At 38.8% G+C, this 72,089-nt stretch overlaps 1 pseudogene; it reads right to left on the bottom strand.

Moving 5' to 3' along the window:
* Positions 1-49,071: 49,071 nt before the first annotated feature.
* LOC123454063 lies at positions 49,072-56,519 on the bottom strand (annotated as a pseudogene).
* Between the last annotated feature and the right edge of the window lie 15,570 nt (positions 56,520-72,089).

Genomic DNA, 72,089 nt, shown 5'->3' with positions numbered 1-72,089 from the left:
AGCCCTGACATGGTTCTTGATCCCATAGCTAGGGCCAGTGGATAAAACCTATTACTAGCAGAGGAGAAGAAATAAGACCAGGCAGCTGAAGCATTCAGAGGAAAAATTGGTTACTCCTCTGGGCAACACTAAAAGGGATACTCTAAAATAAAGAAAAATTTAGTTTTGTCCTAGAGGGGAAGGGTCCATGGAAACTTCTGGAAATTTCCAGGAACCTCTGTTCATTTAAAGTTCATAGTTCCATTGCTTATGAAGATATTGCTTCTTGCATTTCTCATTGTTCTTTGGACAAAGTTTACCTAATCACAGCTGCAGTGAAGTTTCATCATGTTATAGTTTATCAATTTGCAGAACTTTGAGGAATCCCTTTTTGTTATTTATAAGCTACCCAGTTTATAGTGTTTTGTTATAGCACCCTGAATAAAATAAGACAAATATTTTAGGTTTTTTGCTTATAAGGAAGAAATCTCTTCAGCTAATTTTTCTGTTGATACTATTGCAGAGCAGTTAAAACAAGAAACAGTCTCATATTATTGTCTTCTGGGAAAAAAAAATCCTAAAATACTAGTTCATTAAAAATGAAGTTACAAGTGTTGTTTTCATTTCTAGCCTGACAATCTATCTCATCTAAGGAGATGACAGTAGATTCTGAGGAGACTCAAAATTCATCAAAGTAAAAGTTCAGAGAATATAGAGATCTTAAAAGTAAAGGAGACTTACAGCATGGCTGCCAAGTCTCAGAAAACGTTGTTGAAAGGGGAATGGAAAGACTGTAAGAGCTCCAGGTGGACAGGAGTATCCTGAGGCACTAAGTCCCTCTCCCATAGTTGTGACTGGTGCATTCATGAACACAATGAACACCAATAACTCCACTGAGGAGGGTCCTCAGCTGAACAGGGTCAGGGGAGAGGGGATATAAATACAACTCAATGGGCATATGACCAATATGTGATGTATTCATACAGTAAAGCTCATAAGTAAGAAAAGAATTAAGTTATAAATTTCAATATTTTCTAATTTCAAGAACAATTCAGCTTCATAATTGACATTAATTGCCAAGTGCTCAGTACTTAAGAAAATATTAGAATGAAAAAAGTGTAGTATGCTTGGGAAAATCTGGAGCATATTACACATTATTTCCAAATACTTATCACTGTACGTAAACTTGAGTAATCTATCGTACTAGAAGAAAATTAACTATCATTTCCTTGTAAGGGGTCTGAATTTTGTACCCACACTCCAATTTATATGTTGAAACCCAATCCTCAATTTGACTATATTAGAAAAACAAACTTTTCAGATGTGATTAGGCCTTAAGAGCAAAGTTCCTACAAAATGAGTCCAAAGTAGATTATTTACTGTTTACATCATCTGAAGATATAATGAAAATGTGATTCTCTAAACCCTGAGTTAGGCAGACCCTCACCAGACACCAGGTTTGCTAGTACTTTCATCTCAGACTTTCCAGGATCCAGAACATCAAGAACTAAATTTCTGCTGTTTATAAATCACATAGATTATTTTATTTTGCTATGGCACCCCAAATGAAGTAAGTGAGCTTTGAGCTTTGTTTTTCAGGGAGAAACCTGTTCAGAAAAAAGAAGAAGAAGGAGAAGAAGAAGAAGATTGGAACTCCTTCCACTGGCTACGTGACAGACTTAACAAGTAGCTACATAGTAATTCAGGCTGTCACCTATAGTTATGACTTGGGGAGGCTGAATTCTGCTATCTCAAATCTTTGAAAGTGAGCACTCGAGACCTAAGCGCTACCTTCTTTAAATAATTTAAATGGATATCCATTTTAATTAAAGTAGATATTCAGTATTGGATATGAAAATGGCTCTTTTAATCTTTACATTTGGCGGCTGGTACTTAAATGAATGGGTCTCTGTACAGGAAGAAACAACATCTGGCACAGGCCCTCTTCAGGGATGCAGATCAAGCATCCACTCAGCTGGGAGCCTTCTGTGATCCCGACACATCCCTGGGATGCGGCAGGTGGGAGGGAGACCCCTCCAGAGTTGCATGGTGGGTCACTGTACAGGTCTTAACAGCTGTCAGAGGACAAACCAATCTGCTTCAGCTCTTCTGAAAAGGGCAAATGTGCCCCCTAAACAAGAATGGTCTGAAATATAGCAAAGCATTTAATGAATCCTTAGCCACATCCTCACATTTTCTAAACAGGTCCATGCTGAAAAGATGAATTTTTCAACCTGCCCGGAGAAATGTATTTGATCCATATGCACTACCATAAGCTGTAATCCTTCCCTACCTACCTTGACCTAGGGGTGAATAAAAACAATCCTACTAGAAGCCCAACAAAGAAGTATGTGGAGGTAATATTTTAGTTATCCACTTAAATTCTAGTTGTTTTCTGTCACTTTTGCTCCACTATAGCATTTTCTCTCTCTTTCCAGTTGTCTAGAACTTTCTCTTTTAAATCTCCAGAGGAAAGACTACAGTGGTGGTCACCAACAAACCAATTCACACTCACATTCAAAGATAGGTTAAAGAATAGAGAGCTGTACAAGACTAGAGACAGGACATCACATATGAAAGTTCACTTCGTGGTGTTTTCTGATTCCCATAAACCTATAGACTTCTTCTTAGGCCTCCAGAAAAAATAAGAAATGACTTTCTTCACTTATTTATTTTCCCCTAAAAGAATATTTACAGATTCCGCTTAAACCCGCCAGTCCATATTTAGTTCTTTCCTTTAGAATGAAAAGATAGAATAAATAGTACTGCCAATCAGTTTAATGATAGATTCTATTAATTGATACAAATATCTATGGATAAGCATAAAATGGTCCACCAAAATACCATTTTTGATATCTATAAAACCTAACTGCCTACTGTGCACTCCCCCTCCTCTGCAGATGCTCAGTGAGTATCCATCACTGGATTGGATTTGATATTTCTTTCATGATCTCTGACTCCTCACCACGTTGGCTTTATAGATCAAACTCCACTGCTCTGACTAACTTTGGGCTATCCACCACCAGCTTGACTGTTATTTATTATTGTTTTTTTTCTGAGGAAGGTTTCAGCAATTGTCTTCTGGCTTCATACACTGTATGGGTGGATGAGTCACAACATCTTTCAGTCACTGTTTCCAAATCCAGACAGCACTCATCGTTTCCTAAATGACTTTTATGTCACAGAAGGAGGAACTCATACCAAGATGGTGGAAGCCACATAAGTGACAGTTGGTTAAAGGAGAATACAGATGACTCAGAGTCCAGACCCAACACCTGAGGCCGTGTGTGGAAGATATGGATGGAGTCTGGCAGAGGAAACCCTATTCAGTGCAGATCAGCACACTATTTTAAAGATGGCAATGATTCAAGGTGGTTAGTAGCAAATTAAAAAAAAAGGGGGGGGGCTGGAGAGATGGATTAGTAGTTAAGGTGTTTGCTGGCAAAGCCAAAGAACCCAGGTTCAATTCCCCAGCACCCATGTAAAGCCAGATATAGAAGGTGGTTGCATGCATCTGGAGTTGCAGTGGCTACAGACCCTTGCTTGCCCCTTCTCTCTCTTTCTCTCTCTCTTCCCCTCAACTAACTAAATAAAAATATTTTAACAAGTCAGGGTATTGTGAAGCTGCTAATCATGATGAATGAGAGAAAAGGAAAGGTAAACATGACAGATATGTCAAAACAAAATATTGTTTCTTGGGCTGGAGAGATGGCTTAGTGGTTAAGCGCTTGCCTGTGAAGCCTAAGGACCCAGGTCCAATCGGAGGCTTTATTCTCCAGGACCCATGTTAGCCAGATGCACAAGGGGGCACATGCGTCTGGAGTTCGCTTGCAGTGGCTAGAGGCCCTAGTGCGCCCATTCTCTTCCCCTCCCTCTCTCTGCCTTTCTCTCTGTGTCTGTCGTTCTGAAATAAGTAAATAAAAAATGAACAAAAAAATATTGTTTCTTGTTATAAACCCTAAGGTGTACCCAAGCTTCAAGGTTATGAGAAGAGGCAGTGTGAGGCCCTGGGTATGACATCTCTACCACACCCATCTGGGCTCAAGGAACATTGCAGAGGAGGTGGCAGAAAGGATATTAGAGATTCTCTTACACCGGGTTAGAGTTTTGGGAGGTGACTGTGGATACTTGAGAGACTCAAACTCATCAAAATGATGAAAGGAAAAGTTTGATGAAACTTTGCGCTAAATGAGACATCTCTACCATGCCCTTATAGGTTCAAGGAATGTCATGGAAGTGGGGGTTGGAAAAAAATTTAAGAGCCACAGGGTGGAGAAGAGTACTTTAGGGCAATGTCCTCTGAGCATGACCTCATGGTGAATGTCGTTACCTCCATAAGACCTGCACAATATTGACTTTGATGATGCAGCTGGGTAAAAATAATGGCTATCCCATTTATCTTGTGCTAACTTTACTCTCCGTCGGTTTGCTTCTACTTCTTTTTGTCTGATACATGCAGATCCTAAGGAAAGAACCACCCCACCATACCTCAAAAGGGCCCCAGCAGAAACTAAGAATAATTGGGGAAACAAGCAAGAGTTCTTCATGAACCCGGTACCAGCACAAGGGATAAGGAGATAGACACAGAGAACAATCAACTCATACTGAACCTGATATCCAGAGACATAGAGGTTCTCAAAACCTCATCAATGAAGCAGACCTAAAAGGAACACAACATGGCTCAGGGAAATTTGCAGAAGAGGGGCCAGAAAGAATGTTAGAGCCACACATTGACTCATGAGACACAGAGACATTTCCTCCTACCCATAACCGATGGCTAACCCCACAATGCATGACCCATATACCCCGACAAGAAGGGTTCCCATGGAGGGGGGAAGGACAGGGAGGAGGCTATCAATGGTACCAATTTGACTGTATTCACTGAGTACAAAACTAATAAAATAAATAAATGAGACATCACACTAGGAGGGCTGGGGAAGTAGCTTAGTGGTTATGGCATTTGCCTGTGAAGCCTGAAGACCCGGGTTCAAGTCCCCAGGACGTATGTAAGCCAGATGCACAAGGTAACACGTGTGTCTGGCATTCATATTCAGTGGCTAGAGGCCCTGGCATATCTATTCTCTCTTTTTCTCTATCTGTCTCTTTTTCTTTGATAAATTAATTAAATAAAATAAACAGGAGGACTACTTGGAAAGAGGAGAGGGGTCAGTGGAATGGAAGAGGGCAATGGGGAAAAGATTGTAATTAGAGGGGAATCCAACCAAATTATGGTGTGTCCGTGTATTAAAATTCTCAGTAAAAAAGAAATTCAAAAGGTTGAAACTTGGCTTATGTGTTTTTTCTAATACTTGGAAACTCAAATCTATTTGTAGCTGAACATGGAAGTTATACATTCATAGGCAAAGAATTATGATTTTTAGGGCTGGAGAGATGTTTTAGTGGTTAAGGCACTTGCCTGCAAAGCGTAAGGACCCTGGTTCGATTCTCTGGTACCCATGTAAGCACAAGGTGGATCATGCATCTGGAGTTTATTTGCAGTGGCTAGAGTCCCTGGCATGAACACTCTAAAACAACCAAACATCCAGATCATGGGCATACTATAAGGAGGGAAAATCCAGACCAGAGGCATAGAAAACATACTCAACAAAATTATTGAAGAAAATTTTCCAAATTTTGCAAAAAAGTGGCCAATCCAGATACAAGAAGCTCACAGAACACCAAACAAGCAGGACCAAAGAAGAAACTTTCCAACTCATATCATAGTTAAAACCTTTAACAATGAACACAAAGAGAGAGTATTAAGCAGCAACAGAGAAGCAATTCACAACATACAAAGACAATTCCTTTAGAATAACATCAGATTTCTCAATGGAAACCCTGAAAGCAAGAAGGGCCTGGAATGGAACACTTCAAAGTCTGAAAAACTGCAGCTTCCAACACAAGCTACTTTATCCAGAAAAACTATCCCTCATAATAGATCGTGAAAGAAAAGCTTTCCATGAAAAAAGTCAACTCTATAATTATATGAACACAAGGCCAAAACTACAAAAAATACTTGAGAGAATATGCCACACAGAACAGTCAAACAACCAATCTCAGGAGCCAACAAGAAGAAGATCACAATAACCAAAACAAACCAGGACTAAAACAGTACATAACACAAGTCAGCATCCAACCACATTAAACCCCTCATCATGGCAACACAAGCATAGGTGTTAACTCACCCGTCAAATGACACAGGCTATCAAGATGGATCAAAAGACTGAACCCTCCTATCTTCTGTCTTCAAGAAACCCACCTTACCCCTAAAGATAGATACCTCCTCAGGGAGAAAGGTTGAAAAAGGATATTCCAAGCAAATGGAAATAAAAAAAATGGGTCATGGAAAAAATCAAAAGAGAAATTGTAAAATTCCTACATCTGAATGATAATGAAAACACTTAAACTTATAGTATTTAATAAAAGAAGTCATAAGGGGAAAATTCTAGCCCCAAATGCCTTCATTAAAAAGACAGAGAGATCACAAATCAATAACCTGACTGTTCACCTAAAGGCACTGGAATAACAAGAAATATACAATACAATGAGCTCCAGATGGAAAGAAATAATCAAGACTAGAGCAGAAATTAGTGAATTGGAAACTATGAAAACAATTTTAAAAATCAAATGAATGAAGAGCTGGTTCTTTGAAAAAATAAACAAAATTGACAAACCCCTGGCCGAAGTGATCAAGCACAAAAAAGAGAAGTCTCAAATTAACAAAATCAGAACTGAAAAAGGAGAAATCAATGAAATTGACATCAATGACACCAATGAAATTGGAAAAATCATCAGGGCATACTTTCAAAGCTTCTACTCCACAAAATTAAATAATCTAGAAGAAATGGATGAATTTTTGGACACATACAACCTACCCAAAGTAAACTCAGAGCATATTAATCTCCTAAACAAACCTATCACATACATGGAGATTGAAAAGGTAATAAAAAACCTCCCCAAAAAGGAAAGTCCAGGACCAAATGGCTTCTCAGCTGAGTTCTATCAAACCTTGATAGAAGAACTGAGAGCATCTTTTCTCAAACTATTCTGCATAATTGGAGACCAGGTAATCCTCCCTGATTCCTTTTATGAAGGTAGCATCACTCTAATGCCAAAATCAGACAGATGCAACAAGGAAAGAAAATTATAGGCCTATATCCCTAATGAACTTAGATGCAAAGATCCTGAACAAAATCCTTGCAAACCAAATTCAACAACACATCAAAAGTGTTATCCACCTTGATCAAGCAGTCTTCATCCAAGAGATGCAGGGGTAGTTTAACATATATCTTCACAATGTAATTATACTCAGCATTAAGATAAAAATGACACATTGAAATTTGTAGAAAAAAAATGGTTGAACATGGAACAGATGATTTTAAGTGAACTTACACAATCATAGAAACACAATCACCACATGATCTCACTCATCTGCAGTTCCTAACCTGGATTAGCCCAAGTTGTTGACATAACTGGATAGCATCTTGAGGCTTGGGCAAAAGGGAGGGCAGGGCTTGGGGGAAGAGAAAGGGTGGGGGGAGGGGGACAAAAATCTGAACCCAAATTGAACTGGTACCATAGAATTCTATATCCTGGAAATCAGACTAAAAGGTGGAACCCTCAAGCAATCCTTACATTGAGCGTGTGAATCAAAGGGGCCCAGAGAGATGAAACCTACCCTCAAATTTCTCCTGTTTCTCTTTCTTCTCTGGATTTTGCTTCTTTCTTTCCCCTTGACACTGGCCTGTAATTCCCTGTGCCTGGATGTGGTCTGCATCCACAATGAGCTCCTAGATTTCCCAAAACAAACATTACAGACTTCTTTCAGGGCACTTGATTACCCACGAGAGGTTAATGGTAAGACCCTACTGCTGAAGACACCAATCACTGTCTGCACAGACCATGAAGGGACCTGATTGGAATCCAGAGAAGAGCCAGTCCTCAGATAATTTGCCCATCTAGTGCTGGAAGTTGCTACATGAGATACCAGGGAAAAATGGCCAACATCTGTCCAAGCAACTCAAAGTCTAAGCAACTCAGAAGCAAACAACCTGACATGATGCTCACACAAATGCAATAGTGGGACACAGCCAGGGTGGGTATCCCACTGCTCTTGAATTGGCTAACAGTTCCACTCAGTGGAAAGGTAACCATTTCTGGAAATGGGAAACCAGTCAAAATCATATCCATATAATGATTCTGCTTTCCATTGTCAAGTTCCCACTAACCTTACACTATAAAAGTATTTATAACCTTTTAATTCTCTCTAAATTAATAATGGTTAATCCATTTAACTGATGCTGACTTCACTCTCCACTGGAGAATATGCTTCTCTTTTTCAGATGGGAACTGGAGTTGAGGAGATAAATGACCCAGCACACTCAATCCCAGCCCCAGCTGAAACCACAGAGGGATTGGGGAAATGAGCAAGAATGCTGTGCTCTCAGTTAAGCTGATATCAGCACAAGAGTGATGGAGAAAGATACTGAGGACACTCAACACCTACCAAACATCTAGATGCTCCTAAGTTCCCATCACTGAAGTAGACTGAAAATGTTCCCAGCATGGCTCAGGGAATCTTGCGGAAGAGGTGGCAGAAAGATTGTTAGAGCCACAAGTTGGGACATTTTGTGGAGACAATGCCTCTTCCCCATAACTGATGGCTGCTCCATAATACATGCATGCTCAGTGAAAAAGACCTCTTCAGAAAAGGGCCAGGGAGTAGGGAAAGGATGATACCAACATGTGATGTTTACATACAAAATATGTCTGTATCTAATAATAAAAAAGAAAATATTTTTTTTTAAATAAAAAAAAATCAGCTCCAAAAGGCCAAAACCACACAGTTAGATGTTCATCAGCAATGCCACTCACAGTACCAACTTTACTGTTGCAGTCAGATTCACATTGCTGGCAGAAATCACCTGACTAAGAGCAACTTTTGAGAAAAAAAAACAGGGGTTATTTTGGCTTATAGGCTCAAGAGGAAGCTCCATGATGGCAGGGAAAATGATGGCATTAGTAGAGAATGGACATCACCTCTTAACAACATAAGGTGGACAACAGAAACAGGAGAATGTGCCAAACACTGGCAAGGGGAAACTGGCTCTAATACCCACAAGCTCACACCCAACAACACACTGCCTCCAAGAGCCATTAATTCCCAAATCTCCATCAGCTGGGAACCTAGTATTTAGAACACCTAAGTTAATGGGGGACACTTGAATCAAACCACCACAGCATATTCCCACTAAAGTTCATTAAAACACAAATGCTAGAAAGAAGTGGACTTTGACTGTCACTACTCAGAACTTAAGTCCATCATTTCCATTGCTACAGAGAAGTTCGTAATAAAATACAAAGAAAGTAAAGAGCTACTTATATTTGTCCATATAGTGTGCAGAAGAAACATCTGTGATGACAATATTGGTGATCCTGGTACATATATGCCTCTCATCAATGAGATCATTGTTTGTGAGAGCAGAACTGACTGCTGCAATTGTAAGACCTCGAGTATTCCAAGTGAGATAGGACACCCTCTATTCCTCGCTTTCCTACCTACCTCTTTCTCCCATATTCCATGACTGTTATTTTTCTGTCAAGCATTGGGAGAATGGAAATCATAGAATTTTACTATTGTCAAACACCTTTTAGGAGCCTGACTTCACAGAATGAAATGGTCAGATATTTAGGCAAAAACATTTCCGTATCCCCTGTACTTGAGACAGTTTGGTGAATGAGTCTCAGTCTTCTGTGTTTTGTCCTTTACAGACTAAGCCTTCTGACTCTGCTTTTGACCTGCACGTTATTCTATTCTAGCCAGAAATCAAAACTTTTTCATGGGATGTAGGAGCTGGAATCAATTTTTCAGATGCTACTGACCTCCTTTACGTTTCCTTCATGCTCTCCATAAGTATTTTGGGAATATTACTGGGAATGTAAGTAAAATGAAGATAGGAACAAATCATGGGGGAGGAGGCATGGCCTAAGTACACTGAGGTATGTCTCCTTGAGTACCTTATCCCTAAGACACAGGAAAACAAAAGTTAAGATCCTTTGTTATTATCTGAACCTGGTATATATAACATGAACAAAATCCTATCAATTCTTCTGACCAAAGAACTTTAAATTTGCATATAAATTAATGTTTTTTACAATGAGATATTTTAGTAGTAACTGTTCTTGGTAATAATAATAATAGTATTGGTAATAAGGATAATAATATAATAATGATAATGATCATGCAAAAAGCCACATTTTTGGCTAAAACCAAGAGTTTATGTTGTCAATGTCACTGTTTTGGGAAGATTCATTTGCCATTTTCATTATGAAAGTTTCAATGATGCAGCCATCATTTCTTTTCAGCTATGGCTTGCACATGCACACACACACTTGTACGCACACCCCCCCACACACACACACTAGGCACCCATTGCCTCTAACAGGAGTCAGAACTGGTGCAGGTTCTTGACAACACTGTTGTCCCACCTGTGCTCTGTGTCTTGGTCTTCATTCATATGCATGGCAAAAGATGCTGGTTTTATGTTATTCCTTCTGCCCTGCAATGAACTGCTGTGGTAGGGATGGTCTTCCTGCTGCAGCGCTTGTAAGTTGGCCCTGTGGCTGATAAGCATAGTATATCTGATGAATGTGACAAGATAACTGTGACAAACACTGCTAGAGAAATATTGGGACAGCTCTATTTGCAATAAAGTCTAAGGTCCTTTTATGAATAAGAGTGTGCATATGCTTATGAGACAGACACATAATGACACAGGAGAGCTTTGTAGAAAAATTCCACTAATTCATCTATTCACTCACACAACAAATATTTATTAGGCTAATGTTCTCTTGGTTCTAGGGATAAAAACAAACAAAAAAGTAACTATTCAGAACATTCTGCCTATTAGGAAATAATTAAAAAACTCAGTAATGAGCAATAATTGTACAGAAAAATGTGTTGGAATATGCTCAGATTTTAGGTTAATTAATAAGAATGAAATAAAATTGGTTGAATGTTTTGAAAAGAAAAAAATATAATTATATGCTCAATCACATTTAGGGATATTTTACATATCATATTTTCTTGTTATAACAGTGTCTACCAATTCATTATAATTAAATGAAATTGCTTTTGTCAGAGGAATGTCTTGATCACCCAGATATTTAGAGATTAAATCCAGATAAAAGTGTATAAATGGTGCTACACTTTTATCGAGAAAAGAACGGAAATCACTAAGTTGAACCAGGCAAGAGTATAGGTAGGAAAAGAGTAATAAATCTAATGCTGAAGGGCTCAGTGTATGGATGAAAGAAACATGTAGGGCGTGCTTTCTTAATGATATATGAGCTTGGTGCAGCCACTTTCTGCTACCTATGCATCATATGGCACATGCATCATTAGCCTAACTGGGAAAATGGAAACAAGCTCATCGTTTCCTGTCTGTTCTACCAGTTACTTCTATTATTCTAGACTCTTTCTGATGCTGGCAGCTAAAGAGGCCATTCTCCAGGTGGTACTTACTGAATTATGTGGGGCTTCTCACTATTATGTCAACTGTCATTTTAATCACTCTCCTAATCCCTTGTTTCTCCCACATCTCAGTATTGGGAAATCAAGAAAAGTGAATATCTAAATTCAGGAGCCAAAGTCTTGGGGCAAGGACATGTAAGCAGGAAGAGGGAGCAGTGGTGCCTGGTGTCTATGTAAATGAATACACATACATGATTTTGTGTACTAAAAAAAAAAAAAAAAAGAGGACATAGCTACTTCTGATTTAGTAATACACACTGCTTTCTTGGCACCAGACCTCCAAGTACCACCACATTAGAAATCAGGGTTTCAACATGTGTATTTGGGGAAACAGAAATATTCAACTGATACAAGTTCAATTGAGCACTTAGTGCCATGATCTAACTTGGAGTTACTCTGTTAGCTATATCTTTTTTTTGTTTGTTTGTTTGTTTTTTTTTGTTTTTCGAGGTAGGGTCTTACTCTAGCTCAGGCTGACCTGGAATTCACTATGGAGTCTCAGGGTGGCCTCGAACTCATGGCAATCCTCCTACCTCTGCTTCCCGAGTGCTGGGATTAAAGGCATGAACCACCAAGCCCAGCTGTTAACTATACCTTTGTCACTGGCTTTTGAAATGACTGCTTTTCTTTCACCAATATTTCATTTTATCTCTTTTCATGACAATATACTGCCTAGTATTTAGAAGCAAGTTACTTACCTGTCACATTTAGTGATTTTCTAGGCAGTTTTCTCTTAATAAATTTTTGTCTCTACTTCTCTGAAAACACACTTTAAAATTTTCCATTACTTGTAATCTATTGATATTTGTGGTATATAGTTTAGCTGGGGGAAATGTTCCATGTGCACTTGAAATGAATACATGTTTTGCTATAATTCAGTGCAGTGTTCAAGTAATATCAGTTAGGTGCTGGAGAGATGGCTCAGTAGTTAAGGTGCTTGCCTGCAGAGGCTGAAGACCTTGTATCAATTCCCCAGTACCCACGTAAAGCCAAATGCGCCAAGTGGCCCATGCATCTGGAGTTCATTTGCAACAGCTGAAGGTCCTAGCATTTCCATTCTCTCCTTCCCTCCCTCTCTCTCTCTCTCTCTCTCTCTCTCTCTCTCTCTCTGTTTCTTTTTCTTTCTCTTATCTCTCTCTGCATGCAAATAAATAAAATATTAAAAGAGAAATATCAATTAGTTGAAGTTGGTTGATAGTATTATTCATGTGTATTCATTTTCTATTCCTTCTATAAATTACTGAAAAAGTTAATGCATGTATACATATATAATTCTAGAACTTTATTTTTCTCTTTTTATTTTTGTCAGATTTTCTTCCACATATTTTATAGCTTTGCTAATAGGTAGATTAATATTTAGTTATTGAAAAACCATCCCTTTGCATCCTATAATAGACCTATTCTTGGAGGCAATCTTTCTTTCTTTCTTTGTATTAATAAAGCTACTTTAACTTTCTTTCAAATAATATTAACATAGCATATATTTTTCATTCTTTTACTTTTAGCCTATCTTTTTAAAACACAGTATATAATTAAATCTTGCTTTGTAAATCAAATCTAATACTTTGTCTTTTAATTAGTATTTTGTACTACTTACACTTTGCATAGTTAATTATGAATGGCATCAAAATCTCCATCTATGGAGCTATTTTCCATTTGATGTCGTCTATTTCTACTTCTGTGCTATTTTTCCCCAGTTTGGCTACTGTTTATACTGCCTGTTTAGTAGTTTGGTGGTTGTTTCAGAATTTATAATGTAAATCAAATAATAAATCACATCACAGTGTTGTAAGGACTACATTAATGCATTCCTAACTTTTCTCTTCCATTTTACTCTCTTTTTTTAATATGTAGTATGTTTTACTTTGACAATTCTATAAACAGAAAGTCTATTGTTAGAGTCACTTTTCTTTTATAACCAATTTAAAATTTAAATGTTATACTTAACTGTATTTAATATACTCCCAGAGCAGTTATTATTTATTTATACATATCTAAGTTCTGTTGGGCACAGTATTTTTTTCCGTGCAAAGAGCTTCTTTTAACATTTCTTTCACTTGTGATCTTGTTCTGAATTCTTTCATTGTTTGTATATGAGAAAGCCTTTATTCTCTATTTCTTTTGTATTACATTTTAGCTAGCTATGGCATATTGGGTTGAAAGATTTTTTTTTCTCCTTTTTTACGTAAAAGATACAACTTCAAGTTTTTATGGTTTGGATGGTTTTCTCAAAGGCCTGTAACATTTATGTAGCTTTTCCATCTATATGCAATGTCATTTATCCCTGGTCACCTTCAAGGTATTTCTTCTGTGTCCTGGCTACCAAACATTTCAGTCTAGCATCCTTATGTGTGTTGACTTACTGTTTTTCTTGCCTCACTCGTGGATCTTTCTATCGCAATCAGTCACCTGCAAATTTTTTCTCTGCATCTCTGCCCGGTTTTCCTTCTCTTCAAACAGTAAGATCACTATTAACTTACTCAGTGATCTATTAAAAAAAACAAACAGAATCTCATGTTTCCAGGCTGACTTTGAAGCTATTTGCTATGAAATTGAGGATAATCGTGAACTTCTGATCTCCTGCCTCCATCTCCTGAATTTTGTGATTATTAGTTGTGAGCCACCACACCCAAATCCATGGCGCTGAGAACAGAAGCGATGACTGTGCGCCAGGCAGGCACTCCACCAGGGAAGGACATCCTAGCAACTGCTCTCAAAGCTTAGCCTGGCAGGAGAAGGAAAGGAAGTCAGGCACTGCCCGTTTCACGAATTAATCTTTAGCAAGCATTGACTTCTTGAGTGATAGCAGTAGACTTTACACAGACCTTTATCATTGATCTTGTGCACTCCCAGCTGTAGCTCTGGGCCCACTGAAACTTTTGTTTTTACAACCTTCTCAGGATTTGGTGTTTTTTGTTGTCATTTTTCTTGTTAATATGTCCACCACACCATCAATGAGCTTCTTTCATCAATACCCTAAGAACATCATATTTTGTTGTCCTCTGTCTATTATAGTCCAGGGCTTTTGTTTTACGGAAAAGATAGGGGAAGTTGATCTGAGTTTTCCCCCACATCTCACTGCTCCGGACCTGAAGCATAAGGACCACATTCCCAGGACTCTTACTGGATTACCTGTGAGCATCTGACTCTGCAGAAAAGCAAGAGATGAGTGAAATTCTTCCTCCAGGGTATGCTCATCTTTGAGCTTTTCCTAGGCTGTTATCAACTGGTTTGAGAGTTATTATTTTTTTTTTCTACCTGGGACAGACAGGGTCTATTGTGAGCAGTTGCTCGTGCTCCAGGGCTGCCTTCTTGCATGCACTTGGCCTTCCTTAGAGTCCAGATTCATTGGTAGGTACGAATTTTCGGCTGGGTTTAAGAGAAGCTCTGGACTTTTATTCGGCTTAGCATTGTGGAGCAACGCTGCCCTTTATAACACTCACATTCTGGGCAGAAACGGAAAGACACCCAGCAGAGACACGCTTTCACCGTGCCTAGAGCCAGGGCTCCGGTTTCTAGCCCTGTCATGGCTAGGTCGCCCCAATTATATGTACATGGAAGTCGTCTGTGCGCCTTCCAGCAAATATCCTTTAAGAGAGGATGAGGGTCTTTTGCTTTCCTGCTGACTCATCCGCAGACTCGAGATTTTGAAGCTGATGTCAGCCCCTCACACCTCAAGGTGAATTTAGGAACGGAGGGCATGCTGGGAAGTGGAACAAGACCGAAGCTCACCAGAGGATGCAAACAGCAAACTTTTTTTTTTTTTTTTCCCTCTGTGTCACTGCTGAGCTGAATCTCCACATGCGAACTGTGTCGTCACTCCCATCTCAACCAACAATGGGAATCTTAGGGTCATCAGGCTGCTGGTTCTACATCTGTGAACTCTTTCCTTCAGCACCTGGCTCCGGGCTCACCCATCATGACATTTAATAAATAAGAGTAATGAAAAGTGCAGGCATAACAGGAGACTGATTTCTTCAGCTCACTAATCAACATGGCTATTTTTTATGTATTTATAGAATGGTAATTTATAGTGTCTTCTGCACCTGTGTGCCTTTTAATCTGATCTTTTGTCAGAGATACGTCATTAACAATCTAAGTTACCAGTTTTTAATTGATACTTTCCTCTCTGAGATGTGAAGAGTTTTAAAAAAGAAAAAAAAAAATGTTTACGGAGATGAAGATGAGAAAACAGGTTCTGAGAAATTCAAAACTGGAAACTACCTCCCAATAACTAAAGATGGTTCCCGGTTATCTACTGGGACAACACTTCACCGCTGTGAGTCTAGTTGAAAGTCAGGCCATGGGAGTGGTCCTGGAGGAAGTGTTTCCTTTTCCTCCCCAGAAAGATAGCCTCTTCCAGGTATTTACGTCACATGCTGAAAAGAAAAGCATTAAAACCGTTCTACAATCTGTCACTGGACCACAGAGAAAGTGCAGGCGCTCCAGCTACGTACAAATGTATCCGAAGATCACCTGGGCTATCTAGGTTAATATATAAGCTCCTGGATATTAGGACCTGTGCCATCCCTGTAAATTTCAGATGTCATGCCATGAGAAACATAATATGTGAGAGATTTCTGACATGTACCCAGCTGCTGCTGCAAGGATATCAGGAAGTAGCTACTGGAAGGATTTAACTCCAGATAAAAGAAACTTCATGAGAAATATCGTTTCTCCATGGCAGAAGCAAAGGAAAGGCATATTTCTACTCTCTATCATTAGGGCTTGTCTGCTCTCCTTAGCACATCAGCACTAATGGTGTTAGAGTCTATGAAAGATAATTGCATTGAGTCATTCTCTAAGCCATACAGAAGGTAAAATTAATAAAGAACATTTGTTATCATTTTGTAACCAATTTACGTAATGGAACTCATAATAAATAACCACATTTAACACAAACATTCATCAAAACCAATTTACACATCAATTTGTTCACTATGTGTTAAGCCAACCATTTATAAGAATGAGTTGGTTCCTCTCTATGTCCCCTGTTTTCTCTGTTAAAGTAAAAATTATTGTTAGGTATGGTAATTTTTGGCTTTTGCAGAAGCAGCATTGATAGTGATGTATGTTGCCTTCATAGCTATTGCTACATGATATACAATTTTGCACAGCATGTTGCTTCTGTCTGGAGGAGGAGGAAATTATTGTTTTAAAAATATAAAACAATTATTGAAAGTTCTTCTCTAAGAAACGTATCATTCCATGTGTACTCAGTTCTCCACAGAAGAGGTTGTGGGTTTCTGTGTACTGTCTACTCCAATTATACACAAAAGGAAAAGGACATGTAGAGTCTAGTAAATTAAAGTCACCAATTGTCACCAAGTGTTTCACTAGAGCCATTTCTCAGTTGTGTGCAGTGTTACACACCTGTAGTCCCAAGGAGAGGAAGACTGAGAGTTCAAGACTAGGCTACATAATAATATGCTCTTGCAAAACCAAACAAACTGAAAAAAAAAAACCTAACGCACACATACAATTTTTTCCCTACCCTATCCCCAATCTTTATATAACATAATTATCCCTCCACTGGTGGAGAAGTAAGATACTTCTTATTTTTTGTGTATTCTAAAAAATACCATTTGTGTTTATTTATAAACATACATAGAAGGACAAGTGGGTCCACAATATTATACACACATTAAAATTTAAAGTCAGAATTATTGCCTATGTTATATTTATTTTTTTAAAAAATCTTTGGGGCTAGAGAGATAGTTAATTGGTTAAGGCACTTGTCTTCAAAGCCAAGCGACCTAAATTTGAAAGTTTGGTTCCCCAGTATTGATGTAAAGCCAGACAAAGTGGTTCATGGATTTTGGGTTTTTGTTTGAAGTTACTGGAGGCCCTGGTGTGCCCATTCTCTCTGTCTCTCTTCTGTCTTTCTCCATGCTTGCAAATTAATTAATTATTTTTTTTTAAAGTAAAGGTGAGGGCTGAAGAGATGGCTTAGTGGTTAAGGTGCTTGCCTGTGAAACCTAAGGACTCAAGTTCAACTCTCCAGAATCCATGTAAACCAGACATACAAGGTTATGCACGTGCACAAGGTGGTACAGATGATTACAGTGGCTAGAGGCTCTGGTGCTCCAGTTCTCTCTCTCTCATTAAGAAAAAGGAAAAGGCAAAAAAGTTGCCCCCCCCAAAAAAAAACCTTTTGCCAAATAAAAACCAACAAGATAACTTGTTTGTGGGATCCATGTGATAGCTAAACTATGCATGTAGCTTAGGAAGCCCATATTCCAATTCCAGAAACCTGTAAGTATACTAGCTTACATGGTAAAAGAGTTTTGAATGATATCTTTAAATGACTTGTTCTAACAAAGGGAACTTATCTTCCTTTATCAAAGGAAGTCTAATGTAATCATATGATTCTTGTAGGACGGAGGCAGGAGAATCAGTTAGAAGGTGCAGATTTACTCAGAGAGGTGAGAGTGTTGCAGGGCAAGGACACAGAGGACTGTGAGCAGCCTCGAGGATCTGGATAAAGGGCTGCATTGCATTGTACTTGCACTGCTTTAACAGAGTGCCATAGATGCAGTTCGTAATGATAGACATCTGCGTCCTATCATTCTGGAGGCTGGGGAGTCCAAGATCAATGCATCAGAATTGGAATCTCTGAGCGCCGCCTCCCTGCCTCAGAGACGGTGTGGTGTCTTGTAGTTGTATTGCCACATGGAAGAAAAGGAAAAAGCAGGGGAATACTCCCTTCAAATTTAGCCCTTGTCTGTAGATGTAAATCCAATTCGTGAGGACTCTACCTTACTCTTCCTTCTCTGAATCAACTAATAAAGGACATGTCTCAATATTTTTAGTTGAGTATCAACATGAAGGTTTGAGGGAAAACATTGTGTGAACTGTAGCAGCAAGTAAATGTGTTTTGCACACTTCAACTGGAATAAGGATTCTTCATTCTGTCTTCTAAGACTCAAGATGATCTGTGATTGCACTCCTTGCCTCCAATGCCTTACTTCCCAACTTTAGAAAGGTGTTTCTGCCACAGTGCTAATGCCTAAATGTTCAATAATTCATCTCTGAATGAGTGTTTTTGGAATACATTTTTAAGCTACACATGTCATTTTATATGGAGTATTTGTATGTTAATAGACTTCAGGTTTTTTGATGCACAATTATACTGATTTTCAAGGTAACAAATACACATTATTAAAAGAACATTCAAAATATTAAGTTTTCCTAAATGTTATCTTCCACTATATAACTACTTTGGGGTCTTTATTGGCGTTCAGAGCGTTTCACAATTTTGTGTACATATGCATAAAACCAATAATACTGTCTTCAATTGTCCAATAATTTTGAATAGTGTCTTTTAAAATTAGACAACAAATGCAATTCTAGTTATTCTTGAACATGCATTTTAAAAATTTTGAATGAATTTGCAGTTAATAATTAGTTAAATTAAACTACATTGAAATTTGTAATTAGTCTCACCTTTTTTCAACCTTTTCAGAATGTCTCTTTCCTTTTTTTTTTTTTTTTTTTTTTTGGTTTTCTGAGGTAGGGTCTCACTCTAGCTCAGGCTGACATGGAATTCACTATGTAGTCTCAGGGTGGCCTTGAACTCATGCTGATCCTCCTACCTCTGCCTCCCTAGTGTTGGGATTAAAGATATGCACCACCATGCCTGGCCATAATGTATCATTTAATGTCAAATTTTGTCTGTTTGGTGTCATTCTTGCTCTCATTGAAGAAGCTGCAGTTTTGTTGTTTTATTTGCTATGTTGTCTCATGTGTATTAGCCTTGTTTACCCCAAGCAGTGAAGTTTATTAGCTATATGGGCCATACTTTTCTGAGGCATTCCAAAAATATGATGAGTTAATAGTAAAGGCTTTAAATCAATGTTACCAAGTGCTTTTGTCTGGTAGGGAGACTGTTTAAATGAAAGTTGCACAGTATAGTTGTCTGAAATGGATCATGAACTTCTTCAAGCATGACTTCTTGAAGTCATATTTTGGAGATTACATTTCATATAAGTTCATTATCCTTTTATTACACAACTAAAAAATGAAAACAAAGCAAACACACAAAACCTAAAGGCTGCAATTTGATTGTAAAATGTCTCCCATAGATTCATGTGTTTGAACACTTGGTCCCCAGCTGGTCACACTGTTTGGGAAAGTTGTGGAACCTTTAGAAGTTGGAAGAAGTGGATCAGTGGGGGCAGGCCTTGAGGATTTATCGTTCAGCCCCATTTCTTATTTATCCTCTGCTTTCATCATAGTTGTGACGTGACTGGCCAGCCTCCAGTTCCTGATGCCATGCCTTTTATGTTAGTGCAGAATGTATTCCCTTGAAACTGTAAGCCATAATAAACCCTGTCTTTCCTTAAATTACTAGTTCCTGTTGATCACAGCAACAAGTAAACTAATACACTAAGCTAAAAGTTAAATCTCACTCTCTTTTGTTGTCCTCAATCCTTACCTCAGTGTTTCTACGCACAGACTCACACATTGACTTCCAACCCGTTCCTAGGCAGAGGCTTCTGATCTTGAGCCACAGAATCCAGTGCTGTGCATGTGTTGCCTCTGGTTCTGCAGATGTGCAAAGAAGCTGAACAGTTGATGTTGAGACAAAGAGAGAGGCCATGGCTGTGACAGAAAACCAAGGTATCCCATATAAGTACATACATGCCACACACTGATTTGTTGTGGTCCACAGGTTGTGCGGCGATTTAGAAACTAAGGAACTCTGGGAGCCCTGAAACATACAGATACTGAGAAGGTCAGACCTGTCCAGTACATAGCTATATTCAACAACAATAATAACAAAAGAAAGAAAGAAAGAAAGAAAGAAAGAAAGAAAGAAAGAAAGAAAGAAAGAAAGAAAGAAAGAAAGAACGGAAGGAAGGAAGGAAGGAAGGAAGGAAGGAAGGAAGGAAGGAAGGAAGGAAGGAAAGAAAGGAAAGAAAGAAAGAAAGAAAGAAAGAAAGAAAGAAAGAAAGAAAGAAAGAAAGAAAGAAGGAAAGAAGGGGGAGATTCCTCAATTTTCTTCAGATTTATAAATAGGAAATTTCTTTAATTTTACCAACTTTTTTTTTCCTGCTAAGAAACAGTTTATAATGACTGGGGTTGTGCCTGGGGAAGACAGCAAGTAGATCCTGTGAGACTCCAGTACATTTCCTCAGTCTGCAAAGATTCTGTGAATGGCAGTTAATCCCTTGTTGCTTCACTAGCAGTTCATGGGCTGCATGAAGAACCCCAGACAGCGTCCCATCTAACCCAAAAATAAAAAAAAAACAGAAAAGAAAGAAAGAAAAAAAACTTACATGGTACAAAGACAGCAAGGATAGCTATGAGAAGTAAACTTTATTTATTTATTTATTTTGATATTTGAGTTTCTTCTCAGCACAACCATTAATCCTGCTGTCAAGAGGAATAAAGACATTTCCTGAAGAAGGTGTGAACAGCTGAGCTGGGCTCTGGTAATGCTGAGCTACAGAGACATATAACTGTGGGTAAGCCTGCAGAGCCTCCCTCCTCCAGTATGCTAACTCTGCCCAAGACCTGCTTCAAAGCCTTGGTGAAACAAGCTCTTTTGCTTTATACCCAGAAATAAGATATGTAATCTCTTTGGGAGACTATGAGTCTGTAGAAAATCTGAGATGTTTTTATTTATTGATTTCTTTCTTCATGTTTAAAGTGAAAGAGGATAGATTCTATAAGGAAAATGAGAAATGAAGAAGAAAAGAAAATTATTCCTTAAATCCTCACACTCTATTAAGAGAAAGAGAAGCATCATGTGTTCCCTAGGTATGGCTTTTTCCCTTCTTAACTGGCTCACCCATTGGCAAAATGCCCTTGGTTGATCCTGTCCTCCATTACTTAGTTCCTGCTACACTCCCCAGGGTAGCTGGCCATCAGTGATCCTCCTGGGGAAGTTGGGGCCACCTACATGTGGTTTGTTTCCTAATGCCAAGTAATGGCCTGTTGCTGCTGCTTCCTTTACCATGTCGCAGAAAGTCTGCCCTTTCTCCTAAAGATATGGTTTTGTCTTCCACCATCATTTTTGCATTCCTTACTGTTCCTTTGAAGCACTCTCTAAGTTACCATGTAGCATCAATCCCTTCCCACTGGTCCTGGGACCCTCCTTCCGATATTCCAGGGCCACTGACATAGGCTGGTGGGCTTTAAGGCATGTTTGCTACTAACACCAAAATTCACATTAACCTTTGGTGACACAAACATTCTTCAATGCAAGTTCAGATTCAAGAGCAATGTCCTATCTTTTCTCATCCTTTTTGGTCCCACAAACCTTCTTTTTTTTATTTCTATTTAATTATTTATTTGAGAGAGAGGAGGAGAGGGAGGGAGAGAGGAAGAGAGAGAGAAAGAGAGAGAGGGAGTGAGAGAATGGGCATGCCAGGGCCTCTAGCCGCTGCAAACTAACTCCAAACACATGTGCTACTATGTACATCTGCTTACATGGGTACTGGGGAAATCAAACCTGGGTCCTTAGGCTTCACAGGCAAGTGCCTTAACTGCTGAGCCATCTCTCCAGCACCCAGTACCTTTTAAAAGCCACTACTGAAGTGTTAGGGTGACCCCCCTCCAAATACCCCCTCCTTGAATGACACTGCTATTTGATCAGAGCATTTCTCCACACCTTCTGGCAAGAGACAGCATTCCATGTGCTGGGTGGGATGGAAGGGGACCCACACACAACAAGCACCACCCCTTGTGGTCAAGGCCCTGGTCCTGCTCTCCCACAAAGGGAAACCTTTTTACCTGACCTGTGGCTTGGCTTCGCCTGGTGCCATGGAAAGCATTTTGATGACCACCATTTGGAGCCAGAGTTCCCGCTCACCTGTCAAGTCTCATTCTGAGTTGGATCTATCTCAATGACTGGAAAATGCACAACTTGGAATAGGAAACATTTAAAATCCTGGCTGTTCTGCCCCATAAAACATATGACATTAATCCAAATATTTAAAATGTTTGCATCTTGGTTTCCTCAAGTGTAAAAGGAATAAGTGCTAAGCCATGTTTTAGCTGGTGTTTTGATGTAAGAATTAAAATTTAGGTGACATAATGGACTTAATACCTGCCTCATCACCACTCTGTGCTCAAGTAAATAACTCGTATCAGCTTCTACATTAATAAGAAATGAGATTTGTTTGCATTGAAGTAGTGTATTTCAATGCAGCCATGGAGGCCTGGAAAAATATGATCTATTTGTATTAAAATATGTCAAACACATCAGATTCAATATGCACATTACAGTTTAGATTCATCAGTGAAAGAAAAGTCAAGTAACCACATTCTTCTGCTTTCAGCTTGCATATTTCCGGAAATGACATTAATGTGTGCATTTTATCTGATAAATAAACATCATGTATTTATAGGGTACAATGTACTATTCCAATACATATATGCATTGTATACTATTTGAATCAGGTTAAACATGTCTCATGTCTGTCTCTTCAAATAATTTTAAGACATTTTTATTTATTTATTTGCAAGCAGAGAGAGATAGAGAGGAGAGAGACAGAGAAAATGGGCATGCCAAGTCCTCCAGTCACTGCAAAGGAACTCCAGACACATGCACCACTTTGTGCAACTGGCTGGTATGTAGGTTCTGGGAAATTGAATCTGGATCATTAGGCTTGGCAGGCAACCATCTTAACAACTGAGAAGTCGCTCCAGCCCCAAACAATTTATATTTATGGTGAAAGCAAAGTCTTTTCTTCTAGCTTGGTGAAATGTACAGGAGATATTACTTATAGTCACAGTCTACATTGCAATGGGGATAATTTCTTGTTCCCCTCCAATTGTAACTTAGTTTCATTGGTCAATCAACTTAATTATATTGACTTGAAAATTAGCGAACAGTATACTAGCATTTGTTGAAACAGTAGTTTCCACAGACGAGCAGATGTTCCTGCTTTTACACTCAGATTGCTGTGGCTTGTCCTTTGAGATCACTGTCACACTGGTTATCGTCTCTTGTTTTCTCAATTATTTTAATCCACCTTCTAAGCCAATAGTTGTTTCTCCTATAGAATCATTAGGATATAAACATTTGCTCCAGCCTTTCACCTCTTGTTTCCAGCCATTTTCTTAAAAATATTGTGTGCCAAAAGCATTTTCTGCCTTAGTAGTTGGAAGCCTTATGTCACAAAAAGAGAACATGCCACTGTATCTTGGTGTTGTTGGGTATAAATGAGGCTGCTGTATTTTGGAAACTACCTGTCCAAAGACACCTTAGTTTGACTAATAGCTCTGAACAGCAATGTCAATCTAATTCTCTTCTAAGTCTGACAATGCCCAGTGACACAATAGTGAATCATTTTTCTCCCTGGTAATCCTGGTAGTAAAATGCAATAGTCTAAAAATAAACTGACATGGAAACAGCATTCTCTTTTCAGCTCTAGAAATTCTAAGATCTGTAATGAATAAGCTTTGTAAGTTTGTAGAATCAATAATGCATGAACTTTAATCTGTTTCTACACACCAGAGTGGCTGAATACTTAACCAAACCATGTATGATTCACCTTTCACCTATCAATTATATGATGCCTTCTCCTAAGATACCAGCCCCAGGAGAGGTTTTTTTCTTTTTCTTTTTCTTTTTTCTTTTTCCCTCTCTGTATATCCTCCATCAGTCTTGGGACTTCATGATCCTGTAGAGTCACATCTGGAGTTTGTTTCAAGACTGCTGAGGTGTTTTGTTCTGGTTTATAAATTTTGTTTGTAAGAAAAGAAAGAACAAAAAGTCCCAAAACAGAGCGTTCCTGAGTGTTTTACATCCTTCAAGTTTGCATCTAGAATTACCAATCTGATTCTAGGCTGAGTATTCATTTTTTTGAGATGACTAAGCATACTTTAAGAACATTAATTTGCAATATGTAATGAAGATGTCACTGGAACTTGGGAGCTAGCTGAGTTGGCAAAGTGCTTGTGTTGCAACTGTGAGCACTCGAGTTCAATCCTCAGTACCCCTTAAAAATGTTGGGCATCTGGTTTGGTAGGAGTTGAGTGTTGATCTCCTTCACCCTTGTGCTGGTACCAGGTTCAGCAAGAAAGTAGCACCAACATGGTTTGGGGAAATTTGTGGAAGAGGGGGTGGAAAGATTGTTATAGCCACACGTGGGGTCATTATGCACAGAGACATTGACTCTTACCCATAACTGATGGCTAATCCCACAATCACAACTCATGTTCCTGACAAGGAGGGTCCCTGCAGAGGGGGAGAGGACAGGGAGGAGGCTAACAATGGTACCAGCATGACAGTATACACTGTGTACATGACTAATAATAATAATAAAAAAAATGCTGGGCATGGCGGTGTGCGCCTGTAATCCCAATACTAGAGGGGCAAAGACAAGAGGATCCCTGGAGCTCATGGACCAGCCAGTCTAGCATTAATTTGTAAGCTGCAAGCCAAGGAGAGTCCCTGTCAAAAAGGTGGTGGCATTTCTGAGGATGACGCCCGAGGTTGTCCTCTGGTTTCCACGTGGACACACATGTCTACCCACATGTGCTACGTTATATTGATTTTCAATGTGACAAACCCTACAGTCACCTGAGGGTGATTATCCTGATTAGTTTACTTGAGATGGAAAGACTGACTTAACTGTTGAAGGGGTCCTCGGTGTATAAAAGGGGAGAGCTGGCTGAGTGCAAGCATTTGTCACCCTGCGCAGCTTCCTCCCAATGTGACCAGCTCCTGTTGTCATGCCTTCTACATGCCGACTGCCATGCCTTCCCCAACACGACGGACAGGATAGACCTGGAAGTGTAAGCTGAAATAAATCCTTCTTAAACTGACTTTTGTCAGCTATTCTTTTTACTCAGCAATGAGAAGGTGACTGACAAACCACACAAGCACATACGCACATGCATAAAAAGATATCACCTCACATAGGATGAAAGCATCACTATTGAATATGAATTTTCATAATGCCAGAGGATCACAATATTGAACTAGCTTATGATAAAATCAGACATGACTGAAGCGTGCTGTCCCATTTAAAGGGCAGCTGTTCTCCAGTTCCTGAGTCCTTGTGATTAATACTGCTTCCTTGATAACAGAGGTGAGTTTCTGTTCAGAAGCCTTTGTCATTGCACTGACATTGGTGTGTTCCTTGGTGTGAGTAATATTTTTCTGGACACATGTCACCATGAGAAGTAGAAACTGAAAGGAAAGACCCAAGAGGCTAAAGAAGAGAAACAGCCCAAATTATCCTTGTGGATATCCTGAGTGGAAAAAACATTGCATTTACGCCACTCATTCCTTGTAAGATATTCCCATGTACAATTCCACTTGTAAACCTTTCTGCTTCTCAGGACCCCTGCATGACACTGCCTTGCTGATCTACATAGAGGAGAGCTGGTATTGCTTGAGATTGTTTTTTATATGTTCTTACAAAGCACTTACATATTTAAATATCTCTTTCAGAATTTTACTCTAAATAGTAAAATAGATATTTGTACTATTAAGAAATCAGAGGGGCTGGAGAGATGGCTTAGTGGTTAAGACACTTGCCGTGAAGCCTAAGGATGCAGGTTCGATTCCGCAGTACTCATGTAAGCCAGATGCACAAGGTGGCACATGTATCTGGAGTTTGTCTACAGTGGCTAGAGGCCCCAGTGTGCCATATTCTCTCTCAAATAAATAAATAAGATTTTTTAAGAAAGAAAGCAGAGCTATGCTATCAAGTAACTACTTACTATTCAAATATCTACAATCTAACTGGGAACATTTTTATGAAGTCAGATATCCTTGATTACAAACAACACAAACTACCCTGTGTTACTCAAAGGGAGTAATGAGGATGATATGGGATGGCCCTGAAATCTTATGTGTCCAATAGAACCAGGCTCATCAGGGCAGAATAGGCCATCTTAGGGAAGAAGGATGGCAGAGGCTGAGTGACAGTTTTCTTAACATGCTTCTGATGACCTGAAATATGCCCAGAGAGGTTTGGTTTCTATTCATTCATCCATTGACTTAAGACTTAAAGTCCACATGTCTAGCTGCCCTAGAGTGAATGACATTTTCCCTAAGGAGAGGTTGGTGTAGCTTGATTGACAGTCTCAATAAGGGATAAGAGGTAATTCTCTACAATAAATCCAGATGCTTATGACCAGAATACAAAGGGAAGAGCTGTTAAAAGCAGAGAAAATGCTTACTCCAAGATCTGTTCACTATATTCTAGTAGGTGATTTCTAATGTTTTTAAATTCTGCAAAGTTGTAGTAAAATAAAAAAATATATGGTTTTCGCACATCCTCCATCGATTGCTTTCCATATAGAGATAGAAAGCCGGGTACTGCCAGTCCAGCACCTTATGCAGAGGACGGTCCAAGGCCCTGGTATAAATAGAATTGTATTGATCTTTGTGTTTCAATTCTAGATAAAATGTTAAGTAAAACTCTTAGTGAGCAAAATTAGAATTTTGTACTTAAACTATTTTAGGGCAGAGAAAAATATCTAAGAAATAAACTGTATTTGAGTTTTCTATAGCACAAAATAGTCCTTTTTGCCACTCTTAGGTAGATAAGAATCCATTAATCCACAATGTGATAGAACACTCATTTTTCTTTAAGATTCACTGGAATATCTAAGGATGCCAATATTCTTTCGTTTTATTTTTTGGTCTACTCAGCTTCACCTATATAGATTGTCAGACAGTAACCCTAGCTTGGCTGAAAGTTGTGAGTGAGGGAGCGTTCAGTACTCAGGAGATTTAAAGAGACTATGCAAAGCAAGAGATGCTGCAAACCTGGCACCAGATTTGTTAAAACCATTTGTGGAAGAGGGGGTGGATTTGGATTGGGAGTAGGACTTTCCAATGAAGTTTTCTTCTCATCTGATCCTTTTAGCACAACCTTACATTACTTAGAATACTCTCTCTCTCTCTCTCTCACCAATACCATTCTCTATCTGCATATTATTAAGAAAGCAGCCATGAAGGAGGGGTTGGTGAGCAGGAAGAAAATGCATGTTCTTTGCATTTAGACTTCATAGTCCTCATACTTAAATCCAATGGTGTTTGTGTGGGGAGAGTGGAGAGATCTCAGTGGGTAAGAGTACTTCCTGAACATGCATGAGGGTTTGGTGGGGGGGGGGGCTGAGACTCCTTCAGTTCTATTCTTTAGCACCTATCAAAACAGCTGGGCGATCCCAGCCCTGTGGGAATCAGAGACAAAATTGCTGTCGTTCATGAAAACAGCAAGCTCTAGAATCAGTAAGAGATTAGAAATCAAGGAAATACAGGGATGAATGATGGAAAAGGACATCTGACATTCTCTTCTGGTCTGCACACATGTACACATTGGGCATGCATACCTACAGATACAGAGAGAGAGGGAGAGAGATGTGGATTAGGAGTAAGGTAGCTCCACCTTATAGGAAGATAGAGTTACAGGTCCAAAATTAATAGGTGGATAGCTGTATGGCCCCAGAGAGCCAGTGACCACAGAAATTCTATAGTGGGTCCAGCAAGCAGAGTCTGGGAATTAAAATTTAAAATGATCCCTGACTTCCAAAAGGTCAAAAGCCCTGACTTAGGCTGGTTCCCTAAGATGTCAGCTGGCCTACACAAAGTAACCTACCAGTGGTGTAATTCAGCAGCCTCATGTTCAAAGTAACCAGTCTATTCACCCCAGCTGGATGCATAATTCGCATACCCAAGGGTATCAGATCATCAGACCCTTGGAAGCCCCCACACATTCCAAGTCAGCAATCCGGTCCACCTGCACCTGATACTCAATATCCTCAAGGGTATGAAAATTCCCAATCAAGACTCTGGCTGTGTACTGTGGCTCAGGACTCTTTCCATCTCAAGAGCTCTTCTGTCTTATTGTCCCTTTCCCTTCCTGCCTTACTTTTACTTTCTGCTTTACCTTAAAGCATTGTTTAACTGATCCTTCTACTGTGTCTATGTGGTGGTTTGATTCATGTGTCCCCCATAAACTTAGGTGGTCTGAATGCTAGGCTCCCAGCTCATAGTAATTTGGGAATTAACACCACCTGGAGGTAGAGTATTGTTGGGGGCAGGCTTATGGGCGTTATAGCCAGTTTCCACTTGCCAGTGTTTGGAACACTCTCCTGTTGCTATTGTCCACCTTATGTTGGCCAGGGGGTGATGTCCACTCTCTGCTTATGCCATCATTTTTCCCTGCCATGATGGATGGAGCATTCCCTGGAGGCTATAAGCCAAAACAAACCCATTTTCCCCACAAGCTGCTCCTGGTCAGGTGATTTCTGCTGACTGCAACAGACTCCATTCGCCATTCTTCACAGGTCCCAAGACAAGTATTCAAGAATCTCTGGCTTGGGGAGTTTTAGTGACCATTGAGTGTGAAGCACTTTATTCTCTAAGGTAAATAAGCCCTTCCAGTGCTGAGAAAGGCTCCATCATGTGCAAACCTGTAACAACACCACACACACACACACACACACACACACACACACACACAAATCCAAACAGATGAATCCAAAAGTCAAAACACATCCCAACTCTCTCTTTCTTGTCAAATACCAGCAAGATAGGAAGGCCAATGGCAGTTTAAGGAGCTAGAATAGGACTAGTTACAGGGAACCCAGTCTGTGATGCTGCCAAAATTCAACATTTCTATACAGACTCTGAACCACAGTACTCTCACCTTACTAGCAAATAGGAACCATGACTTCTGTTCTCTGGCAAAGTAGCAAAGCACTTGAAAAAATTCCATGCTTGGGCTGGCGAGATGGCTTAGTGGTTAAGCGCTTGCCTGTGAAGCCTAAGGACCCCAGTTTGAGGCTCAGTTCCCCAGGTCCCACGTTAGCCAGATGCACAAGGGGGTGCACGCGTCTGGAGTTCGTTTGCAGAGGCTGGAAGCCCTGGCGCGCCCATTCTCTCTCTCCCTCTGTCTTTCTCTCTGTGTCTGTCACTCTCAAATAAATAAATAAAATTATTTTAAAAAATTGTACTGTTCCTAGGAACACTTTAAAAAAAAATTTCATGCTGTAATTTTACACTCACTATCTATAATACAATAGGACATTAGAAGATATTTAATGAGGCAGAAAAATACATAATTCTACCAGGAAAAAAATGGGTTGATATACATAGAATTATAAATGAGCAGACATTATGTTTAGCAGATCCACAATGAAACATAACTATAAAAAATTGTGTCAAGTTGTTCAGAATAAAGAACAGATAAGTAAATAAAGAGGTGAAGTGTTCAGGGAGAAAAGTAGAACCTCTAAATTAAAGTTAATAAAATTAAAAATATAAAAAACAGTGAGAATTGACCAATAGGATTGTGCAAAATTTAAAAGCTTCACAGGGAAGAACATAAGAAAGAGAAGACATAGAATGCAGAATAGGGAACACTTTGCCTACTAGATTGATATTAGAATATATAAAGAACTCAAAATTAAACACCAACCCCCACAACTAATCATTCACAATAAATGGGGAAATTAATTGAACAGATGGCTATCAAAAGGTTAAATACAAATGCCAACAAATATTTGAAAAAAAATTTAATATCCTTAGCCATTATGGAAATGCAACTCAAAACTGCATTGAGGAACACTGAAGTAGAGGAGGTAGAAATATTACAAGAGACAAGAGATGGGCATGAGCGCATTGGAATGCTGGGTTCCGGACATGAAGTGGCCATGGCATTCATGACCTCACAGCAGCTGTTGTTGCCTGCACAATATTCAAGTCATCAATGTGCTGCCCTGAATGATGTGGAAAAAATATCAGAATAGAAGAGCAACTAGCTGGAAAGAAGGGGTCCTACGGAATGGGGATGGGAGGAGGAAAACAAAAGAAAGCAGTGGGAGGACACTCTCATCAAAATACGTTATACGTATGCATGAAAGTTGTCAATAAAACGCTTTTAAAACTACTCTTGAGATTCCATTTCACTCTAGTAAAAGCAGTTGCTGTTAAGAAAACAAATCACAAATACTATTGATGATATGGGGAAAAATAAACCTTTATATACTGTTGATGAGAATGTAAACTAGTGCCTACATTAGGGAAATCATTATGGAGATTTCTCACAAAACTAAAAATAAAACTACCATATGCTTGAACTATACCCACCTGGGTATACACACTTGAAGGAATCTGTATCAGCATATCACAGTCATATCTTAGCATATATGTTTATTATTACACTATGCACAAATCAAAATATGGAATCAACCTAGATATCCATTAACAGATAACAAGATAAAGAAAATGTGACATATTATACACAATAGAGTTTTATTAATCCATGAAAAGGATTAAAATTCTATTGTTAGGAAAATGGAGAGATGTGGCAGTCATAATGATAACAAAATAAGACAGACTGAGAAAGATAAATATTTTGTATTTTCTTTCATATGTGGACTGAAAATTTAAATACATATTTATGTGATCATATAAATTCATGATGATATATAAAATATAGGAGTGAACATAGACTATTTGGCAAAAGAAAGAACAGTGGAATGGGTGAAAGGATAAGGTAATAGGAGCCTTGGTATGACCAAAATAATATATGATAAATAAATATGTTGTTATAATAAGCTCATTATTTTATACACTGACTAAAAACTTTGTAAAATCAGACTTTTTCTTTGCTTTTTAGTCCTATCTACTTGGGATATTGAGGCAGGAGAATCACTTAAGCCTAAGATTTTGAGCCCAGCCTGGACAATACAGTGAGCCTACCTCAAAAAATAGTCGATACATGAAAATTTTAATATTTAAAAATAAAACATCATTGAGTAAGTCTTAAAGCAAACCATAAAAGGAAGATTCATTGAACTTGAAAGTGGAAAATATCCAACTAAAGGTTACAGTAACTGAAACATAGAAAAAATATAAGCAAATCATATTTACCTGCTGGAGCTCATCAAGCAGTCTAGCTGAAATAGCAGAAAATATGTTTTCTAAAATAATGGTCAGTTTTAAAATTTGACAAAAAATAACAATTCATGGATTCAAAAGCTAAACAAATTCCAACTACAGTAAATGTGAGCTTCATAGAATATCATAGTCAACTTGGTAAAGACCAAAGAGAGGGAAAATATTAAAAGTAGCTAGGAGGAAAAAAGAAAATTGTGTACAGAGAAACAAATGCAAGAAATAAAGCTGACATCTCATCCCAGACTGCAAGGTATAAATCAGAGCAAGTTGTGTTCAGTGTTGCTGAGCATATGAAGTGACTTGGTGATAACAGAGTGAGTAAACCCTCATATACTTCTGGGGTAGCTGTCACATAATACACAAACTTTGAACTCTTTTTTGTTTTTGTTTTTTCTTAAGCCTTATTTTTATTTATTTATTTGACAGAGAAAGACAGAGAGAGAGAGAGAATGGGCCCTCCAGGACCTCCAGCCACTGTAAATGAACTCCAGATGTGATTCGAACCTGTGTCCTTTGGCTTGGCAGGCAGATGCCTTAACCACTAAGCAATCCTTCCAGCATCTGTTTTTTGTTGTTGTTTTGTTTTTGATTTTTTGAGATTGGGTTTCACACTAGTCCAGGCTGACCTGGAATTCACTATGTAGTCTCAGGGTGGCCTCAAACTCATTGGTGATCCTACCTCTACTGAGTTCTGAGATTAAAGATGTGCACCCCCCACACTTGGCTGAGCTTTTCTTATATAGCTTGATTTTTGTCCACCTACAGCCTAAACCTTATGCATCCAGGTATTTCCTGAAAAAATGAAATTATATGTTCATACAAAAAATAAAATAGGGCTGGAGAGATGGCTTAGTGATTAAGCGGCTGCCTGTGAAGCCTAAGGACCCTGGTTTGAGGCTCGATTCCCCAGGACCCACGTTAGCCAGATGCACAAGTGGGCACATGCATCTGAAGTTTGTTTGCAGTGGCTGGAGGCCCTGGCACACCAATTCTCTCTCTCTCCTCTCCCTCTCTCTCTCTCTCTCTCTCTCTCTCTCTCTCTCTCTCTTTCTATCTGCCTCTTTCTCTCTCTGTCACTCTCAAATAAATAAATAAATAAAACAAAATATAAAATAAACATTGGGATAAGTTTGTCATCGAATAACACAGGAATGAACTATGCTACCCAGACTATATGGATGAATCTTGAAAAGTTTTCTATTGAGTGAAAGTAGCTAGGTCACAAAAGAACTTATACTATGTGAATCTGAGTATCTAATTTATACGGGTCATGTGTCGTGGTGCAAGTCTATCATCCAGAACTTGGTAGGTTGAGGCAGAAGGATTATTAGTTTGAAGCCACTGTGGGCTATATAATGAGATCATGTCTCAAAATATACACATACACACGCGTGCACACACAGCAAAGAAAATTAAAAAATAAGGAGATTGCCTGTTCAGAAAAAATAGTAAAGTTCATAGGGTGCTGCAAATTGCCAGGGAAAACAAAGCAAATGTCTGTTTATCCTAGATCGGGCACTGAATTCAGACTCCATAAATGATACTACTCAAACCCAGCTTTGTGAATTAGTGACTTGCTGGTGTTATTTCTAACAGAAGAATGTGTTGCCAGTTTTGAGAACAACAAAGCCTTCCTCAGCTCTGGATGAGCTTATCTTCGGGGTCAGAATGCTGGACACTCAAGAGTCACAAAAACTCCCCAAGCCGGAGGCTCTCAAGTTCTTCTCCTGTGACTGTCAAAAATGATAAGCACAGACTCCGTGGAGCAAGTGAAACAAGGGCGGTTAGCAAAACAGAAAGAGAAGTAAGACAGAGCAGCCCCCAAGCCAGGAGAGGTCCCGAGTGAGCCCCAGCCGAGTGACTTGGTTCAGGGCTTTGTAAAATCCTTGAGTATATAAACTAAGTATTAAGGTCACTTTGATTGGTTACTTTGAGTGTGTTGGAGGGGCTCCTTATAGGTTAATCAGTTAGACAGAGGATTAGTTACTTTGTCTAGGCCAGCCAGCACCCTGGGGAGTCAGCAGAAGTCAGGGCTCTATCAGACTCTGCTTTCTGAACTCTTTACAGTCTCCATGCATGGTGGCTCTGTCAGGCCATACAGATGTCTGTTTGTTCTTTTTGAGCCTGCAGGCCTGACTCACTGCCTACAAAGTGGAGCAACCTCAACTCCTAATTCTTGTCACATGGGTGACTCAAAGGTAGCTACATCAGCAGATAGCCTACTCCAGCGTGGGCAAGGACTCACAAAACTTTCACCCTCAGTGCTTCCTGTATGACTTCAGCAATTATTTACTGCTTTTATAACCTGTGGAAGGGGCCTTGTGAATCCTTTAAATTTTAGGGGCTTCCTAAGCCTTGCCGTGTTTTATGTATTGGGTGATTTATGCTTTGTTTGCTTGAAAGATTCCAGGTGGGGATGTTTCAATTTAAAGGGAATAGCTACATAAGATTCCACTCCTTCCTATGGCTCTTATGTTTCTATTGCCTCTTCCATGATATTCCCTGAGCCTTAGATAGAGTAATAAAGATGTCTGATCATTTCCCTCTATCTATGCTATGGTTCAGCATTGGGCAACTATGACACAGCAACAGCCAGTTATTCTGAAAAGCTTGACCTGTTACTAGTCTCGGGTGTATCCACCCCAACCTGATGACAAAAAATGAAGTTTCCCTCCACAACTGGTTGACAGCAGCCTATCCCATGTGTGTAAACACAAATATTTAAAATATTTAAAAGATAATGTGGCAGGCACATTGGATCCATTTACAAAATAAGAGCAGTGGCCTGGCCCCACTGGAGCCTGTGACAAAGAGGTTAAGATTTCTGGTCTGTTGAGGGATCCAAGTCAGCTTGTGACCAAGTGAGACCCTTCCCTGGTGCAATCAATCCCAGTTACCTTTTTGGATGATTTTGGTTTCAGTCAAGTTGCTGGCTGGGTCATTGGGCTGCTGTCCTGATTTCTGGAGCTGGGCACTGGCTTTTCCTGTGGGGCAGACCAAAGCTGGCAACTGTGGCCCTGCAGATTGGCACCCCCACTGTTGGAACTGCTACTGCTGCTGCTGAAGCTGCCACTGCTGGATCTGTGATGGCTGCTGCTGAAGCTGTTGCTGCTGCTGCTGTAGCTGCCATTGCTGGTTCCACCACCGCTGCCTCTGAAGCTACTGCTGCTGGATCTGCTGCTGCTGCCTCTGAAGCTGCCGCTACTAGATCCAGTACTGCTGGGGCCACTATTCCCGGTGCCGGAGTCGCTGATGTTGCTGCCGGACCCTGATCCTTCTTGGGTCCCGCTGTCGGCTCAAGTTGTTGTGGCCCGTCCCGCCACCGCTGCTCTGTTTGCTGGAGCTGGGCTCAGGTGGTGGGGGAGGGGAGGGAGCCGCAGCTGCTCTAGTTCTCTCGCTGTTCCACATGTTCTTCTACCTCGTGGTCTGCTCCTCCGTTGTTCAATGCCACTCTCCCTTCACCTTTCTTGAGTTGCGGAGAGCTCCGGTGTGAGTGGAAGCTTGCCTCACCTGGCTTTTCCTGTGGCTTGAGCCGAGTCTGGCCACTTTCTGGTGCGCCGCCACCGCTGTGGTTGGGGGACCTGCTGGGGCCGCTTTTGCCAGCCTGTGTGGGCTCTGGATGCTCTGGATCTCTTATATTCCCCTGCCATTTCAATTTCCTATACACCTCACTTTTTAGTAAAAGTGTGTATTTTGCTGAGATTTTTGGTCTTTTTCCCTCCTAGGCTGCTTTGGCATGGTACCTATGCTGCCATCTTAACCAGAAGTCTCGAGAATGCCATTTCTGTTTCACACAGAATACCTTTGCTTACTCCCCAACTGTTGTCTTTGTTCTTCCAAAGGCTTTTTAAAAAATCTGTAAGTTATTCAAGGATTAGTATTGTGTTAAGAATCTGTTTTTATAGAGGATGGGCAGGACTTCTGAACGCACACCATCATCTATTCCAAGTAATTGACAGTTGGTCTGGGGCTGCTATAGAGATACTATAAAAGAAATATTAGCAAGGTCTAATACTATAAAAATATTCTCATTACTTCTGTCAGGCATTTAATCACATGAACACTATTGAGTATAGTGGTATGAATGGGAAGCGCTATCTCATTTAGCTATCCATAATCCACAAAGACAGAAGATCCTCATCCTCCCATTCTGGCTGCTGCTGCCAAACTGTGGCTATCTCCACACCCTTAATGGTCTCAGTGGGGCTGCTTGTGCTGCTCAGTCTGGCTCAGGCCCTAGGCTGCTGTGCCTACCAGAGCAGTTTTGACAAGCCTGAACTGTGTCCTGTCTTCCAATTAGCCATACCTAACTTCTGAAATGGTTCTGTGACTGGTGAACAATCTCTATGCCCAGTATATTTTAACACCACACACTCTGGGGCCAGGACTCACTGCTCACCTCTGGGACAAATTTTCTTTATTTCCACGAACTGTTGCTCAAGCCTAAATGGATTTCAGAAGCTTACTAGCACAGAATTTCTATTATCTTTGTCTCTAGGACCCTTGGCTTGATACAAATCTTGAACATATTTGCTTTGGCATGACCCTATAGAATCTTTTGTCTGCTTTGTCGTTCTTTCAGCCCCTCTTGATTTTACAAACTCAATTTATGTACCAGTCAAAATTACTTATATCTGCCAGAACTCTTCTATCTCATGCACAGCATGTCAAAAGTTCCATACTAGTTCTGAAGGCCATGATGAATCAACCTCTGATTTTAACTCTCCTGTGAACATAGTTCTTCCTATAGGGCCTAGTGAGTTGGGCATCAAACAGTGTCTCTCTCATGCTTAGTTCCTTCCTTTTTTGTCTTTTAATTGTTGATATTCATACAGACCTCAAACATCCTTCATTAACCAAGTATCGCTCATATCTCATATGAGTCAGTCCACCAGGGAGTGTTTTCCCTCGTATTGTTTCAGTCTATGCAGCCTCTGTGTCAAGGAGAGAGATGGGTGGTTATACTATACAATGTCTCCACAGCACACAGTCTATCCATCTCCATTCCTATAGCCACATGAGCTAGGATACGAGATGTTCTTTCACCAGTTCAGATGCTGGGTATTCCATGATTATCATGTTGTCATATATCAGACCATTATTAAGGCCCCTGTTTGCATGCAGAATCATGGATTTTTCCCTTAAGGGTATCTTTGACCACTTCTGCTGTGTTCATTTTACTCCTCATTGCCTAATTATGCCCATGGGATCCTAATTTATGGTTTACTGGAAGAGTTCTTTAGCACACTCTTTCCCCCATACTGCACCAGCTGTGAAAAATGGCAAGCCAACACTCTCATTTTATTCTCTCTTTTTCCATCTTCCTTGAAAGATTCATGTATGATCAAATTAACATACCTTTTCCTGTCTTAATTCTTCCCTCACATGGAAAAGTTCTTTCTGTGAAGGCAGCTGACCCTCAGTTTCACGTCATATAGCCCATAACAGAAGCTGCTCACCTGATGCCACAACCATTTTACCCTATGTGTCCTTTCTTTTGGGTATTATAATATGTACTCTAGTCTATCAAGGCTTTGGGAGGTTGTCTCCAAACCTGCAAGGTGGACCTGGTTCATCAAGAAGACATGCTACACCTTATCATGTGGAAGATGGTGACCACCACTGGATTTCTCCCAAGATGCTCCATTTTCAGATGGCTTTCCTTGACTGCATGTCTTGTCACGTAGCCCAGGGGGCCTGCAACCAGAACTCCTGCAAAGAGGCACACGGCCCCATACTACATGGGGTATATAAGGACTGCCCCAGCAGAAGTTCACCTCTCACACTGATAAGCCTCAGTCACATGCCTCAGCAACTGTGGCAGGGGCCACTCAATCACTCTTTTCCCACTTATCTTTAGTTCTGTTTCTGTTCAGATACCATGTGTTCTGTGTGACTTCTCCTGGGGAGAAGGGTTTCTGGAGCACAGATGAATCAAAGAAAGCCACATCACTGAAAAGCTGAAGGCAGTGTGGTGATGACTCACAAAAGTTGCATACGTTGGGGGCTGGAGAGATGACTTACTGGTTAAGCACTTGCCTGTGAAGCCTAAGGACCCCAATCCGAGGCTCAATTTCCCAATACCCACATAAGCAAGATGCACAAGGTGGCACATGTATCTGGAGTTCATTTGCAGTGGCTGGAGACCTTGGTGTGCTCATTTTCTCTCTTTGTTTCTCTCTTTCTCTGTCTGTTGCTCTCAAATAAATAAATAAAATAAAATAATTTTTTAAAGGCGAGTCTAACAATGGTACCAAACTGACTGTATTCAGAGTACAAAACTAATTAATAAAAAATAAATTAATCTAAAGAATAATAATAAAAATAAATAAATAAAAGAAAGTTACATCCCTGAACTTCCTGCATGATTTCCCACAACTTGTATACTTGGAGGGACTTATATCCCCAGCAATTGTTACTGCTTTTATAATCTTGGGAAGAGGCCAAGTGAATTCTAACTTTAAAGAAATTCCTAAGCCTTATAAGTTTTATTTACCTTCTAGGTTTTATATTTTTACTTTTCTTCCTAAGCCTTATATATTTCACTTATTTTCTGTTTCTTGTGAATGCCCCCTCCCTCCAGGAAAGCATATTTAAATTGAGAGGAAATAGTTATATAACAATTTGGTTTTGATATGCTTAAATATAAATAGCATTCAATTATACCCTTTAAACCAATATATAAATCATTCTTTAACAAATCAAGACTGAAATGATGACAGACTATTAAGAACTTTATGACATCTTTGAAAATTAGACAAAATGAGTAAATTATTAATTGAATACAAATTTCCAAACTATCATGAGAAATAAAAAACCTGAATGATATGACAACTATAAAGTCATTAGATTCCATGGGTAAAAGAGAATTACTAACGAATTTGTCTGTCTCCTTCCTCTCAACCCCTGTCACAAGTTTTTTACCTTAGGACAGAATTCCCTTGATTATTGATCTTGGGCCTAAACCCAACAACAAAAGTAACAATGTCCTCAAAAGAAAAACACAGAGGAGTGATAGAGAAAATAGGGGCAAGGACTTGTGGTGATCAAATGTCTGAAGCCATAAGCCAAAATGTCTAGAGGAACACCTATGAGACAAAAAAGCCCTAGTAGGGTCTTTGGAGAGATAGCAGCCTCTTAACTCTTCAATTCAGACTTTTGACCTTCAGAACTATGAGAGAATAAATTTCTCTTATTTTGAGCCCATAAACTTGTGGCCTTTGTTGCAGCAACTCTAGCAAATGAATATAAAGCTTTTCAAGGAAAAATAAAAGTTTTTAAAAGAACCTATAAGGTTTTCGTCAATTTGAATATAACATGAATATGGAAAGAGTGATTACTCTCTCTCCATGTATGTATGTATATATACACAATATATATACACTATATATATATATATATATAATAGGAAGGAAACTTTATTCATCTGATGGTCACAATATACAATATACAAAGTAAAACTAGATCATATATTACCTATAATCCTCCATTTCAATAATATTCATCCTACTATGTAACTGAAAATACAAATGAGGAGTAACAAAAAGAAAACAAAGTTAAAAAAATTTAAAAAAGAAAAGAAAAGAAAATTTAAGCCAGACATGGTGGTATACACATATCCCAGCATCTAACATGTTAAGTCAAGAGAATACTACAAAGGCCAGTGCAGGCTGCCATGTAGGACCCTATCACACAAACAACACAAACTTGCCAATTTATAGCGGTAGTTTGAATTTTTATCCTCTCTTTTAAATGGCTTTATGCTAATGTTCAAGAGATATTTATCTTTCTTTCCCATACTTCTGTCTAGTAATACCAAAAGATAGAGTAGGACTTATGGTTGAACTGGAAAAATAGAGTTCACATCTTGAAACTATTTTTTATATTTTCATAAGGATCTTCATTATGGAAGCTAGTTTGGCATGACTGATGGCATATGCTTATAGCTAGACATTTGGCCATTAAAGTCTGCAATTACAGGTCTTAACTACTTTCTTTAATATTTTTATTTTTTATTGACAATTTCATACCCCTCTAATTATTCTTATTAAATGATCACGGCTCTATGTGCTTCAGATCTGAGTTCTCTTTCTATTAGATTAAAAACAAAAATCCTCTTTTTCTCTCTCAATAAGACAGGCAGGGAGCTGGAATGATGGTTGAGTGGTTATAGGATATGTGTGTGTGTGTGTGTGTGTGTGTGTGTGTGTGTGTGTATTCCTTCTCTCTCTTAAATAAACAAATAAAGAAAAAATATTTTTACAATATATGTACTACTGACGGGGCCATGACAAGTAAGGACGTTTGTTTCAAAACTGTCATATCAAGATCTCTCTTATTTTCTTTTACAACAAAAGAATATTTTATTGTAATTAACATTCATCTTAAAAGATAAATGGGTTCACAAAACATTTTTACAGATGCATATTATGTATTTTTCTCATATTCATCCATGCTATTACCTCTATAATCCTTTTAGCCAACTTTCTTATAAATCTCACATACACAATATTCATATGTGTATGTGTGTAAGATCTATATTCCACATGTGAATTATGACATGCATAGAACTTGTGAGTTCACATGTTCCCTTCATCTGCTGAAGGGTTTTATAGTCCCAAATATTCATAAATGGGGAAGTATGCTCCTATTCAGTTCCATTTTCCCTGATTCCCATTTTTCTCTGCATGCCTGTTTCTCATTCCCCTGCCAATCTTCCACTCAGAAATGAGTAACCTATGCATGTACTCTTGTTTCTAGTTCCACTTTCATTTTCCTTCTCACATTCTACTGGGGATAAGGGAGGTCAATTTTCACTTCTTTTTCAATCTCTATATGATATACACTTGTGAGCGAGTGCCTTCTTGAGTTGTAATTTCACACCTTGCCTTCATTCCATGATTTCTCCAATTATATAATGATGGTATCATTGACAAGGATCTCTCTTTTTGTCCAAAAGAAGAATAAAAAGCATTAATGTGTTTTCCAGGTAAGGTGGTGATGTAAGAACTATGCCAAAGCAGCCTAGGGGAGAAAAAGCAAAACAAAAACAAAGCAAAAAAAAAAAAAAACATCAAAAATACATTCTTCTACTAAAAAGCAAAGATGTATAAGAAATTATTAATCATAGCAGAGAAGTAGGAGAGATCCAAAGCATCTAGAGCCCACAGAATCATCCAGATACAGCTCCAGCAGAAGTGGCATCATGTCTGTGCAGCCACCAGGCTTGGCCTGAGCCACAGGAAAAGCCAGATGAGGGGATTTTCCATTCACACCAGCTTCCCTATAAACTCAAGAAATGTGAAGGGGAGGAAATCAGGGACCAGTGGAGCAGCTCCTGAGGAAGAGGATCATAAGGACCAGTGGGAGAACTTCAGCCACCATCCATATCCTCCCCTACCCCCACTGCCAGTGCAAGCCCCAGGAAGCACCAGACACCTGGGGAAGGGAACTCACCTACACAGCACCCAGCACAGATTATCAGAGCAGTGACTGACTGACCCAGCCAGCCTATGTGAGCCTACAGTACACCAAAGAGGGACCCAAGTGGGCGCACAGCATAACTGAGACCAAAGCTACCCCAAATGTAACTGGGCTTACACCAGGTCAGTACCCACCAAAACAGCCTGGTATCCAGGCTTTCATTGGAAGTCCTAATTGCACCTTCCATGGCAGGGTAAATTATGGGTTAAATCTGATGGATGGTCAGATTTGCCATTCATAAATAAGCATATTTCAGGCTTGGACAATAGGGAGGGTAGGGCTTGGGGAAAGGGAAAGGGTGAAGGGGCTACACAAAACAACCCAAATTGAACTGGTACCACAGAATCCTATACCCTGGAAGTCAGACTAAAAGGTGGTACCCTCAAGAGGACCTTAGGGACAGCACCTAAATTGAAGGGCCCTGAAGAGGGTGAGACAAAACATAACCTCAAAAATTTTTCATGTTTCTCTTTCTTCTCTAGATTTTGCTTGTTTCTTTTCCCTTGCTAATGGTCTGTAATTCCCTGTACTAGGATGTGGTCTACATCCACAATGAGCTGTTGATCAGAGAGACCTACTAGATCTCCCAAAGCAAACCAGAAGACTCCTGTCAGAGTACTTTATTACTCACCAGAGTAATACTCTGCTGAAGACACAATACACTGTCAGCAAGGATCACAGAGAGACCTGGTTGGAATTCGTAGGAAAGCCAGTCCCAAGAAAATTAGACCATCTAGTCTTGGAAGGCACTGCATGAGCTACCAGGGGAAAGTGGCCAACATCTGTCCAAGCAACTCAAAATCAAAGACACTCAGAAGCAAATAGTCTGATGTGATGCTCACACAAGTGCAATAGTGGTACACAGCCATAGTGGGTAACAACTGCTCTTGGACTGGCTACCAGATAGACTCTGTGGAAAGGAAACCACATCTGGAACAGGGGAGCAAGTCATATCCAGATAATGATTCTGCTTTCCATTGTCAAGCCACTACCAACCTTAGACTATTATAGGGATAATAATAATAACTTTGGCATAGTTCCTTTTAATTTTTCTCTAAATTAATAATGGTTATCTCATTTAACCAGTGCTGACTTCATTCTCCATTGGAGAATCTGCTTCTCTTTTCAGAGGGGAACTAGACCTGAGGAGATAAATGATCCAGTACACTCTACTCTGGTTGCAGCTGAAACCACAGAGAAATTAGAGAAATGAGCAAGAGTGCTGCTTTCTTAGTGAATCTGATATCAGCACAAAGGTGATGGTGATAGGTACTGAGGGCACTCAGCACCTACCAAACCAGAGATCCAGAGGCTCCTAAGTGCCCATCCCTGAAGTAGACTTTTAATGCTCCCAGCATGGCTCAGGGAATTTTGTGATATTGTATATATGTATATATTTTATATATGTAAGTATAAAAACAGATTAATGGGGGTAAAATGGCCTAAGTGAGGTCAGGGGAAGAGATTGAGTAAAGGAAAGGTGGAGGGAGGGCTAATAAAAATCTAAAAGGATATAAATAAGTCATATGGAAACCTACTGTTTTGGACAGGAGCCATAGATTGTTACCAGAAAAACTTTCAGTGCCAAGGATGGGATAGCTTCCAATGAGTTGTTGGCCAGGGAGGTCCCTGATGCCCCCAAAACATTACAGGCCATTGTTGAGGCTCTTGGTTTCCCATTAGGAATATATGGTAAGACCCTATTGCTGAAGACTCCATATACTTGTTCTACGCAGTCACTGAGAAATCCTGCTGGAGCTGAGCTGAAAACCTCCTCCATGTAGACCAGCTGACAGGAAGCTGGAAAAAGCTATGCTGCATGCCATTCAATGGGAGAGAGAGAAATCACCAGTGAAGATACTCAACAGCGGACACTGCAAGCCTTGTATTTGGCCTGCCAGGCCAAATGAGCCAATGGGTGCAATAGTGGCACATCTTTTGTGGGGGAAACTAACTGTCCTCTAATTGGACTGCAGGCCAACTCCATGGGAGGGAATACATTCCTGATACTAAAAGCATACCACAAGGGTAGTCATGAGCCCTAGGGGTATAACATCTGCTGGTATCTGGCTAAATGTATATACTGTGTTCATCAAACTGCCTGGTAAACACTTCTCTTAATGTTCATACTCATGGATTAATGCTATTCTCCCTTTTGGCTAAAGAAGCTTCTATTTTCAGATGGCGGTGACCTTGGGATGACTCAGAAGCACCATGGTGCTGAGAAGAAGTAACAGAGCATTGCTCAGAACTGAAATATCTCTATCATGCCTTCCAAGGCTCAGGGACTATTGAGGAAGATGTGGCAAAAAGAATGTAAGAGCAAAAGAAGGGTAAGACTCCTTACAACGTGCACCTGAAGACACAAAATGGCCTGAATATCCATGATCTTGCAGTGCCTGTCACTACCTACACAAGATCATCATATTAGAAGGAAAAGATGTTGATATCAAAATAAAGTAGAGACTGATTGAGAGAGGGAAGTGGGACGATGGAGAATGGAGTTTCAAAGTGGAAAGTGGGGGTAGGGAAGGAATTACCATGGGTTATTGTCTACAACTATGGAAGTTGCCAATAAAAAATAAATTAAAAAGCATTGATGTTAGCATAATATTTTTCATCTAATAAATATTATTATTTAAAATATGTGTCTGAAATTCATAAAAACTAAAAGCTGTTCTTATATCTGTTTGTCCATTCTCCATATTTTCCATTTTAACTAGCTACATGGACTAGACACTTCTAGCAAAAGGAGTAGAGATAGGCAATAAATATGTTTAAAAAAGCTTATTATTATGTAAATAAAAATGACATTGAGATCTCATCACATCCCAATTATAATGATTATTTTCAAAAATATTGACAAATTCTGACAAGGATATGGAGAAAAGAAACCCTTAAGTACTGCTGGAGGTAATATAACGTGGTCTAGCCACTAAAATATGAAGGAAGATGCTGACAGTGAAAGGATTACTAAGGGATTAGAAAGAGTATGGCGAGCAGACAGTGTGGAAGGAGCTGAAGGTGTAAGAAAGGTGGATAGTAGTGATTAATATAGGATGTATGCTATTTTTAATTGAGAATTTTAATGAGATTTTGTTAATGTGGATTAATTGATTTTTTAACTTATTGATTTTTTTATAAAATTGTTGCACACACAGACTCCTCTCCCTCCCCCCAGTTCTGCTGATGGTGACACTGTAGTCACTCAAACCTCATAAAAATAGAGATCCAGACTCTACAGAGAAAGCAACACTAAATCAGATCTCCATCTTTTCCCCACAAAGGCTTGGAGAGCATCATAGAAGAGGGGGCAGAAAGACTGTGAGTGTCTCAGAGTGGGCGAGAACTGCATGAGGCACCATACCTTCAGAGATGGACTGGGGCCTGTTGGTCCCCACAATTAATACCAATTATCCCACTGAAGACCCTCAGGATGAAGGTTTGTGTGGATCAAAGTGTTGAAGGAAAACTCATCAATTTACACAATTAGCATGTTACCAGTAAAAACTGATGTCGTGATACAACGATGGCGTTTTGGAAGCGCTTTGAACTCATGAGCAGCTGGCTCCAAACAAGAGACATTGATATGTGTTATTTCTGGAACTTGGATTCTATCAGTTGGAAGGACTTAAACAAAAAGAAGATCTTTTCACCTGTGGATGTCAGTTTTAGCCTCTGTCCAAGTTCATCCTCTTCCTAAAGCCTGCCATATGAAATTTAGAGTCAACTAGCTATGCACCCTGCAATGATATAAGTCATAAAATTGATAAATCTTTTTAAATACAAATTTCCTACTGGTTCTGCTTCTCTGTGTCCTGACTACTATACCATTTGACCTATTGTGCCCACTAGACTATGGTAAACTGGATATTGTGCTACTTATAGATTAGGTCTTCAGGACACCGTGAAGGTTTTTTTTTTTAATATTTATTTATTTATTTGAGAGCGACAGACACAGAGAGAAAGACAGATAGAGGGAGAGAGAGAGAATGGGCGTGCCAGGGCTTCCAGCCTCTGCAAACGAACTCCAGACACGTGCGCCCCCTTGTGCATCTGACTAACGTGGGACCTGGGGAACCGAGCCTTGAACCGGGGTTCTTAGGCTTCACAGGCAAGCGCTTAACCGCTAAGCCATCTCTCCAGCCCAAGGTTGTTTTTTTTTAATTGACTTCCATAATTGTAAACAATACCCCATGGTAATTCCCTCCTCCTCCCACTTTCCCCTTTGAAACACCACTCTCTGTCATATTAATTCTTTTTGTGTTCTATTACCAGAAAGAATATGATCAACTTAGCCTGCTGGTCCCAAGAAGTGGCTAGAAACTATGTGGATTAGAGACATTAAAAGTCAAGTTAGGGAGCTAATGTCAACCATGACATGCAAAATGATAAATGAGGGCTGAGAATATGGCTCATTGTTTAAAGTCACTTGCTTGCAAAGACTGCTGGCCTGATTTCAATTCCCAAGCCACCCATGTAAAAGCCAGATGCGAAAAGTAGCAAAATCATGTCCCATTCATTTATAGCCACAAGAGGCCCCAGTGTGCCCATGAAAACACACACATACACACACACACACACACACACACACACACTATCATAAACTTTTAATAGTAAAGGAGCTGTTTGGGGCCAAAGAGTTTAGGAATAGAGTTATGCAAAGTTATTGTACCAATAGCTATTGAATAAACTTGGATAACAAAACAAAGTAGACCTGACTTCATCTATTTATATCATTTTAAATATAATAACTGACTTGATTGCTATTTTGTAAACAAATATGAAGCTGCAAGCATTCTCCCGATAATGAACATTTGTCTTACTGACATTCAAGTTATGCCCTGCTCTTTCTGTCTTCTTACACACAACTAACTTGCTTTGGTGACAAATCACAGCGCCAATCTCTTGAAAATATTTTAAACAGACATTTGACACAACTACAAAGAGCCAGCAATAAATATAGCTCATATGACATGAGGTCAATTGTAAACAGCTGTGATCAAATTTATGCATGCACAGGCATTAACAGCCATGCCACACCTGTCAGTTGACTAACAGCAACTGTAAATGTCATCAATAAAGGAAATGTCCCCCTGTCAAAATGTTAACATGTAAGAAAGAATTCCCTTTGTGGAAGTATCTTATTTCAAGTGAATCCCATGCCCTTTCCCTAACTATACTCTGCTTCCAGAACCTGGAAGGCAGGTCCATGTTGCTAATGTCAGCATCCCTTAGCTTGAGGTGCCAGGGTGTCTGTTCATAAGCTTGGCTTATGGGCCAGGCTGAAAAATTACGTGTATATTAGGTCTCATGTATGACATATGGTGGGGATAAAAGGCTAGAACCACAGCCCGCCTTGCTGCTTACAAGTTTCCAGCATGGAACCTCATGCTAATTCAAGATTTTAGACTAGCTTTCAAGGTCACTGTGAAAATAAAGCTTTCAAAAAAGGAAAGAAGGGCTGGAGACATGGCTCAGTGGTTAAGGTACTTGCCTTCAAAACCTAATGACCCTGGTTCAGTTCCCCAGTACCCACATAAAGCCAGATGCATAAAGTGGCTCATGAACCTGGAGCTTGCTTGCAGTGGCTAAAGACCTGGCATGTCCCATCTCTTTCCCTCCCCTCCCTTCTCTCCATCTGCCCCTTTCTGTCTCTCTCTCTCTCTCATACATAAATAAAGAAAGTTTTTAAAAAGGGAAGAAATGGATTTCATGATTTGTTTACTTGATTTGTATCATTTAAATGTTTAGGCATATGGTCAATCATTGCCTCCTGGATTCAGATACCACTACGTTAAGTACAAGCACACACCTTAGGAATATGTGGGAAGGCCTTATACAGTGAGGTCAGAAATACGTTTATTAAACAATATACAAAGGCTGGGGAAATGACTCAACTGGTAAAGGCACTTGTTTGCAAAGCCTGCTATTCCAGGTTTGATTGCCAAATACTTACCTAATGCCAGATACACAAAGTGTCACATGCTGTAGAATTTGTTTGCAGTGATAAGATGCTTTACCATGCCTAAACTTCCTCTCTTTCTCTCTCTAAATTTAAATTTAAAATAGATTTTAAAAAATTAAAAAGAAAAAAATTATAGAAAAGACCAATAGATTTGTCTTTCATTTTGTATAACTTATCTGGTATTTTTCACTAACCCATACTCAATTGCATGACAGAAGGAGGAAACTTTGGGTGTTTGATTTGAGGTTGACTCTGCTAGTTCTTCAGGCAATACTGAGAAATTCCTATTTGATCATTCTTATATTTTCATTCAGTAATGATAAAAATAGTTCTAACATTTCTTGAGAGCTATATGACAAGTATTGGAATCGAGCTTCGACATGTATAAGCTTATTTAATACTCAAGCTACAAAGTCAGGCTTATTTATTTATTTCTTATTTTACTAGGGATTGAAACTAGGGCATCATGTCTTAAGCACAAACTTTGCTCCCATCCCAGGTAAGTTTCATTATTACTATATATTTGAAAAGTTGGTAAACTTGAAGTATAGGAAAATGATTCAACTTGCTCCAATTTGCAGAGGGACATGTTAGAAATACAATCTCAAGTCAACTTGCTTCTGAATATGTGTTCACTTTCATGATTCTGTTCTGCTTCTCCAGGATTGTTTCTGCTAAGTACCATCTTCTCAGCATATGGGGTCCCTCTTGCACAGGAAGAAGGCATGATGTATCTCAGATCCTTTGCAAATGCTGAAAAGCATCCCTGAGCCAAGCTGTAATTTAGAGGACAATTCCTTCTGGCTGCTTCTAGGTGCGGCTTGCCTCCAGCTCCCTGTTGCTCCACACGTTTCCCACGCACTTCCAGAACTCTTTATTATGTGCAGATAATTCATTGATCACCTTTCATACAAAGCTCACCTCCAGCCAATTTCTTTCACAGCTTGACAATGTTTATACATAGAAAAAAATCAGGAAAAAAAGTGTCATGTTGTGTAGGTCTCAGTAATAGAGAATTAAAAACAATCAAGTCATTCAGGCTTTTGTTTCTGTAGCAATAATAAAGAGCCTCCTGCACTGAGAAACTCTTGTCTCACTCCGCAGTGCATCTCTTCTATTACAAAAAGACTCCCCTCTAAAGTAAACTAACTACTATTTGCTGAGCCAGTGGTACTAACTCATGCATAAAACAAATTTCTGTTTGCTGTTTCTTCTGGCAAATTTCAAGTGAAAACAAGATTGGAGAGGAAACTTGTCTCAGGTGGCTGCAGATCAGTTGAGTTGATATGCTTAACTAAGTACCTACGTGGACTAAAGCCTCACAGCTTAGTTCACTTTTTATAGTCTTTAAGGATTGTGGCCACATTCAGGGCTTTCAGATGTGCACATACAGAACAGTACTCTACCAACACAGTAGGGCTACGGATTGTGCTACTTTAGCAGAGCTCGTCCTAGGAACTGACTGACTGCCTATCATGAAGCAAATACGGCTCAACTTCTAATGGTAAAATGTCAACCAGAGGCAGAACTGTGCGTAGAAAAGAATACTTTATGCAAAGCACATATATGTGAGTTCTTAATGAGGAATGTTTCCTAGCAATAAATCTAAAAATGTCTAAGCAAATTCTCATTTTCTAAACTGTATATTGAAAACATGAAAATTATTTTATTCAAGTTTTTTTCTTTTATTTTTGAGTGAGAAATACACAGAGAGAGAGAGAGAGAGAGAGAAAGAGAGAGAGAGAGAAAAAACGATTATGGTAGGACCTTGCAGCCACCGCGAATGAACTCTCGACACGTGCATTTCCTTGTGGCGCCTATGTGACAGTGCACACTTGCGTCACTGGGTCTGGCTACGTGGGAGCTAAAACATGCATTCTCTTAGGCTTTGCAGGCAAGCACCTTAACCACTAAGAAATCTCTCCAGCCCATCAAGTAATTTTTTCAATACTGCATGTATGTTCTGACCAAGGAATTAATCTATTGGTCAACTGAAGGCAATCTTAATCACCTTAAATTTATTTTTCATAGGAAGGACAGATTTGTTTATTAAGTACAGTGCTCAGTAAGACAGTTTAAAGGAGAGAAAGATGGAGAGGGGAGTGAGAGAGAGAAAGAGAGTTGAATGAAGACCTACAAGTGCATAGGCCAAGCAGGAATCTGCCTACCTGTGGTCTCACATTAATTCAAAATAGATGATGGACTCAGGATTCTGAAAGTGAGTTTCTATCACTTGGACTCTAGGAAAATGTAAGGTTTTGAAAAGTGAGCTAGTATAAAGTCTTTCTTGTTTGATCGAGAGTGAGCACACTGATCGTCTCCATGCTGGAAGTGCTGTTCAGACGGGCTCACTCTCCAGGCCCAGCCTCCTCTCTGTCCTCCACAGCCACACCTGTCTCCACTACCACCTCCCCCCTACGGCCATCACCTAGATCACCATGGTGCCCACCGTCCTGGTATCTATTGTCTTCTTGGTATCCACCACCCTGGTACTCACTTCCTGTGTGTGAAGTTGCTGGGAAACCACCGTAGGCAATATCTTGACAGCCATTTCTGTGGACATGGTGGCAGCTATCTGGCTGGGCTACACACCTGAATCTAGGTAACTACCATCTCTGTGGCCTCTTCATCCTCAGTCTGACAAGCCTTCTTGACGCTTAGTTCCTCTTCCCGTTGGCCTCCATGATTATAGCCACCCCATCCATGTCTCCTTGTTTGTGACCTTCTTGTCCTCCATATAAGGGATATCAAAGCCACCTCTCCCTCTTCCTTGGCTTCCTGCTTGCTGCTGGGGGCAGACTTTACTTCTCTGTCATGGTTGCACCTCTGCAGTGGAGGTTCACTTTAATTGGGTCTACCATCTATGTCTGGCACCCATCCCATCAACACTTTATTGATGGAACAGGCAAATTTTTTTTTTTGAGCCCCAAAGACTGGCTTTTTTTTTTTTTTTTTTTTTAATGTGAGACAGTGAAAGCAACAGAGTGCAAGAGAATTGGCAGGCCAGAGCCTCCAGCACTGCATTTGAACTCCAGATACATGCACCCCATTGTGCGCATGTGTGACCTTGTGCTTGCTTCACCTTATGTGTCTGGCTTATGCGGGACCTGGGGAGTTGAACATTGATCCTTGGGCTTTGAGGCAAGTACCTTAACATTAAACCATCTTTCCAGCCCTTTTTTATTTCTTTTTTTTTTAAACTTATTTAACCATTCCTTGTCCTTAAAAATCTTCTAACAAATCTTATCTTGGCAGCCACAAGGTGGGAAATTCTAGTAGATAAAACTGAATGCTGGGGTGGGAGACACTAATCTAGACCCAAATGTCAATGGTACCATAAAATTCTACTTCCTAAAAGGCAGACCAAATGGCTGAACCTTCACCAGGCCCTTACAGGAAACACCTGAACCACAAGACACCGGAGAGGGTAGGATCAAGACTGACCTAAATCTTCTACATCTTCCCTCCCTCCCTCTCCCCCCCTTCTCTATCTCCTCCCTAACTTTTGTATATTAGTTATCTTTTTCCTCATTTTCTTAGTGGGCACTGACCTGTAACTCCCAGTACCAGCATGGGGCTATCATCCACAGTGAGCTTTAGATCAGAGAAACCTACAAGGTTTCCTAAAAGAATGACAGCTTTCTGTCAGAGTACTTGATGACCCACCAAAGATCAGTGGTAAGACCCTATTGCTGAAGACTCCATACGCAGCTGACACGTAAAATGGAACAGCATGGCTGGAGGCCAGGAGAGAGTCAGTCCCCAGACAGTGAGCGTGTCTAGTGCCAGAAGGTGCTACATGGGCGACTGGGGGAAATGACCAATATCTGTCCAAGCAACTCATGGTCTAACCTACTTAGCAACAAATAACCTGTTGTGATGCCCACACAAGTGCAATAGTGGCACACAGCCATGGTGGAGAACCAACTGCTCTTGATTTGGCTAACTGATCCCCTCAGTGGTATGGGACTCATAGCTGGAGCTGGGAAACAAGTCAGAACCATATTCAAGCATAAGCTCTCTCTCCAATATCAAGCTACCATCAATCATGGGCTACAAGAGGGCCTACACCTATTAAACTCTCTGTAAAAAAAAAAGTAAGGGTTATCTCATTTGTCCTGGTGCTAACTTACTCTCCGTTGGAGATTCTGCTTCTCTTTTCCAGATAGATGCAGATCCTAAGGAGAGAGCCACCCCATCATACCTCAAAAAGGCCCCAACTGAAACTAAGGAAAATTAGCAAAACAAGCAAAGGTGCTGTTTTCCTGATGAACCAGATTCCAGCACAAGGGTAAAGGAGACCAACACAGAAAGAAATCAACTCCTACCAAATCAGAGAGCCAGAGCCTCAGAGGCCCCCAATGCCTCATCACTGAAGCAGACCAAAAATGAACCCAACATAGCTCAGGGAAATTTTGTGAAAGAGGGGGCAGAAAGTATGTCAGAGCCACATGTTGGGTCATGATATGCAGAGACATTTATCATACCAATAACTGTGGGCTAACTCCACAATGCACGACCCATATACATCAACAAGGAGGGGCCATTGGGGAGGGGGTAGGTGACGGATGAGCCTAATAATGGTACCAAACTGCCTGTATTTGCTGAATAGAAAACTAATAAAAAAAAAATTTAAAAAAAAAACAAAAACTAAATGCTTTGGCTAGTAAACCTTAGCTAATTTTTCTGTCTGACTCTTAGCTCTGTCAGACCAGCCAAAAGACTGTACAGGGACTTCCAAATGTTTTATTAACAGCTTTCTCCAGACTACATTGCCATTGGCTACCACTTGGTTAAGTACTTTTTTCCCAGTGCCTGTGTCCGGTTGGCTTCTTCAGTGATGTTTTCCCTCGTGATCAGGGGAAACTTTTGTTAATAGTCCCTTTAACATATTTTTTTTTAATTTTTATTTATTTATTTGAGAGTGACAGACACAGAGAGAAAGACAGATAGAGGGAGAGAGAGAATGGGCGCGCCAGGGCTTCCAGCCTCTGCAAAACTCCAGACGCGTGCGCCCCCTTGTGCATCTGGCTAACGTGGGACCTGGGGAACCGAGCCTCGAACTGGGGTCCTTAGGCTTCACAGGCAAGCGCTTAACCGCTAAGCCATCTCTCCAGCCCTAACATTTTTTTTTTTTATCCTGCTGAAGAACTGGAACATGGTTATAATGGCTGGAGGTTTGGACCTTCCTAGAGCAAACACATATGCCTTTCAATTCTTGAACAACTTCACCTCTACCTCCCTAAGCTTTTTTTTTTGTTTGTTTGTTTTTTGTTCTTTGTTTTTTGTTTTTTTTTTTTTTTGAGGAAGATTTACACAGAGCATTCTGGCAGCTTCTAGTTCTGAAATGAGGTATCTAAGCAAAAAGAGGCAGTTCTTCCATGTGAGAATGCACTTGATCGCATCCTGAGATGTCAGCGAAGGATGCAGGAAGTTCATCTCCTTAGCAGTCCAGTCACCTTAAGCTACAATTCTGCTTCACTTGGATTGTTGATTGGACATTTTTCTCTAGTTCACAGGGTAGGAATTCTGATAGTAAACTCAGTGAACTGGCTTCAGCAGACTGCGTGAGACAGCGAACCATCATCCAACAAAGGACCCTTGTAACCTAGTACTTCCAAAGACTCCAAGAGGAGTCTCCATGAGGTTGCACTCCGTGCTAGTGTGGCGTTGAAATTTCCAAGCTGTCAGGCACCCCTTTTCATCAGCGCCCCCCTCTGTGGAGTCTTATGACAGGCTGCATTCCCATAGAGAAAGTAAAGACACATACAAATGTTTCTTCTGTTTTTCTACACTCTAGCAGAGGTTCATTGGACTGATTTTTTTTTCTTATCTATTTCTTCATTTTCTTTCTGTTATCAATGAGCACTTCCTATTTTTCTTCCTAATAGGATATTTTCCAGCCCTTTCATTTGGATGCTTTCATTTATTTATCTGTGGTTGAATACACATGTCATAAATTTATCATTTACTATTTTCAAGAACTCAATTCACTATATTCACATTGTTGTCTTCTCCTTGCAAAACTGAAATTGTGCACTCACTCAACAGTTCTCCACTTTTCTCTCCCTTGTCCTCTGGTAGGCACTGTACTATTTTCTGTGTATGTATTTAACCACTCTTGTCATCTCACATAAGTAGAATCACACAATACTGAATTCTTGTCTTATTTCACTTACAGCATTGTTCTCAGGGTTCATTAATGTTGTATTAAAACACCATTTCATTGTGTGTATGTATTACAGGTTTTTCTATTCATTCACCTATTGATATAAAATTGGGTTGTTTCCACCTTTTGTGAAAAAAATGCTGCTATGTATCTCCTTTTCTTTGAGTAACACAGTATTTTTTTGTTTTTTTGAGGCAGAGTCTCTTTCTCTCTTTCTCTCTCTCTCTTTCTCTGTCTCTCTCTACAAAGGCTGGTCTCACACTTAATGTATATTTCAGGATGGCCTCAAACTTGTGGCAATTCATTTTCCTCCACCTCCCAAGTGCTGGGATCACATGCATGAGCTACCATGCCTGACTGAGTAATAATACAGTAGGTAATTATGACAAAAGAACATGATTGCTGGTAAGAATGAAATGTAAAACATATATATTTAATATTTTAAAACTATCATTTTTCTACATTCTGTGTTCCATCTCTTTAGACTTTAAATCTCAGAGCTTTAATCTCTGAGGCACAGAAAGGAGCAGCCAGCCAGAGGCACTCACTGCTCAAGAATATTCGTGAGTCTGTGAGGCTGGGTGGTTTTGTCCTTTCTTCTCCCCAAAAAGAATATGATTTTACATTTAAAAGAAGTCATAGAGAAGCTAATTACATCTGATGCTACAGACTTTGTTTTGTCTTGTTTCTCAAAGTAGGAAATAAGTGGGAATTCATCCTTGAACAAGCCCAGCTCTTGAAAATATTATTGGAGGAAAGCCACTGCCAAATCCAATCAAACATATTTGCCTTGCCATTGATAAGACAGCTACAAAGTGAATGAAAGACCATGGAGCACCTGTGCATGCACACTGTGGGAACTCCAATGAGTCTGTATTATGATTTCACCGCTCTTGTTTAGGTGGAAGCAATCATGACCATTGATACTTGGACTGTGGGATATTCTTGAGGAAAATAATTAAACATATCATTTAAAGCAGCCAAACATGGGCTGGAGAAGATTGCTTAGTGGTTAAGGTCTTTGCCTGCAAAGCCAAAGGATCCTGGTTTAATCCTCCCGGACCCACATAAGCCAGATGCACAAGGAGGCACATGCATCTAGAGTTCATTTGCAGTGGCTGGAGACCCTCTGCAGCCACTCTCTTTCTCTCTCTCTCTCTCTCACACACACGCACACACACACACTCCCTCTCTCTCTACTTCTTTCTCTTTCTCTAAAGTAAATAAATAAGTAAAGTATATATTTTAAAAACATAAAGTAGCCAAACACTTTTGCAAACAGAACAGCATCAAGAGGGATAAACTGAGGCAGCATAAAGTTATATGTTTTTTATTGCTAACCTACTTTTATTTTCTCCAACAAAAATTTAAAGACACCTGGGTAAATTCTATGAAGCTTTTCTGAATTTGTTTAATATTTACCAAGTTAGTAAGTATTATGGGTTTCATAAATTTCTCAATGTTTCAAATGGAAGAAACTTAGAATTATGCCTGTTTTCCATTTTAATCTATGCAAAGTATTGGAAGTTGAAACCTTCAGATGAAAATTAAATTGAAATCTATCTCACAACAAGAATATCTTATACTTTTTAAAGTTCTTAGCAAAGTATATTAAACCTTTGGTGCACTGAATCATAAGTTCAGGGTGCTGGGGTTTGGTTCAGAGGTAGCATTCTTGTCTGGCATGCAAAGGACTCTGGATTTAGGTCCCACCACAACAGCAGCATTACCACCACCACCACCAAATTCAACTAAAGAAATTATCGTGGTTTTAAATATAAACCTAAAACATTGTAAATTAGACTAGTGTTGTTTATTTGCTTGCGGTTGTTCCATTATCACCCTAAAATAATTTTCCATCGCTTAATAAAAAATCCCAAGTTGCAACCATGGCCTTTGTGGTTACCTGCTCTGGCCCAAGCTTACTTTCCAAGTTAGGCTTTTACCCATTCCTCTGGCACCTCATCTTCACTCTTCGCTTTCCTTTTCACATATAAAACTTACTATTTTCTCATCAGACAAAGCTGGGCTGCCTTTTAGTAACTCAACTCCACAATCACAAGGCTCTTAGAGTCACATCTGCCATTTTTAGTAAGGAAGCTGGGAATGAAAGAGGAACTACAATTTCAAAAATTATTGTTCTAAACAGAGAAAACTGTATGTTTCCAGACAACAAGTCAATGCTTTAGCTCTGAAGTGGCACATATCACTTCCATTCACCATCATGAATCAGGATTAGCTAGATTATTAACCACAGACAATATTATGCTATTATCAACACCCGAACATCAAGAATGATTGTCCTAGAGGTTTTCATTCAATGTTTACCTTACCTGGAATGCTCTTACCTTGGAACATCAGATGACTCACTTCTCACTGTATTGATCTTTCTCAAAATCCTTAGAGATGGGCTGAAGAGGTGGCTTAGTGGTTAAGGTGCTTGCATACAAAGTCTTTTTTTTTTTTTTCTTTTTCAATGTAGGGTCTCACTCTAGTGCAGGCTGACCTAGAAATCACTCTGTAGTCTCAGGCTGGCCTCGAACTCATGGCAATCCTCCTACCTCTGCCTCCCAAGTGCTGGGATTAAAGGCATGTGCCACCATGCCTGACTTACCTACAAAGCTTTTAACTGTTTTCAATATGATTTAATTTTGTTCCTTACACACATATATGAAATCATATATTTTATTTGTTGCTTATTTTATATGCACATTAGTTTTATATATTTAAATGCTATATGTTTTATCATATCCATTTGATCCACTAACATACATTCAATGACTGGAAGACCATCTAAAATTCATCCCATTGTCAATAAATATTTTTGAATGGTAACTAAATGAATGTACATCAAGTTGATGTTTAGATACTTAGACCACATAACTCTTTCCATGAATCTGTGTCAAAATATATATCTCAAGGACTCAACTTTAATTTCACATGACATTATAAATTTCAAAATAAAATTTAGTCTGAAGTTTTATGAAACCATCCTGATTTTCCTCATGAAGCTCTCTCTGCTGCTTCTTTTGGAGTAGGAAAAACATGAATCTCAGGGGCTCTGAATTGAATTGATCTGAATTTAGGAAATAACACTTAAAAACATTTTTACTTGTTTCTTTTGAGAAATTGCTTTGACTTCCAAATTTACCTTCCCATTAGTCTCTTTTCCAGGTTGCATTTGGATATCCAGGGAGAAGCACAGGGTGGGTAAGGCAGGAAATAGAAGCTTGGCTTCTAAAATCTTCCCTGTGTCCACTCATTCTTCCCTGGCCAAGTTAATGTGATTTCTTTCCTGATGTGCCCTAATATGAGTTAATGTTCTCTCTGGTGTTTGGTCTTACATGTGCAGACAACCAAAGAGCTGTTTCCAACTTTTTGATAATCACCTCATCCTAACAATTGTATCATTAGAAATGGTTGTGTCCATCTATCCTGATGATTTCTATAGTGAGGGAGCTGATGTTACTTACCTGAGTTCCTTGCCATGTGGATGCTTCTGAACCATGTCTCCCCCACACCTTCCCACTTCCCTTGAGGTAGGGAGTGTGGGTGTCAAGCACCCTTAAATATATCGTTTCTCTGATTTCATTTTCTCTTCTCAGAATGTATTATAATAAGCATTACTGTTTACTTATTTTGCTTGCTTACTTTTGAGTGTGAAGCTTTTGATTAGGAAGTCAAATGGAAGAAAAATGAGCTAAAGATATATGGATCAGCCTATTCAAAGGTTCTATTTTATTGCTATTTGGAATACCAATGAAATAATTACAGGATCTCAATAGTGTGGACATTATTTAAAACAAAACAAAATATTACATTGTGAATCCTGAGATATTTGACCTTTACCTTGGTCATTAATTCACAAAAGATGATCCCCTTTCCCAAAATAGAGTCAGCTTAGAAAATTTCATTGGAAAGATCAATGTCACAAAGCTCTTCCAGTGAGAAAATGCTTTAGAAATACATCTCTTTTTGTTTATTTTCGGCTTTTCAGTGAAGCAGTAATAAAAAATAACAAGGCACTAGGTATTATGTAAATAGGTCCCTTAGCTAGAATGATTGGAAAAAAAGTGAGTTTGAATAACATTAAAACCAAATTATCCTTAAAATCTATGTCACCATGAAAAATGCATGTAGCCCAAAAGTAACCAAATCTTCAACAGAATTTTCAAAACTAAACAAATATATGAATTTTATGTTAGAGAAGATGATAATTTAAAATGCATTTTGCTGTTTTCAAACAAATTCTGTGTCAGAGAAACTAGTGAGAATTAGTACCATGAAATAAAAACACAAGTCTCCAGTGGCCAGCCTGAAGGTTTAGAAATGCAGTGTGGGTTGAATTTACTACCAGGCATTGGTGCCATTGACTTTCATAACTCCCTATCTTTTGTAGTTGGGGCACAAAAGAGGTGATGAGAGTCATCTATTAACCACAGGCAAAACAAATCATATCATTGTAATTCATGTCTCCCTTCAGCAAACTGAGATATATAGAGGCATTCCTGAGACTTGAATGAAACTTCTTCTACCAGGACCAATTTTGTAACCTCCAGGGTACAATTTTTTTTCTGTCACAATCAGAGAGGGACAGTGTGGATAAGTCACTGATCTCTACTCTATGGAGTCTAAAGGTTTCACTTAGCAATTCAGGGTGCACAGAAAGGCCTGCATATTAAGCCATTTCCTGGTTCCAAGTGGCAGAAAAACCCTACCATAGAACCATGGGTAGTGTTATAATTCTGGTCGGATATGAGCAGAAGGATCTATACCCACATGTTTATGGATTGTAAGCAATAGTGCACAAGAATTAATTGATGATACATTATAACATCATCTGAATTTGTTGATGGTAAACTTAAAACTATGAGAAATGAGAGAGGTAACAATATCTCATATGTGGATTTTAGCTATGGATCTCCAGTCCTGATGTGGAATCTTTTCAGAAACCAGAGAGTAGGTAGGAGGATTGCCATGAGTTCGAGGCCACCCTGAGACTCCATAGTGAATTCCAGGTCAGCCTGGGCTAGAGTGAGATCCTACCTCGAAAAATCAAAAATAATAATAATAATAATAATTCTTTGCATATTTATCTACCTGCCAACATATTGATTCCATTTTTTACCCTTTCAAGTTCAGTTACTATGATAATAAAAGGACACTTAAAACAAAGATATGACTTCATGAGGATACGGGAGGCTAGCACACTAGAAATTCTAGTAAAATTATGGAAATGTTAAAGTACTTGAATAAGCAGGAACAAAATGAAGTAGAACAAGAAAAATAAGCAAACACTTGTAATGGGACTAGAGCATGCCTCCCAGTGCCAGAAAAGCGCAGAAATGGAGGCAATGGGATTCTTTCTATGAGGGTGGTACAGAAGCAGAAATCATCATTGAAATTCTTATGAATAACACAAGAGTCCTTCTCTATAATGTATATCTCAGTGGTTATAAGTCCCTAGAACCAATTGAAATATACGACTTGAAAGAACAGAACAGGCAGGATTTGGTAAAGTTTGTTTCTTTGGTGGCTTTAATGAGCAAAATGTGTAAAAGGGGAGATGGGAGAAAATTTGGACATGGTTGGGTTTGGAAGCAAATGGTGTGAAAACCTGGGAAGTGGTGAATAGTTAATAGAACAAGCTTTTGCAGAAAATGGGATTCTGAGAAATGGAACTGGCTGGTATTCTGGAATGTTGTATTTTCATGTGTACATAAAGATGGATGAAAGTATTTGGAAAGGAGTATTGGGAGATTTTATTTCTAGGGGCTTGCACATTTTCTGTAGAAGGACACAAAGAAATGACAAAAAGTTTGCTAAGAGAAACATAAATTTGAATAGCTACATGTGGAAGGAAAACAAAAACCTGCCCATTTTTCTACCATCTGTTATTGGTATCTTAAAGAAAGTATGATGCCTTAAATTCACATAATATAGGATCCAAATGTGTGGCCCATTTTCAAATTTAACCTGAAAATATATGATTTTTAAAAATTACTTGCCAGAATTTTGAAACTTTGTAACATATACTTTAAAAACAATTCTATTTGAAGACTTCCTGAAAGACTAAAACATCCTAAAATTCTACAATGCAAGATGTGGCAAAGTGGTAAGAAATTTCTTGGCATGGGGTAAATATTCCCTGTTCCCCTTCACTAATTTTGATTACCTTCCTGACTCATATGTTCATTTGCCATCCCTGATAAAGCACTTGTCTCTTGAGTATCACCAAGCCATGTGTGTGAAATTGAGGTGAAATGGAAAACATGTCATCTATGTTTTTTAGAAGAGGAATCTAAGTCATCACAGGAACCCCAATTTCTTCCTCTTACCCACAGATGGAAAGTTTCAAATGAAGTTAAACTCCACTCATAAAATCACTTCTGATTGGACAGATGCCTCATAATTGGTACTAAACTTTGCAGGATCATCCAAATCTATTCTCATAAATTTATCTGCTAAAACAACCGTCACTCAGAAGTCTCTTCTGTCATTTGCTAACGATCAAGCCAATCTCCAGAGACCAGCCCTTTCAGATTTCCTCATGGACAGTAATTTATCAAACTCAAAGCTCTGACATTTGATAGTTTAGTTTGTTTTAAATTGACTAAAAGACACAACACAAAGAGGCTTCATAGTTACTTTTATTTCAACAATGGTGATTATGGGAGTACAAGTTATTGCTCACCCTCATTTTCAAGAAGTAATTCTCATATGCTGACTAGTGCATTAATTGTCACTTCATGCCCACCTTGCAGCCCAGTGAATATTAACACTGATCATGGAGGGTTCTATAGTATCACGAGGGCACAACAGCTGAGCTGAGCTTGAGCCAGAGTCTTGGAAGATCTTAATTGTTGAAATTATTCCATTTAAGTGTTAAGAATTGACTATTAACATAGCACTAAAAAAAATGATAATTAATTTATACCAGGATGGCAACTCCTTTCTAGAAAAAAGACCTCAAATTAATTACAAGAAAGTTGTCCTAACATGTAGCTACATTTGTTGCTTCCATGGAATTAATTTTTGGCATAGGGAGCTCAGTTTTTTCCTCAGCTTTATTTTCTAATGAAACTATTTCAGTCATAGGAGGAAGCTCATAGGGTTTTGTTTTCTTGTGCAACTTCTCATTCCTTTTCTTCATAACTTCTTGAAAATTAATTTCCTCTGCTAGCTGTTTATCTTTCCGTTTCTGCTCCTCACATAATACTTCTTCCTGCTGCCGGGCCTCCATCTCTTTCTGCCACTGTCACAGAGAGAATACTTCACTTACATATGATTTTCATGAAAAAAAAAGTCCTCGATTTAGCTTTACAAATTAATGTTCTAATGTCCAGTTTTCCTCTTATTATTTTCCACATTCTTCCTCAGAAATCTATACTCTATTGTACTAAAAAAAGATACAAGACACACACACACACACACTTAACATGCATCTTTTTTATTTTATTTATTTGAGAGGGAAAAATAGGGAGAGAGAGAGAGAAAGAGAGAGAGAATGGGCATGTCAGGGCCTCCAGATGCTATAAATGAACTCCAGAAGCATGCATCACCTTGTGCATCTGGCTTACATGGGTCCTGGAGAACTGAACCTGGGTCATTTGGCTTTGCAGACAAGCACCTTAACTACTAAGCCATCTCTCCAGCCCAACATGTATGTTTTAAAAATAACAAATCATTGAAAAGCAGAGGCAATAGGGCATATGTCTTTATATTCTAGAGGATTTTTACAGTGTTGATGAATATTGATAGTTATATGACAGCATAGACCAGAAAATGAAAAATCAAGACAAAGTATACAAAAATGTTACAGGTAATACAAATTGAAGTAAAAAGTAAAATTTGATACTATTCCATATGAAGCAGAAAATCAAGTTAATTGTCAGATAACTGTTTACAGCAAATTTCTATGAAAACTTCTAAGGGATACATCTTAATTGAATATGTCAATATAGTAAGACCAATGTATTTGACAAGAAGAGCTCTAGGAATAAATAATATGTTGAATCTAATGATGAGGGATGAATTAAACACCACTGAGAGCTTTTAATATCTCTTCTAATGCATGTGATAAATGAAATGGTTATAAGGAATGGTGAGCCCTCTTGAGACTGAGAGCGAGGTTCAGAGAAGAATGACAGCATGAAATTCTGGAAATCCCTAAGCATTGTGCCTACAATGTTCTTTTTGTCACTTTGGGCTCAGACACATACAAGTGACCTGACTGATCTAAGTACCATGTATGTCTGAGCCATGAATAATGACTCTATTTACAGTCTTCTGAGATAGATAGATGATAAGCAAAATAAAACAACAATTTTCATAGAATGCTATCAATCTTACAGTTTATATTGTAATTTTACAAAATGCTAATAATTAAACATTAAAATTAAAGCATTATGCTGTTGAATGCATTTATTATAGTATATAACTCATTTGAATTTTAATGCTATAAGAAATACATGCTTCTAGCTCTTTTTTGGAGACAGAATCTACACACATTTATTGCATGTTTGATTTCTAAAACATTTTTTTAAATTATTTTATTTACATGAAATATACAGAAAATTGATGCAAAGCATCTAAAATATTCAGACACAGGGTATAATTCAAGTATTGGCTTAGTTTAGATATTCTATGAAGTTTAATAGTGAGATAAAGTTTTTTTTCATGTGATAATTCTCATTGTGTGCTATGAAACATCTGTAAAGTTTCAACTTTTAAGAATTATGAGTAAAATAAGAACTTTAAGAATAATTATCAAAGAGCATATATATGTGCATCAATACTTACTAAAATTTCCAAAAGTGCATCCTGTTACTATTGCCCAGGATGTGATTCTTCCTCTTTTTTCCATTCTTTGAATTTGGCATGACTAAATTCATAATATCAAACTTCTTTTCATTAGGCACTGTCCAAAAATAAACTTTCAGCTTCCTATGACTGGCTCAACTTGGATAAAGTTTTTACAGTTTTGATTTTTACCTGGCAAAATTTTCCACTGCAGTAGTTGGAAGAACACATATATTCCTGAAGTGATGGGAAAGGAAACAACCACCCACCACTTGATTCATCTCATTCACTCAGAGATTCAGTCACTGTGCTATAGATTGCCAGCAATGTACAAGGTGCCTGAATATTTGATGAATGCTGAGGTCTCTCCTCGTGCCTTGTATATCACAGTTAGACAACACAAGTCAATTACAGGAATTATTTCTGCAGCTATAAGGGTGCAATTTTGTTTCTTGGCTGTGTTACCAGTCATATGTTCTGTTCTTCAGTTCTGCCTAATGGCCATAAAGTAGGAACTGAGCATCCATGATCAGATGACAGGGAAAGTAGAGGAAGTGAGATCTGGAGAGATCTCATTTTGTGCCTAGACGCAGTAATTTACTAACTATAAAACTCTGAGCAAGTAATTAAAGTGTTAACTGCAAATTTAACCTTACTACTGTGAGTGCATTTCTCAAAGGGTGAAGCAAAATAAAAGGAACTGCTGTGATATTCATGTGGAGGCAAATGGTGGATACATGAATATTTTAATACTATAAATTCCAAAGACACTTTCACATGTTCCCAAATTAGAAACAACAAACTACTAAGTGTTTCATTAGCAGCATATCAAATAACTTGGATCTTATAAATTATCCAGCATTTTCTCAGACAGGATTCTTTTACTCTGACTCATCTATAATCTAGGCTCACCTATGACAGTGATCTCTCAGATCATGCTTATGTCCTTGCAAAGAGTAAAAGATGATGGCTTTTAGGGGCCATTTTTGAGACTCTTTTCTGTCATTCAAAATATTCAAAATATTATCTTCTGTCCTGTTAAGTTCAGTAGCTCTATAGAGTCAACTCACTTGGAAATTATATACAGTTATGTAAGATATATATATATATATATATATATATATATATATATATATATATATATATATGATAGCACATAGATAATCTATACTATCTATATGCATGTAATGTTGGCAAGCTATGTATTTTTAGATAACTCAGTTGAAGTGAATAGGAAAGTATAGAAAATTTATTAACCATAAGATCTTTTGGGCCTACCCTGTACATATGATATATTGGTCAGTAAAATTTTGTTAGTGTATAGTGGAACAATAATGAAGTTTCCATTTTGTGATGCAAAGTCATCAGTAAGTCCCCCAAACCTGGCTTAAATATTGGCTATGTGATTATGTAATATATATTCAATGGATTTGATAAATGAATAATCACTTGTTTTTAAAGAAATCACTAATTAAGTAAAATATAAAATAATCTGGTAATATAAGCAGAATCTGATAAATAACATTAAACTAGTGGCAACAATTTTTTTAAAAACATTCTATATGCTATGGTATCCATGAGATATTCAAAGAAAAAACAGTAAATAGCATCTCTCATATTCTAGTTCTATTGGTTAAAGTGTAGGTATAAAATGATGTGCATTAGGTAAGAAAATATCAACTAACCATAGCATAGTAGATTAGTGTTTCATGTGAATAGCCTATCTTGTCTCTGCTTATCATACTTAGAACAAAATTATTAAACTACAAAAAATTTATATGATCCAAAAAGAAACAAGAGTATATTAACAAAGTGACTAAAAGTCTTTCTGATCTGTAAGCTATGGTTGGTAAAAACCTGAATCACAATATTTTTGTTCCATTATTACAACTATAATACAGAAGAAATCAGTGTTGAGTGCTTAATATCAGAATATTGCCAACAAAACTAAATACTAACTCAGAAAACAAGATGAATCTAACATTTCCCAAATGCCAAAAGGGCATGTTTTCTGTAACCCAGTTAAGGCCCTGCAGTGTGGCATGCTGCATGTAGCCCATGATGTAAACAGTAGTGAGCTATAAAGTTTGGCATGACCAATCATGGCTCAGCTTTTAAATATTACATAATAATCATTCAGAATTACATTTTGTATGTCAGTGTGTCATTGTAGAGCAAATATTTTCTCTGCTAGTTTATGAAAGACAATTTTGGGCAGGTGAGATTGCTTAGTGGTTAAGGCACTTGCCTTCAAAGCCAAAGAACCCAGGTTTAATTCTCCAGGTCCCATAAAAGCCAGATGCAATGGTGGTTCATGTGTCTAGAGTTCATTTGCAGTGACTAGAGGTCCTGAAGTGCCCATTTTCTTTCTCCCTCCCTCCTTCTCTTTCCCTCTGTTTCAAATAAATAAGTTAAAAGATTATTTTTAAAAAAAGAAAGAAAGAAAGACAATCTTACGTGATGGTCAACAATTTTTGCCAATTCCTTATCCGCCTTGGTGAAGAAATCTGGATATGGAAACAGGGAAAGTTCACACACAGGATGTTCTCTTCAAAAGACAAAAACGGATTCAGTGTTACATATAAGCACTCTTACTCCCATAAAACTACAGATTTGTAAGACTTAAATGTTTATTAAGCATCATCTACATCATTAACCTAAAATAGCTACTCTGTGTAAATGACTGTTCTGTTAGCTTCTAGTATCTGGAAGCCATCTTGAGTTACCAAATCTGACATGTAATGGTAGAACATGATAAAAAGAATAAAAACTAGAAAATAATAAGTTAATTTGCTCTTAGCAGATGTAAATGCTACAGCTGTTCAACAGCAAATATGATGTTAGGGTATGAAATATGTTATGTTCTGTAGAGATGAGCATGCCCATTTGTCACCTCACATCCCTGCAAGTTCTGAGATACAGGTGCATATACTGAAAATATGATGTGATTTCAGTACTTCTCTAAGTTAGTCATGTTACTAAAGGTGGAACTGTGGTAGTTTAGGAATTGCTTGCTGAAATTGTATTGCAAAACTGGGTTCCCAACTAAGGGAGATTTTGTAACAAATTACCCACATAACAATTGAATTATTAAAGTTGTTATAAAAGAATGATGCAGGGTAAGAATTACATAATGTAATAAGATGGTAGGAAAGGTAGATATAAAGAAGACCATATTAGGGAAGTATCCAAGGACAGATATCTCCCTGCAAAATTTCCATATCTCAAATGACCCACGCAGTGTTTTAGTTTGAAATACCATATTATTCCAGAGAGTTCTCCATTACTGATTTGTCTGTGCTCTTTGTAATCAGGTCCTACTGCTCTATACTTGAAGAAATGTTTCTTTTTTTTAAATATTTATTTGTTTGAGAGAGAGAAAGAGTGAGTGAGAGGGATAGAATGGGCATGCCAGGGCCTCTAGCCACTGCAAATGAACTCCAGATGCATGTATCCCATTGTGCATCTGGCTTACATAGGTCCAGGAGACTCAAACCAGGATCCTTTGGCTTGGTAGGCAAATGCCTTAATTGTTTCTTAAATCTCCATTTATTTTTACCCTACCATCATTCCCCTAGTACAAACCATCACCCAGTGCAAACTCTTACCAGTCACCTTGACTAAACCCTCCTTTTTAGAATTTATGCACCCACTGGCCCACACTATTACTTTTATACAGAAGTTCTTTTCCTAAATTACAAAGTGTACCATGCTTTTATCTTACATCAAAATGTTCAGTGTCTTTCTAATAATTATAAAATTACTGTCACAATGGTATGGGAGCCTGAAGTATGCTGTGGCTTAGTCTAATGTGGTTTGTTCAGATTCTCTGTCTCATATCCCTAGATACATATATTCCAAGCACATATATTTTCTTGCAGTTGATTCAGTACACTTTCTCCATCACTGTTGTTCTCCCTCACTGTTGCTTGCTGTCACATATGGTTAATCATACCTCTTACCATCACACCAGGCCCATGTTGACTAGGTTTGTACTTAGTCATCTGTAAGTTCTTAGTTCAAGCCATTACCATAGTTTTCAATCAACCTTACACCTTTAATTCTTATATTTACCTCAATGATAATTTTATATTTGCCATTTGCCTGTGCAAATTTGATGTTTTGCTGAGTAGAGTATGAGCTTCCTGATCAGGAATATTTTTGTTTGTTTGCTTATCAGTCTTTCATGTGCCCAAAACAGTGCCACTAAACACCCAATAGATGTTGTATGTATGCTGAGTGACTAAAAATTACAGTATTATCCAAGTCATTACTAAGAGTCTATTATTTAGCACTGCTGTGTCAGCAGAGTGTTACCTAACACTGCAAGAGGACAACAGTGACTAGAGATAGGTACAGAGCAAAGTCCACACTTGTTTCAAAGGAAACATCTGAAGTGACAGGACATCAGATAAAATGAAGCTCTTCCTGACACATAATAGTGAGAAGCATCTTAGGCAGAACACACTGAGCTTCCCATTGCATGCAGAATAGGGTCTCTGACCAATGTATTAAAACATTAAAGAGAAATGTGACCTTAGAGAACTGGGGGTTGAAGAACATGCAGAGGTTGACACTTGGGTTAATGATATTCATCCTATGGAAGCTGAGCATTTCTAAGATCTGGACAATTATGCTAAATGCTGTGAAAAGATAAGATCAGAGCATAAATGGATGAATTAAAAATTAAGAAAATAGTCGGGTGTGGTGGCACACGCCTTTAATCCCAGCACTCAGGAGGCAGAGATAGGAGGATTGCCATGAGTTCAAGGCCACCCTGAGATGACAGTTAATTCCAGGTCAGCCTGGACCAGAGTGAGACACTACCTCGAAAAACCAAAAAAGCAAGCAAACAAACAAAATTAAGAAAATATTGCTGACAATGGTAAAACAAAGAGGTGGTTCTTTGAAAATATAAACATGATTGATAGACCCCTGGCCAATTTGATCAGAAGAAAAAAAAGCTCAAATCAACAAGATCAGAAATGAAAAAAGTGATGTCATCACAGACACCAATAAAATTGGGAGAATCATGAGTACATATTTCAAAGATCTAAACTCCATAAAATTAGAAAACCTGGAAGAAATGGGTGAATTACTTAACTCATACCAACTATGAAAAGTAAATCTAGATGAGATAAATTACCCAAATGGAGTTATATCATCAATTGAAACTGGAAATGTAATTAAAAGCTTCCCAACAACAATGACAAAAAAAAAAAAAAAACAGACCCAGAAAGTTTTGCTGCCAAATTCTACCAAACCTTCACTAAAGAACTAAAGCCTGTATTTCTCAAGTTGTTTCATACACTTGAAATGGAGGAAATGCTTCCCAACTGCTTCTAAAAAATCAGCATTACACTAATGGAGACTCCTCAAAAAGTTCCATTAGATCCAGCTATATCTTTCTTGGGCGTATATCCTAAAGACTCTATGCTATTTACTACAGAGTCACGTGCTCAAGCATATTCATCACTGCTCTTTCCACAATAGCTAGGAACTGGAAGGAGCCCAGATATTCAACAACAAATGAATGGTTAATGAAGATGTGGTGCATATACACAGTGGAATTCCACTCAACAGTAAGGAAAAACAAAATAAAGAAATTTTCAGTAAAATGGATGGACTTGGAAAAAATACCAAGTGAGGTCACATACTAAGTGGCTCAGAAAGACCAATGCCACATGTTCTCTCTCATATGTGGTTCCTAACCTGGATCGGCTTCAGGTGATTGTTAAGTGGTAGTCAGCTTCAAGAGCATGGACATGGGACAAGAACACAGCCAGGAAAAAGGTGCAATGGCAATTGGAGGAGGAGATACTCAACAAACAAATTGGGGGTCAGAAAAAGGGAAAAAGAAAGAAAGAATTCAGAGGATGGAACGGTCATTGGGGGTAGGGGTAAAGGGGACAATTAAATAAAACTATTGTCAACATGAGTTGATTCCATTCCACAGAAACCTTACTCCTGGATAGCATTCTATAAGATATAACCCTCAATATGGGAGAAGAAAGACTTGAGTAGAACTGCACCATAGAGAGTGGAGGACACTTAAACACAAAACTATGGGCTTTGGTTGGTAAATCCCAGGCCCAGAATTGAGTTACCCTCACAGTAAGCTGTTGCTTGGGGAGACACATGGGGTCACCACAATAATGCAGGCCATTGCCAAAGCACTTGGTTACCTGCCAGAGGTAAAAGGTAATGCCCTATTGCTAAAGACATCAGTTGGTGGTCACAGGACATTGAAAGATCATGCTGGAATTGAGAGGGAAACTAGTTTCCTCCTGGCTAGTCCTCATAGTCCTGGTAGCTACTAGGGAACGATGGTTGCTAACAGAGTGAAAAAGCAGAAGATCCTGCCAGATCAACCAACCCACTGGGCAAGAAGTCCACACCTGTGAACTAATAGCAAACAGTCTATGCAGGTAACCAAATGTTCTTCATCTTGACATGAGACCCATTCAGTAGGGGAGAACTACTATCTAATACTGGAAACCAAGCCACATTCCCAAGGATAGACTCCAGAGATAACCTCCACTGCTTTTTGGATAAAAAGCATGGGCATAAACATCAGTAACTCTCTAATAATTATGCTTATCCTCTTTAATCCAAACTGCTCTCACTTCTGGTTGGAGAATCTGTTTTATCTTACAAATGGTGGAGAATACTGGGGAGCCCTAGGGTACATAAACACATCAACAATAGATAGCTGACTGCCTACCATGAGACAGGTCACCTCCACCATATCCATGAGGGCCCTACAGCCATTGCAGAGAAGCAGTGACACAGGTACTGCCTTAACTGCTAGCTTGAAAACTAGTTCCAGGGAGATGGTAACAGACACTGTGGTCACTCAGACCTCATAAACACAGAAATCCAGAAGCTACAGAAAACTCAACACTGAAGCAGATATTTAACACACCCACCAAACATTCCCACCAAGGCTCTAAGAACATTTCTGAAGGTGTGGAAAGATTGTAAGAGACTGTACTCTCTCCCCTTCCTCCCTGCCCCCATAGAGACTGACTTGGGCTTTTAGGACTCCACAATAATTACCAATAACCCAACCCTGAAGGGACTTTCTAAATTAGAATGGAGGTGGGAGAGAGGGTATAGAAGGGATATAACTTTTTATTCAAAAAAGTCACCAAAACATACATACATATAAAATTGTCAATAAACAATTTAAAAAGAAATATTCATAGACAAACTATAAAGTGATATGGACTCCGAGAGTGAGGTAAACATTCCGTAAGCTAAACAATAATGTGTTAAGCAGTTGTACGTGTGAGCTCTACATTTGGCAGAAAATTTTGCTTCTATACCTTAGTATTACTTCATACTTAATACAGAAAAATAGTCCTCGCATCATTTTGCTTTTATATGGATTAAAAATAGATATGATACAAATCAAATACTACCCAAGCCTCAACTATGATCTCATCATTATCAGTATCAACAGAACTCAGAGAAGGAAGATGTGACAGCTAGTTCTACCAAGTGCAGGACAGGGGGATGAAGCAGAAAATAATTTTGTTGAGTCTTTATCAAAATGTAGAATTTGGGTATTTTCTGTTAAATGGGAAGTGAAGAAACAGAGAGTGTATTATTTCCTAAGTTTTTTTTTTTTTTAATCAAATTACCACAAACTGGGAACCAAAACAAAATGTAACAACAACAAAATCCCAGAAATTCCCTGTCTCAGGGCTGATTCCTCTAGAGGTTGTGACATAGAACCCCTTCCTAGACCCTTAGCCTCTGATGGATTTTGGCTCTTGGATACATTATCCTCAACCCTGCCTCAGACTTCACAAGGGATCTTTCTTCTGAAACTCAATATATCTTCTCCTTCTCTGTATTTATAAGGACACTTCTTACAAGAGCACAAGAATATTGCCAGCAGATTTTTGTTTCATAGGACTGAAATGACCCCAGTATTGATCCCAGTTTGACTAAGATTTAGACTGCTGTTCTTTATGCTACCAGCACCCAATCTCTTAAGAGTATTTACATTAGGAAGCCTTCAATTTAAACTTCTTTTTCAACCTTGAAAATATAAATCCAAGTCTCTCACCAGTTTAACAATCCAAAATCCTTTTTTTGGAAAAGCTGCAGCCATTGCTATCTCAGTTCTAAGTGACAATTAAAAAAGACATCATGATTATATATTCCCATTGGCCAACCTACTGGAATGTCTTCTTGCACTTTCCTACTGATTTACCACAGTATGTAAAAATTCTGCAGTCTTTTGTTTCAAGAAAGCCAAATTCAATCTCTTTCTCCTATTAAGAGGTACTTGGTAAAATCTGATCTGCCTGGTTAATTTATCCAGTGTAAACTTTCTTGGCTGCTGCATTCTAATCCAGAAATATCCTAACTTTACATTGATTACCTTTGAAAAGACGTCTTTTTCACCCAAGATCATATTTGTAGACACTGGATATTAAGATTTGGAATCATCTTTTAGAGAACATAATTCAAAATGGTAACAAAACCCCAGAATAAAGAAATAAGGTACATTTAAGGAAAAATATGTAGACTGGAATGGAGCCTGGAATACATGTAAGGAAAGAGGATGTGACATATTTACTTAATTATTCATTATTCAAACACTAATTACAAGAAGGATGTTGTTACAAGGTAAGAAAAAAAAAAAACCTTAGATACTGCCATCTATTTGAATACATGGATGGAGAGACACTTAAAAACAGACATTTACACTACACTATAAAAATTGCTTTAAAGTAGGTCTTTGGAATTACAAATGTGGATTGGTCAGCAAGTGAGAGATCTCTTCCTGCATTTGTTATGTATGGTTGTCCAAATAAAATTGTGATAAGTTTAATGAAAAGTAAGATTTGAAAATTGTTTGGTTTGCTTTATATATCAAGGATAAGAAATATACAGAGATGTTTTCCAAAAAGTAGGGAAGGTGCCATAGTTCCTTATGTAGCTTTGATATCTTTCAAGGTCTCAAAACTCTCTTTGAGTGAGTATCCCATTAGGCTGGGTACAGAAGCCGATGGCATGCCCAAATCTTGGTCTTTATGAGCCTGCACTTAACTCTGTGCTCTAAGATTCAGCAGCAACACAGACAATAAAAAGTTTCTCTCAACTCCCACCAAACCAAATATCCAGAGATACAGAGGCTCCGAAGACCTCATCGCTGAAGCAGACCTAAAATGAACTCAACATGGCTCAGGGAAATTTGAGGAAGAGGGGGCAGAAAGAGTGTTAGAGCCACACGTTGGGTCATGATATGCAGAGACATTTCCTCCTACACATAACTGATTCTTAACCCCACAAGGCATGACCCATATACTCCAACAAGAAGGGTCCCTGTGGAGGGAGGAGGCTAACAATGGTACCAACTTGACTGTATTCACTAAGTACAAAACTAATTTAAAAAAAAGTTGCTCTTATCTCCACCAATTTAATTACCCATTAGAATTATCCAGTGAGAGAAAGATACTATATCAACTACACAAATCACAGAACCTCATCCTTGCTTAACAATTAAATGAGTTCTTTTTCAATTAATGTAAATCATAGTGTTCCATGAATTAAATTTTCAAAAGCCATTGGACTTTCTCTTTGTCAATACTGAGTTGTAACTTACAGTTATTAATGACCCTATGGACACAAATCCTTCTAAAAAGCAAAGACTATTTACTAAAAGTTGTTTAAGAACGTTGATAATGCATAGAAATAGCAAAGAGTGTGAATTGTCAAAATCCCAGAGGAGCCATAGGAAAGAAGCAACATTTTTCAAGATATGTGTCTGTGTAGGACACTTCCCAATTGATGTATAGATCAAAAGGAGAAAAATTCAGGCAGAGGAATTTTTATTAGAAGAAGAGAAACTTAGCAGAGAACTTGACAACCTCACAGGAATGGAGAGGAAAACATAGTTTAGAGTTATCAACACAAACAAAATTTTAGGAATCAAGTAGAGCAGGAGTGCCACATTCATAGGGTTGCCCTCAAGGGGCTCGCTTAATAAGTTAGCAGAAGCTGAGTAAAAAGTCACTGGCAAGCCTAGTGGGAGTGTTCAGAAACTTGAGAATCTGCAGAGCTGGAGAGGTTTTACTAAATCAATGTCCAGGCCCTCACTGGGCTCCGGTAAAATCTATAGCCTGGGCTTATGTTTAAATCGGGTGTTTAATTTAAAAGTTAGATCCTCCTTGAGTCAGGTTGGCCACTTGTTGGACAAAAACAGTTTGTCATCAATCAAGTTACAAAGCAGAAGGCAATAGAGCAGCAAGTAGATTTA

Source organism: Jaculus jaculus, chromosome 13 (genome assembly GCF_020740685.1).
Source record: "Jaculus jaculus isolate mJacJac1 chromosome 13, mJacJac1.mat.Y.cur, whole genome shotgun sequence".
In the NCBI taxonomy this organism is placed as follows: domain Eukaryota; kingdom Metazoa; phylum Chordata; class Mammalia; order Rodentia; family Dipodidae; genus Jaculus; species Jaculus jaculus.
The sequence above is the reverse complement of the archived record's forward strand: the minus strand, read 5'-3'. Positions and strand labels throughout refer to the sequence as shown.